Below are 72,089 nucleotides of genomic sequence, written 5' to 3'. Positions count from 1 at the left end.
GTATGCTAACAATTTCTCAGCTGGATATAACGCTAATAAGTGTCTTGATTCTTGTACACGCTTCTGCTGCAATTCTCAGCTCTGCCTATACCATTTGATGATTGATGCTATATATATATATATATATATACTGTACCCAATTTTTTTCTTTTGTGATTCAGATAGAGCATGCTATTTTAACAAACTTTCTAATTTACTCCTATTATTAATTTCTCTTCATTCTCTTGCTATCTATATTTGAAAAAGAAGGCATCTAAGTTTTTTTGTTTTTTTTGGTTCAGTACTCTGGACAACAGTTTTTTATTGGTGAATTTATCCACCAATCAGCAAGGACAACCCAGGTTGATCACCAAAAATGGGCCGGCGTCTAAACTTACATTCTTGCTTTTCAATTAAAGATACCAAGAGAATGAAGAAAATTTGATAATAGGAGTTAATTACAAAGTTGCTTAAAATTGCATGCTCTACCTGAATCATGAAAGAAAAAAATTTGGTTTCAGTGTACCTTTAAGTGGGTATATAGGGTCTTTCAAATATTAACATATTGGTAAATGTATTTTAAAACTTGCTACAATTAAATATTGTAACATAGAAAATTGTATATAATTAAGCAACTGTTTCCTGTGTACTTTGTATATTAATTATATAAATATGTCACTTGAATTTGATATTCTTCAGAAATATTATTGTGCTGCTTTTTCTTGTTTTTTTGGCTCATAAGATATATTTAAGTTGGTAATTTTATTTGCATGCATTGCAACACATTAAATAAATCAGCAAAATATCCCTGGAAAAAAATTAATTTTTAAATTAATTAGAAAATATGGATAAAGAAACATTTTTATGTATCAACTTATTTTCTAAAAATGCTTTTTGAAGTTGAGACTGTACTGTAATTACAACATTATTAATCTGTTCCCACTCTACTTGAACACATGACTCAGACATTTTTTCATCTTTCTTTGTGAACAACTTTCAGAAAGAAATAAAGCAGAACATTATGCTATCCCTAACGTAAAATAACGTTCATTTGATAATGATTACTGCAGTTTCACTAATTGAAGGCATATTTTCTCTAATTAAAGATCCATTTATATACTTAATTTAGTGCTTTGAGGGTATTTACATTCATTATTTATAAATGTGATCAGACTGCTTGACATTTTTTGTACTTGATTAAGCTTTGAGTGACTTTATGTATCTTTCAGTTCATTTTTCTAAATACATTTTCCTTTGAGATAAATATTTTCTAATGTCACTGTAACAAGAAGAAACACTAAAGTCCAAATTAAACTTTCATGATTGAGATAGAACATACAATTATAAAAAAATATTATCCAATTTACTTTTGTTATCAACATTTGCACAATCTTTTTTTATGCACACTTTGGAATCGATTACAAGTCATGTGTTAATGTGTTCACCTGACCGCTATTGAATTTAACGTAACTTCAGAGCTCTGGTTAACTGAATAAAAGTGTCAATAAAAACACATAAAAATACATTTAAACGTACTGTTTATAATAACACTATTAAAAATTCTTAAAAAAAATTACATAAAAAGTTATAAGGGCTCATAGATATGAGGGGCACGATTTTTAAAAGTGTGAGCGGCGGACATTACATGTCGGCCGCACATCGAAAAATGCCTACAGTGTGCACAAGCAGTTCTTGTGAGCAGCTTGTGTAATGTCGCCCCCTGCAGGTCGTATAGGATCGAGTGGATTGATGTCCGCAGTCTCACAGCATGGGGAACAGTTATGGAGCAGTGCTGAAAGAGGGGCATCAAGCTCCATTCTCCAATTGAATGTAAAGGGCTTTAACATAGATATACATACATATACATGTCTAAAGATGTATATGTATATAATATTTATGTAAACATATGTATTTATGTGTTTTTCTATATATTTACTGTACATATTTCCCATTCCAATGTTCTTCTGTTACAGGTTAATGTACTTTTTATTCATAAATAAATCTGTCTATATATATATGTGTATATAATTATACCTGCATATTTGTTCATATAGATATATAAGTACATCTATGTAGTTTACATGAACAGTATCATATATATATATAAAGACTGCAGCTCCATTACTTGTCCGTCTGCTCTGAGGCCGCGGACATCAATTTGCCCGATCCTATACGTACAGACTGATTGACACCCCCTGCAAGCGTCCGATTGGCCGTGAATCTGCAGGGGGCGACATTGCACAAGGATTTCACAAGAACTGCTTGTGCAATGATAAATGCCGACAACGTATGCTGTATATGCAGTGGACATAATACGCTACATTGTATGATGTCCGCTCGCACTTTGGTAACTTATTCCTTGGTTTACAATATATTTTACTGCCTTAAAGTGCCTGAGAGTGTTTTTAACTTAAACATCCTTTTTTATGTGACTTAATAAAAGTTGTTTTATTTATTTTTTGATCCCACATTCATTATAATTGATGTAAAAGATGTTTACTTTTATCAGTTTTCAAAGCTGTTAGATTAACCATAAACCCTTGAGTGCTATTAGTGTATTCTTTACAAGAGTCAGTCTCTCTACCTCTCTTGTTACCTGTTTGACATGAAAGAGATAGTCTGGCTTCTGCCACTTCCTCTTGTGTAGCCGATTGTCTTTTTTTTTTTATAATAAATGTTTTTATTGAGTTTTCCATTTTCTTGTGTACAAAACAAATTATCTGAATACACATATACAAGCATCTTACATAAAACATAACACATATATATTTGTGGAGCAACCAATTCGCCCTAGAATGATAAAAAATTTAAATTATTTAATGACCTCATATAAATGAAATATCTGCAAGTTCTATTATCCTACAGAAAGAGCACGACCTTCTTTATTTTCGTATTAATGACCTTAGTACAAGATTAAGTAACATTAGTAGGATCTAGCTCCCACAGGAATATGACCTCTAGTATGAAATCTTTTTTCCCAATATAACTGTAATGCATTTTTTCTAACTTTAGGACCATGGTAACCTCGTTGATCCATTGTGTTAAGGTTGGGGTTTCTTGTTTCTTCCATAACCTAGGGATTAGCCTTTTCGCACAGCTCAACATACAAGACAATAGTTTTCTTCTATAAGCACAGCCAAGGTTGGGTAATTGATTCAGTAGAACTATAGTGGAGTTTAGCGTGAGGTTGAGTTGTATTTTATTTTTTATATATGCAGTGATCTGGTCCCAGAATGGTTTCAGTTTGGGGCATGACCACCAAATATGGGTCATGTTCCCTATTTCTCCGCATTGCCTCCAGCATAGAGGGGACGATGATGGAAAAATCTTGTTTAATCTATGTGGAGTGAGATACCACCTGGATAGTATCTTATAATTAAGTTCTACTAAAGTGGTTGAAATGGAGGATTTCCTAGTAGAGGAAAATGTGTAAGGCCATTGTGTTTCAGTAAATTCTAATTGCATCTCCCGTTCCCATTGTTTTATGTAGGACGGTGTTGTTTTGGGAATCTTTTTACACAATATGGCATAGATCAAAGAGACATGTGATCTTGCTATACTCGTAGTTGTGCACAGTTTCTCAAATGGCGTAAAGGGTCTTAAGAGTTCGTGTTTTTGTGTATCTGTCATGACTGCATGTCGAGCTTGCAGATATATATACCATTTGTCAAAAGGAGTCCCTATTTCCTCTTTTAATTCCTGTTGATTCCTGAATAAGCCCTCCCGTGTTAGTGTATGTATTGGGACGCTTGTGTGAGTAGGGGTAGAGTACGCCAGGCCCTCTAACTTATCTGGGAAGAAGTAAGGATTTTGAAATAGGGGGGATAAGGGAGAGACCGTAGTTGAAAGGTTATTCTGTTCTTTAAGTGTTTTGTCCCAGACATCTAATGTGGCTTTTATTGAGATATTAGTCCCTACCTGATTTGGTCTGTGTTTTTTCAATAGTCAGGGTAAATTGGATAAATTTAGTATACCTACTAATTGAGATTCCATCTGAACCCATGGTTTTGATGGGCTGTTGTGGCACCAAGCTACGATTCGTGCTAGTAGGGATGCTGTATAATAGTTTCTAAGGATTGGGACACTCAGTCCCCCATCCTCTTTAGCCAGGTACAAGTTTTTTCTCGCCACTCTTGGCCTACTATATGACCATATAAACGACTCTAGTAACTTTTGATGAGAATTAAAGAAGTGTTGGGGTAGGCTAATGGGCAGCGTTTGGAACAAATAGAGGTATTTCGGTATGATAGACATTTTAATCGCATTTATGCGACCTATCCATGACAGGTGTCCCTGTTTGTGCCATGTGTTTAACAGTTGACTTATTTCTGAGTATATAGGTGCAAAATTCTTTTCATATATCTCTGATGGCTTGTTTGGGATTATTGTCCCAAGATATTTAACTGAGTGGACTACATCAAATTGTGTATGTGCAGTCAGATACTGGATAGATGGCTGGTTTAGATTAATGGGCATCAACATAGACTTATCCAGGTTAATTGAGAAATTTGAGACCTGCTTATATTCCTGGAAAGTTTGTAGTAGTTGAGGTATTGAGGATTTAGGCTCAGTGTGAATATAATGTCGTCTGTGAAGAGTAAGCATTTCTGGGTGTGTGGGCCATATGTGAAGCCTTTGATTTCAGGATGTGTCCTGACCATAGTCGCGAGAATTTCTACTGTTAAAATGAATAGTAGGGGCGAGAGGGGGCATCCCTGCCTTGTACCATTCCTAATTGGAAAGGTGTGTGATTGGGTGCTATTGACTATTACTTTAGCAGAGGGGGTTGAGTAGAGGGCTTTGATCCTATTTATGTATCTACAGGGAAAGTTAAATTTCGTCAATGTCGCCCACATGAAGTCCCAGTCGACCCTGTCAAATGCCTTTTCGGCGTCCGTGGAAAGGAAAGTCATTGGGGTGTTGTTGTCCGTCGCGTATTGTAGTGTATGTAGTATTCTAGTGGTGTTGTCTTTTGCTTCTCGTCCTTGCACAAATCCTACTTGGTCGGTGTGGACAATTTGGGATAATATATTATTTAGTCTGGTGGCTAGTAGTTTTGCATATATTTTCATGTCTATATTGATTAGGGAGATTGGGCGATAATTTTGGACTTTGTCGTCTGCTTTTCCTGGTTTTGGGATTACTGTAATGGATGCTTCTAATAGTGGTTGAGAGAATTTTGAGCCCTTATCTATATCTTGGTATAGTGTTAAGAGATGTTTACCTAATTGGAAATTGTATAGTTGATAAAACTTAGATGTAAGACCGTCTGGGCCCGGTGCTTTACCTATTGGCAATTGTTTAATTGTATCCAGAACCTCTTGTAGAGTAATAGGGGAGGCTATCTTTTCCCTATCTGTCTCGGTCATCGTTGGAACCTGGACTCTGGAGAGATATTGTTGTATTAGTTCTAGTTTATTAGAAGTGTTGTGTGTATTTAGGTTATATAAAGATCGATAATAGTCTGCAAAGCTGTCAGCTATACTTTCATTTTGATTTTGAGGAGTACCATCTTGACCTCTGATCATACGAATATGGGTCCGTAATGTTTTCTTTTTTAACGATCTGGCTAACATTTTCCCTGCTTTATTATTCTCTATAAAGAATTTAGCTTTAGTGGTCAATGCTCTCATGTGTGCATTGTGAATTAAGTGCTCGTTTAGTGCTTTCCTGGCTGCGTTTAAAACCTTCAAGTACTGAGGTGATTTTGGGTCTGATTTATGGGATGTTTCTGCTTTCTTTAAGTCAACTATAAAAGAGAGATATGCTGTGGACCTCTGTTTACGTAGTCTGTGTGTATGTTGGATTATTTCTCCTCTAATGGTGCATTTAAATGCCTCCCAATTGTTAGTTGTCGATGTAATCAGTGGGTCATTATGTAGGAAAAATTCCTCTGTGCGTTTGCCAATTGTCTCTACTACCATAGGGTCAGTGAATATATTGTCGTTAAGTCTCCAGTTATTTTGAGGTTTGGGTTTAGAGGCCCATGTAAATGACGTGATAACCATACTGTGGTCGTACCATGTGGTATGTGATATCTTTGAATATTTAAGATTTGTCAGCATATTTTGAGAACATAGAATATAGTCTATTCTAGAGTAACTACGCTGAGGGCTGGAGAAGAATGTGAAATCTTTGGTCTCTGGGTGAACCAGTCTCCAGGTATCGAATAATGTGGGGATTTGGAGTGTCTTATAGTTAGTTTTAATGTGTCTAATGGAGATGTAGGATTTCCCTGAAGATGTATCAAGGGGGGGACAGATTGGGAAGTTCAAATCCCCACCCAGCAGAATTGGTCCCTTTGCAATGTCTAGGAGAGATCTCGTGACTAATCTAAAAAATGGGGGTGTGGGCTTGTTGGGTGCATAAATATTCGCAATGGTGATAGGCCTATTGTACAATAATCCTACCAGAATTAGGATCCTACCTTCTTTGTCTCGGAAGTTGTCTAATAATTCAAAGGGAATTCCTTGTCTAATGGATATGCATACACCATTTTTCCCATCTAGGCCTGAGCTAAAATAATGTTTGGCGTAGTACCTGTTTGTGATAGTGGGTTCTTTGCTTCGTCTGAAATGTGTTTCTTGGGACATTATAATATCTATCTTTTTCTTGAAAAAATCATGAAATGCTATAGATCGTTTTTCTGTGGACAGAAAACCCTTAACATTTTGTGTTGCGATCTTAAACTCTCCTGAGGTGGTCGTAGTGGTCATTTTTATCTGCGCCATGTGTATAAATATTTATGCTTAAGTTGATGGCGTATAGCTTATCCTGTCTGGTGGTTGCGTCAGTACAAGATGCTGTTTATCAAATGGAAATCAAACTATGAACGTGTAAGTGTGGGTGTTTATGAGATGAATGTGGTGGTATTCGTGTTGGGGTCTGAACGTTACTACTTGTAACTGTGTGTTAGTATAATAACTAAACAAACTAAAGTGAATAGAACAATAAAAAAAAATGAGGAACAAATCATAGAATTAAGGCTGATATCCGTAATCAATACTAGTTAGGTTTAAAGGCATCTCTAACTTATAGGTGAGATGATAAAACATATAAAGTCTATCAAGAAGTGATTACCTGTATAATTTAGGTATATCTATGTCCACAAGTTATCATTCGTTTAACCCCCCCAATTAGTCATTTTACCTGGTGGCTTTCTACATGAAAGTTTCTGGGAGGTTAAGACTTAAAGTTTTATATCTGGGGTCTACGGCTTTAATGCCGTTCATCAGTTGTTGGTGGAGAACTTCTATGTTCGTAGCTGTCACGCTGTGGTACAGGAGCAGCAAGTCATTAATCAACTCTTCAATGTTTTCAGCGGATTACATGATTGTCAGACGGGTCAGGTATCTGACGTTTTCGTGGGAGTCTTTTTGTTGAAGCTTGCCAATTTTTTCGTTGCCCTTTGGGAAGCTGCACATCTTCCTGATGGAGTTGTGGGGTCTCCGAACCACCCAATGGTGGAGCGGTTATCCCCAGTTGTTTGCAGAATTGAGATGCGTTGAGTGGATCTTTGCATTCGTACCGATGTCCTTCTTTCTGAACTATTAAGGACACTGGGAAACCCCACCTGTAGGGGATCTTTAAGCTGCGGAGGTGTGAAGCCAGCTCATTATATGTTTTCCTCTGTTGAAGTGTGCGAAAGGAAAGATCTTGGAATATTTGGATCTTTGAGCCTTGATGTATTAGGTGAGCTTGCTTTCTAGCGAGAGATAGAATCGTCTCCTTGTCCTGGTAACTTAGGAAACACACTATAATGTCCCTGGGTGGTTGGTCGCCTTGCGGCTTTGGTCTCAGAGAGCGGTGTGCCCTTTCTAGAGGGATGTGTCGGTCTTCTTCATGGTCTGATGAGAGTAGCATACCTTGAAACAAACCCTGTAGGAAATCTTTTATCTCTGTACCTTGAACCTCTTCTGGGATGCCTCTGAATCTTAAATTACAACGTCTCGTTCTATTTTCGAGGTCATCCAGTTTATTTTCAAGATCCTTTATGAGGGTGTCGTGCTGGGTCACCGTGTGGTTCATTTCTGCCATGTTGTTGCAGATGTCTTCGTGATCTCCCTCTAGTGTTTCTACTCTGGCCCCCAAATCTGTGATGTCCTTTTTGAGGTCAGCACATTCTTGTTTGATACAGCATTTGACTTGATCTATCAGTGTGACTATCTCTTTAAGGGTAGCTGGTTGATCTGCTTATCTATCTTTGCCATATTGTGGTGAGTTTGGGGGACTGGACTGTGAATTGAAATGCTGCTCTGTGTCTTCTTCCTCCCCTAGAGAATGTTGTGGGGACTTTTTCTTTTCTGGGTTTTTAAAGAAGTTTGAAACTGTATTCTGAGTGGATCTGTGCCCTTTTAGTTGTTTGTCTGGTTTTGGCGGTTTGCGCAGAGCCATCTTGGATTCTGGCTTGAGGTATCTCTCTCTTTGTATAAATAGAAGAGGCCTGTATTACGTTAATTAGGCTTAAGTGAGGCCTTTCCACGTAGTCCTGTGACACCGTTGATATTCTCATATAATGAGGCTAGGAGACAGGTCTTCTGTGTTTATATTGGGTGTAGGGCTGAGATCAGTGTTTATATATACACTATTTGCCCCTCATGTGTGTGGGTATTGATATTGTTTAGTCGCCTCTCTGAATATGGGATACGCTCAGCGTGGAGCTTAATTAGTGTCCTGTGCTGTAACTTGTGGATCGCTATATAGTCAGCGCATCGCGCTGTGACAGTCTGACATCTAATGTTCCGTACTCACGGTTTACTGATGGAGTTGTGCAGCGTCGACATCTGGGGTCTCTTAGTTGCACCTTGCAGGGGATAGGAACCCGATCGCCACACTGCGGATTCTGCGTGCTGTTAACGGTATGCTCGGCTTTTCTGCTTGTTAACTTTTGTCCGCTGTTTTTTGGCTGTAGTTTGGCGCCTCTATTTAGGCCTTACAATTTGCAGTATCAGGATTTGTATAGTCTGTTTCCCCATTTGCCAGGTCAAACTAGCACCATTAGTTCCTGGGGTCTTTAGGTATTCGATGCACTGTCGGATGAAAAACTTGCACAAATATGACCTTTGTTTCTAAAGAAAGCCCTTTCTCTGTGTAAGGAGCTCTAGCAACTCGCAGCCATCATGGATGCCTGCAGGCTCCGCCCTCTGGTAGCCGATTGTCTTTTATGTCACTCTCTCTCCCCCCTCTCTTTTGCTCTCTCTCCCCCTCTATTTTCCTCCCTCTCTTTTGCGCTCTCCCTCCTCTCTTTTGCGCTCTCCCCCTCTCTTTTGCTCTCTCTCTCTCTCCCCCTCTCTTTTGCTCTCTCTTCCCCTCTCTTTTGCTGTCTCTCTCCCTCTCTTTTCCTCTCTCTATCCCTTCTCTTTTTCTCTCTCTATCCCTCCTCTTGTGCTCTCTCCCCCCTCTTGTGCTCTCTCTCCCCCATCTCTTTTGCTCTTTCTCTCCCCCCCCTCTTTTGCTCTCTCTCCCCCTCTCTGATGCTCTCTCTCCTCCTCTCTTTTGCTCTCTCTCTCTCCTCTATTTTGTTCTCTCTCTTTCCCCCTCTCTATTGCTCTCTCTCTCCCCCTCTCTTTTGCTCTCTCTCTCCCCCTCTCTTTTGCTCTCTCTCTGTTTCTCTCTCCCCTCTTTTGAACTACCCCCCCTTTCTTTTGCTCTCTCTCCCCTCTCTTTCGCTCTCTCTCTCCCCTTCCCCCCCTCTTTTGCTCTCTCTCTCCCCTTTCTTTTGCTCTCCCTCCCCCCTCTCTTTTGCTGTCTCTCTCCCTGTCTTTTGCTCTCTCTACCCCCCTCTTTTGCTCTCTCTCTCCCCCTCTCTTTTGCTCTCTCTCTCCCCCTCTATTTTGCTCTCTCTCTCTCCCCCTCTATTTTGCTCTCTCTCTCTCCCCCTCTATTTTGCTCACTCTCTCCCCCCTCTCTTTTGCTCTCTCTGCCCTTCTCTTTTGCTCTCTCTACCCCTCTCTTTTGCTCTCTCTCTCCTCTCTCTTTTACTCTCTCTCTCTCCCCCTTTTCTTCCCCCCTCTCTTTTACGCTCTCTCTCTCTCTGTTTCTCTCTCCCCTCTTTTGCGCTCTCCCCCCTCTCTTTTGCTCTCTCTCCCCTCTCTTTTGCTCTCTCTCTTCCCTTTCTCCCCCTCTCTTTTGCGTTCTCTCTCCCCTCTTTTGCTCTCTTTCCTTCTTTTTTCTCTCCCTCCCCCCTCTTTTGCAGTCTCTCTCCCTCTCTTTTGCTCTCTCTATCCCCCCTCTTTTTGCTCTCTCTATCCCCCCTCTTTGTCTTTTGCTCTCCTTCTATCCCCCCTCTTTTGAGCTCTCTCATGCCCCCCTCTCTTTTGCTCTCTCTCTCCCTCTCTCTTTTGCTCTCTCTCCCCTCTCTTTTGCGCTCTCTCCCCCCTCTTTTCCCTCCTCTCTTTTGCTCTTTCTCTCTCTGTTTCTCTCTCCCCTCTTTTGTGCTGCCCCCTCTCTTTTGCTCTCCCCTCTCTTTTGCTCTCCCCTCTCTTTTGCTCTCTCTCTCCCCTTTCCCCCCTCTCTTTTGCTCTCTCTATCTCCCCTCTTTTGCTCTCTCTCTCTCCTTTCTTTTGCTCTCCCTCTCTCCCTCTCTTTTTCTCTCTCTATCCCCCCTCTTTTGATCTCTCTCTACCCCTCTCTTTTGCTCTCTCTCTCACCCTCTCCTTTGCTCTCTCTCTCTCCCCCCCTCTCTTTTGCTCTCTCTCTCCCCCTCTCCTTTGCTCTCTCTCTCTCCCCCTCTCTTTTGCTCTCTCTCCCCATCTCTTTTGTTCTCTCCCTCTCCCCCTTCTCTTTTGCTCTCTCTCTCCCCCTCTCTTTTGATCTCTCTCTCCCCCCTCTCTTTTGCTCTCTCTCTCCCCCTCTCTTTTGCTCTCTCTCTCTCCCCTCTCTTTTTCTATCTCTCCCCTCTATTTTGCTCTCTCTCTCCCCCATCTCTTCCCCCTCTTTTTTACGCTCTCTCTCTCTGTTTCTCTCTCCCCTCTTTTGTACTCTCCCCCCTCTCTTTTGCTGTCTCTCTCCCTCTCTTTTGCTCTCTCTATCCCCCCTCTTTTTCTATCTCTATCCCGCCTCTTTGTCTTTTGCTCTCCTTCTATCCCCCCTCTTTTGAGCTCTCTCACGCCCGCCCAGCCCCGCCTACATCACACCTGGCCCTGCCCACGACATACCAGCCCTGCACAGCCCTGCCAACATCACGCCTGGCCCTGCCAGCCCCGCCCATGTTATTCCCGCTCACACCCCCAGATTAGTTTGTGTAAGGCCAGGTGTTCGTACTTGCGCAGTCTCTACTTTGCATGACAGCTTCGGACAAACACACTTGACCTTTTATATTATAGGATATGTGTACATTATTATTATTATTATCGGTTATTTGTAGAGTGCCAACAGATTCTGCAGCGCTAACATATGTATTTATGTGTTTATATGTGTATATGTCTGTAAATACACATACAGTATCTCACAAAAGTGAGTTCACCCTCACATTTTTGTAAATATTTTATTATATCTTTTCATGTGGCAACTCTGAAGAAATGACCCTTTGCTAAAATGTAAAGTAGTGAGTGTACAGCCTGTATAACAATGTAAATTTGCTGTCCCCTCAAAATAACTCAACACTGTATGTTCTTGCCCACCGTACTGCAGCTCAGTTTCAGAATCTTGGGAATCTTCTTATAGCCTAGGCCATCTTTATGTAGAACAACAATTCTTTTTTTTAGATCCTCAGAGCGTTCTTTGCCATGAGGTGCCATGTTGAACTTCCAGTGACCAGTATGAGAGAGAGTGAAAGTGATAACACCAAATTTTACACACCTGCTCCCCATTCACACCTGAGACCTTGTAACATTAATGAGTCACAAGACACCGGGGAGGGAAAATGGCTAATTGGGCCCAATTTGGACATTTCCACTTAGGAGTGTACTCACTTTTGTTGCCAACGGTTTAGACATTATTGGCTGTGTGTTGAGTTATTTTGAGGGGACAGCAAATTTACACTGTTATACAGGCTGTACACTCATTACTTTACATTGTAGTAGGGCTGCAACTAACGATTATTTTCATAATCAATTAATCCGCCAATTATTTTTTCGATTAATCGACTAATCGGATAAAAAGAGAATCAATAATAGTTTTCTATGTTTTAAATAACAATGTTTACAAATATAAACTTCAGACTAAAACTTTACATTAACACAATCTTCAATTTTTAAGCAGCAGAGCACAGTTTTATAATTAATCAAAACAAAACCCACAAACTGTTTGAAAAGTGGTAGAACTAGAAAGAGTTAGACTATCACTGTTAATAACATTCTGTTATTCACTCTTTCAGAAACTTTGCATTGAAATGCAAAAATCTCAACATGTCCACATGCTTCTGGCTAAGGCTGTTTCTCTGTTTGCAGCTATATTTCCTGCAGCAGAGAAAAGGCTGTTGAGGTGTATAAGTAGGGTTTTGCCAATTTCACCAAAGTGGGATATTTATCTTTGTTAGCTCTTCACCAATACTAAGTGTATTCTACCTTGGCAAGGGGCCTCTCAATAAAATAACCCTTGACTTCATTCTAACATAAAAATATCTTGAATATCTATATGCAATGGTAAATAACCAGCTATAAGGTTAAGGGAAATATCTAGTCATCTCTAAAAATAACAAATATACTTATAAAGGTTGAATCTGGTACATATCAAAATTTATTAAAAATATAAAAAAAACAATAAAAAACAAAATCCAAAGCGCTAAGGACTGTATATCAATAACAGGGCAAAGCCTTACACATTTATTTATACAATACATATAATTAGCAATAGCAAGCAATACGCTAATAATTGTGCAAACAGATAATAGTGCACATCAATTTAAATAACTCCCATCAATCTAGGGGCAAGGTGTAAACAACAAGCTTGACACTATATCTTGAAAAACATAGTTCCAAATCACCAGATTTAATATAAACAATCGAAATGATGACTATTATATCTGGGTTGCACATAAGCCAGGGGTAGTTGTAAACGTATACTGTCCTGAAAAAGTGAAAAGTAGACGTCTGTAGACGTCCTTTAGGCTAAGGACATAACCATAAAACACAATACCATATGCAGGAGTTCATTGGAGTGAAGCAGCTGGTATTGTGCACAGAGATTGGTTGACAAATATTTTCATAATCGATTATTATCGATTATGACGATTAGTTGTTGCAGCTCTACATTGTAGCAAAGTGTAATTTCTTCAGTGTTGTCACATGAAAAGATATAATAAAATATTTACAAAAATGTGAGGGGTGTACTCACTTTTGTGAGATACAGTAAATACATACGTATACATATATAGACAAATATATATACATACATATTCATCTTTAGGCAAGTATATGTATGAATCTCAATATTAAAGACCTGAGACCTATTATCTTTGAGCCCTTGTAACTTTTTTGTGCAATACTTTTTTTAAATAATGTTTATTAGATTGTGTTATTATGAGCGAAACTGTACTTTGTAATGTAATGTATTTTTGATGTGTTTTGTGACACTTCTTTGTTTAGCGAAACAGATAACAAGAGCTCTGAAGTAACGGTAATCATTCTAGCATAAATTGTGATTGCGCTGACACAAGCGATCGTATTTACTTTCAACACATAATAATAGCAGTAAGAACGACGAGCGCAAACATTAGAACAACAATAGAGGATAAATTATTTCTAACAAACGATTTGGGGCCATGAAAAGCAGTAGAAGTGATTGAATGCTATTCTTGGGGTCAAAAATGATTCCTTTTACAAAAATCTTATGCTGAAATGTATTCAACTCTATGCCTTCAGCAATTTTTATTCCTTGTGTAGTTGTTATGGATTTATTAGCAGATGTTTGCCAAATACATTATTAAAAAAAATGTTTGCCAACATTTATGGGAAACTTGTATATATTTGAAGCTTTTTAGCTGAAAATAACATGGCAGTATACATGTTCCTTTTTAAAGTTCATAAAAAAATAAAATCTCTGACATGTAAATTGCTGTGTAACTCTCTTTTAAATCTTATTGAACATACAGAAGCTTGCTGTGAGATTTCCATAAGGTCCAAAGAACCCCGTTATATCAAATTAATTGCACAGTAATAGCATGGTAAAATCACTTTCAATTGTGCAATCCTTTAGAAAAGCAAAGACTTCATAAATTCTTAGAATGTCATAATTTGCTTCACATAATTTTATGGATTTACTAAGCATTTAGTGGAGTCTCCAGTAAGGTTAATTAGACTTTAGTAAATAAAAATCCATCAACATTGATAGAAACTGAAGACATTTAAATTACTAGAGTGCTCTGCAAAATGTGGCTGGCACTAAAATTGTTGGTGCTATGGTTAAAAGCCTAAAAACTCTTTGCATAAAACGGAGCCCTGGAGGAACGCACTGGAACGGAGAGGCGGGTGACCCCTAGCCTGGGACCTATGAGAGGAGAGAAGAGGTGGGTTATGGGGGGAGCCTATATAAGGGGAGTAGCCCAGAAAAAAGAGCGCCAAATCCCTTTGCAAGATACGTGTGGGAAGAAGCTGTGTGTCTTGCACGTACCTTGCAAAGAGATGTCAGCGCTCCAGGACCTGTTGGCCTCTGTAACGGCCTTGGCTAACGCCAGAGGCTCCTGATGGGTGCAGCAACAGCTTGGTGCGATGGGTTCCATGCCCAGGGGGAATCAAGAGGCGGCGTCAAGAGGGAGAGCAGCACGGCCCTCTGGGGGGAGGCCTGCCAGGAGGGCCCGCCCGCCGGAGCATCTTAGCCTGGAGATCAACAGCAGGCCCAGGATGCAGGGGCCGTGCCAGAAGAGGAAGAGCAGCGCGAGAGTGGCGGCGGCAGCGGCCGCAATGGAGGAGGAAGTGCAGCAAGTCGGAGGCAGAAGAGAAGTAGTGACGGTGGCGGAGGTGCACCAGACGGGCGGTGAGGCCGGAGCAGCGGAAGGGGCCCAGCGGACAGGAAGACGGAGCGGGAGGAGCCAGAGGACAGAGGAGTCGCGGAGGCCAGGGACAGTGGTAGTGGGTAAAGTATCAGGTGCTGGAGTGTGGCAATATGAAGTGAGGGGTGTGGCGGTAGCGGAGGCTGGGACCAAGGAGGCAAGTGCGATGGTGATCGGGGGGCCAAGGAATGCCCATGAAAGGGGATATGGGGTAAGGAAGTGGAGTTGGGAGGGGAGGGTCCTGCTGCTGCACATAAGGGAATAGGGTATCTGGGATGGTGGGGCCCATGCGGGGATAATCACGGGCGGGACAAAGGAGGCAAAAGTGGGGAAAAAGGGGGTTACATGGCCTGGGGATGAAGGCCTTTAGTGATGGGGGAAGGTAAAAGTTAATAGGTCCAAAAGGGGGGCAATTTAATTAGTGGTTTTGGGGTAGCTGGCCTGCTTAACAGGTGTATAGGTTTGGTAGTTGATAGATAGTTGTGGGGTCCAGGTAGGGGCATACCTTGTTATAGTAGATAAGGAAGGGGTAATTGGTAGGGGGGGTGTTGTTCCCATGGGAGTGGTTAATAGTGTGTGAATCTCCCCTACCTCCCTCTTCTCTTTCCCCCCCCCCCCCCCCCCCCCCCCTCTGTTGGTTTGTGGTGTGAGTGGTAATAAATCTGGGTTTGCTGCCCTTTGCCTTGTGTCTCAGTAGGAGCAGCGGAGAGGAGCGGGAGCAGAGACAGGGGACGCCCCAGAGGGAACCTGATTTCAACTACATGGACATGGATACAATCTTTCTGGACTCATTTAATGAATTTGATAAGGAGCAGCAGGAGAGTTCAAGTGTGGCCGGACCAGTAGCAACGGACCAGGTAGGAGACACGAGAGTATTAGCTCAGCTGCTACAGTTGATATCGCCTGGGTCCGCTGGGATAGAAAGTGGAGTGTGTGTAGGACGTAGTGGGACCAGGGGCCCGAGGGCGGCAGCTAGTGGGAGCAGGACTAGTACGGGGTGGTCTGGGAGGACTGACCTTGTTGGTGCATTATCTTTAAAGGCGGGAGCGGAGCACGGCTGTAGAACGGACAGTCAAAGAGGTGGCACAGCAGGAGCGGATAGACGGCGGGGGAGGTCCCGCTCCCCGGTGAATGAGGACAGACGGAGAGATTCACGTTCATCCCCGATGTGGGGTAGGCTGGAGAGGTCCCCCAGGCGGAGGGGTGCTGGAGAGAGGGAGAGATCGCGAGGCACCACCAGTTCCACAGGGAGGCGAAGGGTTGAAGTGGAGCGTGGGGATAGGAGGTCAGTGAGCAGAAGGGGAGAGAGAATCGAAGATGGCAGACAAGGCGGCGGCATCTCGGGACAGGCCACGGCCGCTACCAGCACAGGTGAGGTGCCACAACCAGCACTAGGGAACACAATTACATCCAATGACAATGTGGGGACTGTGAATGAAGGGGTGGCAGGTTTACTGAAGGGTTTGAAGGATTTGGTGGCTCAGTTGGAGAGGCAGTGCAGTATGGGCGTGGCGGGGGTGTGGGGCCAGCAGGTGGGGCAGGGGGCAACAGGGGGGTCGGCGGCGGGTGGATCCATTAAGGTGGCAGAGGTGGCCTTGTCCAAGCCAGGCCTATGTACAATTGGCCCTCTGGGCCTACACCTGACCAGGACATAAAAGAGAAGATTTGGAAGCGGGAATTTCTAGAGATATTTTTGTTGCTTCCGTTGGAACAGTTTGTCGAGATAAAAGAAGATACTAAGGGGGAGCAAGGAAAAAAAGAGGAGGAGGAACGCAAGAAGAGATATAGAAAGTTGCCAAAGACATTCGGGAATTGGTCCAGGGCGTTTTGCATATTGGCGAGTGTGATGGCAGAGAAGTTCCCAGACCAAGGTTTGGCTCTGTTATGTTACTATGATGAAATATCGGCAGCCTATCGGACGTATGGGGGTATGGCATGGTGGCGCTACGATGAGCAGTTCCGACAGAGGATTGCAGTGAGGCCGGACATGCAGTGGGACGAGCGAGACATGGGGATATGGCTGGAGATGATGACTCCACTTCGGGGGCAGTCCTTTTGGGGGCTTGGAGGAACAGGGACGGGAGCAGGTGGGTCCGGGGCAGCAGCGGCCATGCGAAAAGGCCTCTGCTTCCAGTTCAACGATGGACAATGCAGATTCGGGAATACATGTAAGTTTAAGCACGAGTGCTCGGGGTGTGGTCACTCTCACGCCTACGCAAAATGCTTCAAGAAAGGGAAATTCCCTGTTAGATCAGGGGAGGTGGGTACACAGGGCCAGGACACCGGTGAGGGTCAGAAGGATGGTACCATGGTTAAGACGGTACACTAGAGGTCAGAGAAGGAGGGAAGACGCGGAGTTATTGCTGACGGGGTTTAGCTCAGGATTTTGGATACCTTTTGTCGAAGGTGAAGGGTTTAGGGCTCGAGGGAATTTGAAGTCAGCCAGGGAATTTCTGGAGGTGGTCAGGGGTAAGTTGGGGAAGGAAGTGGCATTGGGAAGGATGGCTGGCCCATTCAAGGATATTCCGTTGGTCAATTTGAGGGTTTCTCCATTGGGTGTGGTCCCCAAGAAGGTCGCGGGTCAGTTTAGGATGATTCACTACCTATCCTACCCGAAAGGGGCGTTGGTAAATGACGGGATTGACCCAGAGGTGGCGGCGGTTAAGTATGCTTCTTTTGATAAGGCGGTGGAGTTGGTTCAAGCGGCAGGGGGAGGGGCGAGAATGGCAAAGGTGGATGTGGAGGCTGCTTTTCGGCTGTTGCCAGTTCACCCTAGGTGTCATCAGGTGGGGTGTTGCATTGAGGGATCTAACTTTGTGGATCTATGTTTGCCAATGGGCTGTTCCATTTCATGCTCTTACTTTGAAAAGTTTAGTTGTTTTGTGGAATGGGTGGTCAGGCAAATGGCGGGGGTGAACTCGATGGTCCACTATTTAGACGATTTTCTGTTCGTCGGCCCGGAGGGGTCAAAGGACTGTGAGATCCTGATGGAGGCTTTCATGCAGGTAGCAGACCAATTTGTGATCCCGGTGGCAGCTGACAAGACGGAGGGCCCTACCCACTGTCTGAGTTTTCTGGGTATACAGATTGATACTGTTCGAATGGAGTGCCGACTGCCAGAGGATAAGGTGACGGATTTGGTGGGAACGATTGAAAGGGCCTTGGGGAAGCCAAAAATAAAATTGAGGGAGTTGCAATCGCTAATCGGAAAATTTAACTTTGCCAGCAGGATCATCCCGGTGGGGAGGATTTTCTCCAGAAAATTATCATTGGCAACGGCAGGGGTGAGGGAGCCATAGCACAGGATAGGTTTGAATAAGGAGCTCCGGGATGACTTGGAAGTGTGGAGGAGGTTTTTGACGGAATTCAATGGGAGAGCCTTGATGCAGGAGGTGGTGGGTCTGGGGTTACACTTGTATACGGATGCGGCAGGGGCGGTTGGGTTTGGAGCATTTTTGAATGGTAAGTGGTGTGTGGGGCAGTGGCCTGTGGCATGGCATGAGAGGGGGTTAACAAAAAATCTGGTATTTTTGGAGTTGTTTCCATTGGTGGTGGCATTGGAAGTTTGGCCTCATATCCTGGCAGATAAAAAGGTCATCTTTCATACTGATAACATGGGTGTTGTGTCAGCAATTAACCGACTGACAGCCTCATCGAAGCCGGTGATTCACTTGTTAAGACTATTTGTGTTACAATGTTTACGATGCAATGTATCATTCAGGGCAATGCATGTGCCGGGTAAAGAGAACAGTATTGCTGATGCTCTTTCCCATTTACAGTGGGATCGGTTTCGGGAGCTGGTGCCGGGAGCCGAGGAAGAAGGGGATCGGTGTCCGGAGTCTTTGTGGAAGAGAGCACTCGTGGCAGACTGAATTTGGTGAGGGGGCGGTAGCGCCCGGGACATGGAGGTCATACACGCAGGTATGGGCTTTGTGGTTACAATTCCTGCAAGGGCGGGCTGAGGTGACGAAGTCCGAGGGGAGGGCCAAGGTGCTGATAGACTGGATGATGGATTGGCAGAGGGCGAAGGTCTCTCGCTCTATGGTTAAGAGGAGATTAGTGGCAATGGCCTTTTTGTTCCAGCTAATGGGGTGGGAAGATGTCTCAAAGAAGTTCATGGTCAGGCTGGCCGCGAGGAGTTTGTGTAAGGGAAAAAGGGTGCCGGACGGCAGGAGGCCAGTAGTGTTCGCAGTTTTATTGAGTATAGTTGAGAAGTTGAGTGGTGTTTGTGTGGCGGATTACGAATATAAGATGTTCAGATTATCTTTTGTATTGGCCTTTTTCGGGGCATTTCGGGTTTCTGAGTTGGTGGGTTTTAATAGACAAGATAAAGGGGGGTTACAAATGGCGGATGTCAGGGGGGAAGGGGATGTGTTGACAATTTGGTTAAGGAAGTCCAAGACAGATCAGGTGGGGAAGGGTTGCCAGATATCTCTGAGAGCAAAAGGGGGTGAATGCTGCCCGTTGCACAGTTTTAAGGAATATATGGGGGTAAGGCCAAAGTTGGGGGGGCCGCTGTTTTTACACAAGGATGGGACCTCATTGTCCCATTTCCAGTTTCAGGCGGTATTCAAAAAATGTGTGGGTTTAGTGGGTTTACAGCCGGCTGAATTTGGGACACACTCATTCAGGATAGGGGCGGCTACAGAGGCACAGGCATTGGGGTTGGGGGCTGCAGGAATTAAGAGGATAGGGAGATGGGTTTCGAACAGTTATTTGTCTTACGTGAGGACAGCTTTATTATAATAGTGGTTATGTTGTTATTTTGTTTACACAGGTACGGTTAATTGTTGGCTGTTGGGACACTCTTACATTTACTGGGCTCGAAAAGCAGCAGCAGTTAAGGAGCAAGGGTTTCAGTCGGGGTGGTCACCAGAAGAGGTCCGCATCCGGTGGCTTGGTTTCAGAGGCATGAGGTGGGGCCAGTTGCTTGTTAAGGTCATAGAATATGCCAGGCTGTACTGTCCGCCTGATATACTGTTTATTCATGTTGGGGGGAATGATCTGGGCCTTATGCCCCAAAAGGATTTAGTGGAAATGATGAAAAGGGATATTGTGAGGCTGGGGGAGTTGTTTCCAGGAATGACCATTTTATGGTCTGAAATGGAGCCACGATTGGCGTGGAGGGCAGCATGGGATATAAAAAGGCTGGAGACGTCTCGAAGGAAGGTTAACAGGATGATGAGTGGGTTTGTAAAGAAGAGAGGTGGGTTGTCCTTACGACATGTAGAATTTGAAGGGGAGTCGGGTAGATGCTTTTTCCTTCGAGACGGGGTACACTTAAACGAAATAGGATTGCATTTGTTTAATTTTAATATAAAAGAAGGGGTTGCAAAGGCCTTGGAGTTGGTGAGCGGGGCACGGCGGTGATGCCTTTGCCTATGGTGGAGAGCTTGCCCGGGGGGATAGCAGTTATGGTACCTCCTGAAGGCAGGAGTGAATGGAATGGGATTTGGTAGTAAGGGATTTATGTTTCTGCTATGGGCAAGCTGGGATTGTGAGGATTTAAATGTGTAAGTTATAAGTTATATGTTGTAAAATAAAAGCTGCGGCCTTTGTACCCCATACTTGTGTTGTGTATTTTATTTTAGATAAGTTCCTAGTGGAGGGGTCAACGGAGCCCTGGAGGAACGCACTGGAATGGAGGGGCGGGTGACCCCTAGCCTGGGACCTATGAGAGGAGAGAAGAGGTGGGTTATGGGGGGAGCCTATATAAGGGGGGTAGCCCAGAAAAAAGAGCGCCAAATCCCTTTGCAAGATATGTGTGGGAAGAAGCTCCCTCCCTCCCTCCCTGTAGAAGTGATTACATGTCGCAGCTTGATGGCGGAGAGCTTGCCCGGGGGGATAGCAGTTGTGGTACCTCCTGAAGGCAGGAGTGAATGGAATGGGATTTGGTAGTAAGGGAGTTATGTTTCTGCTATGGGCAAGCTGGGATTGTGAGGATTTAAATGTGTAAGTTATAAGTTATATGTTGTAAAATAAAAGCTGCGGCCTTTGTACCCCATACTTGTGTTGTGTATTTTATTTTAGATAAGTTCCTAGTGGAGGGGTCACCAAATATTGTAAATAGTCATGTTGTAATGCAAACATTGAAATTAATTTAGAGGAGAATAAAATTTGTACTCATATTTATATGCTAAAATGACCATAAATACAGTAAAATTATATCTTCAATAGATAAATAATAAAAAGACAACTCAGTATTACTTACTCTTAATTTTATATGAGCAGTAGATGTTTTTGTTTTTTTTATTGACAGATTTCAAAGTTTCCTTTGTTGTCTCTGGCCCTGTATCATGCGACAGCTATTACCCAATTACTGACAGATTAATGTATATACTGCGAACCCTTGAACATGCTCAGTAGGAGCTGGTGCCTCAGAAAGTGTGTATTTACAAGGTTGTGCACAATTTGATAATGGAAATTGGATTCATTTTTTGTGTGCTTTTTCTGTATTATAAAAGTTTATTTTTACATTAATATCCTTTTAATATAAAAAATTTAAAATGTTTGCCTCTGTCAAAATATTGTAAGCTCATTTATACACTACCAAATGTTTTCAGGATAGAATTTATGATTCTAATTTTTATCACAAGTTAATATTCAATGTCACCACAACGTAACACTTTATAGTGTGCTGTTATTTACCATTAAAACAGCAGTTCCACAAAATACCCTTGTATGAGATAAAGGAGATGTAGGAAGGTAAAGTGTTAATGAGGGTTTTGTATTGGATACTCTTTATTTAAGGCAAACATGTATGGCACAGATGTAGAGGGCTGTGCAAGGAAGGGCTGCTGTGACCAGACCAGGGGAAGGAGTTGCATTAGTGAAGGCTATGGTGAGATAATGGATTCGAAATATAATTTTGTCATGTTTGTGATATCAAGGTGGAAGAGGTAGGACATTATGATCCACTAAGTGATTAAAATGAGCAAATTGGATTAATTTGTGAGAGCTAAGTGCATCTAATGTTCTACATAACTCAGAATCTTTCAATTTCTAATCAAAACGCTAGAGGAGGTTGAGCTATGTTCATGTATAGGTGTCTATGAAAGTAGTTTCTCCTGACCAGTTAAAGAGTAGAAAGGTCAAAAATCAAATGTGTATGGATGCATTTCAATTTGAATTATTAGCATTTTTGCAATATACCGGCATACCTTGTTTTATTGCACTTCACTTTATTGCGCTTCAAAGATATTGCTCTTTTTACAAATTGAAGGTTTGTGGCAACCCTATATCAAGAAAGTCATCACTTTTCCAACATATGTACATCTATATATATATATATATATATATATATATATATACATATAAACACATGAATACACATATGTACAAACCTATATATAAACACCATCAGCAAAAAGATTATGACTCACGGAAGGCTCAGATGATGGTTAGAGTGTTTTAGCAATAAATATTTTTTAGTTAAGGAACGCACATTCGGCCAGATTACGAGTTTTGCGTTATGAGTGGCTCACTAATAACTAACTGTACTTTCCTAGGACTGTCAACTGCTAACCTAAATGTAATACAATTAATAATAAAAAAAACTAACTATTATTCCCAATACAATCCAAACAAATTTATACAAGTCAGAAAAACAAATTATCAGAAAATAGAGAGAAATGTGGGTGCATGACGGTGGGTTTGGCAAAGCATACTTACCTGATGAGGGATGTGTATGTGATTGTAAGTGTGAATTTATGGATAAACTTTATTCGAAGAGTATGCAGCCATGCCTGAACAACAAGAATAACACTTAAATAAAGTAATTTTGGTTCCTTGCTTTCAACTTCCTCTTCATCTTCTTTAATGTCACACAAAAATACAGTATAGTATCCTTCAGATCAGATAATAGTTTATTCCCGGTCATGGAGCAAAAGATGGCAGCTCCTATTTCTTCATTTTTAATGCTGTTTGTGATGTTGGCAATGTTCTCCTCCACTAGTTGTAAATTGTGGGCAATGGTGTGTATGTCATCTACATTGTCTCCCAACTTCTCTACAATAAGTGAGTCAGCTACTCCATCTGTTTTCATGGCAAGGCCAAAACCATCTGTCAGAGAGTTAATTCTGCTATTAAGTCCTATGATATCAGCTGAGTTCCACACACCTAATCCGGTTCCGCCTCCTCCCAAAATTGTTGCTATGGTATCTCGCTTGTCCCTTCTCTTCTTTTCTGTTCACTCATCAATAATCTCCTGTGTCCTTCCTTTGAACCATTTGCGCTGCTGTCTGGAGCACCTTAAAGGAATCATGAAATAATTAAAATATGTCCATCCCACACCTTGTACCACAGTTTCATGTGTAGGAACTACAATGATTCCCCTTTTTGGCCATGGAATTCTTATCTGATCTTTATAATGTTCCCTTTTCTGTACTGAAAGTGTTACCTCATCTACTGTTAATACACACCCCTCTCCAGTGTTAAGATTGCATTTCAATTCTTTATTGGGATGTGCAGCTATAGTGGCAACCTCCCATTCACCACCCTCATTTAAAGATATGTTGCTTACTATGATATTAATATGTTTATAGTATCCTTGGGAGGTTGAAGTCAATTTCACACGATCTATAAACATTCCATTAGCTGTTACCTGCCCATTTCTAACCACCCAGTTCCATTCTTGTTCCTTGGTCACATTTATTGGTGCCCTAAGAGCTAACCCCATACTATCATTTAGCAACATAATATTCAAAAGTAAGTCACCCATTTTTTTTTTACTTTTAACTCCCTCAGCTAAATAAATCTATCTGCCTGTATATATCTATCCTCTATTCCTTTTAAAATAAGTCCCTTATATACTGTATCCTCTGGTCTAATTGGTGGTCTCCCTCTTCCCATTCCGATACAGTTTATACTCATCAGTTGTGCCAGGAAAAGACACCATTCTCCTTGGCTAGGTTTCATTTCTTCTGAACTCAATCTTCTGATGAGCCTGTGAATAAACTAATAATTTGTAATTAGTGAATGGGGAAATATATTTTTCTCATTCTCTTCTTATTTCTTCTGTATTTCCCTGGGTGAAAGAGAGAGAAGATAAAAAAACAAAACACAAAACAGGACCAAAATATAGTTAGCATATAAACATAAGGAATAGAAAACATGAAATGTACAGATCCTTATAGGAACTTCATAGTATGACTATTAAAATCATTTTCATCACTCTTCATTTTTATTTATTTTTTGCTACCCACATACTCAATTTCCCAAAATTAATTATCATTTGCTGCCTTTAACTTACACCTGTTTTATTTTCCTGACCTAACTATTATGATTTCCTAGGTCTTAGGGTGTATGTATACTTACTAAGGCATGTTGTTTGCTGGGTCCCTAACCTTGTCTTTTTTAAATCTTTTTAATTGACTTGCATGCAGACTTCTCCTTTTTCTGCATGGTCAATCAGGTAGACTGCAGCCCCTAATCTATCTATTACCATATATGGACCCTTCCATCTTGCTCTACCCCATGGTAGAAATTCATCATGGTTTTATACCATAATCCTGTCACCAGCCTGGTATGTAGTAATATCTCCTGAGGCATCATGCCATCTCTTCCGTTGCTGGTACTGATTATCATCTTCTACTGCTGCTGCTTTGTGCACAATTTCTAGATGTGTGGCAAGCTCTTTTACCCATTCATCTGTGATGGCTGCAGTTTGTAATGCCACTGGTGCTGGAATGGTCATCCAGTTGGTCCAGGATGTCATTGGCCTCCCCATAAAGATTTCATAGGGTGAAAATCCTGTAGATCTAGAGGGTCTGGCCTTAAGCCTTGCACATACCAAAGGTACATAGGTGTCCCAGTCTGACCTATATTCTGCAACCAATTTCATAAGTTCTCTTTTTACAGTCCCATTCATAAGTTCAACTTGACCTGCTGCCTGTGGATGGTAAGGTATGTGATATTTCAGATCTATTCCAACCATTTTGCACATTTCCTTCATTACATTTCCAATAAATGCAGCTCCATTATCACAATTAATTACTTTTGGGACCCCAAAAAACTATCCACTACCATCAAAATGTATTTATTCCCTTGTGTGGTTGTTGGCAGTGGTCCAGTATAATCAATTTGAATTCTTTCCCATGGTCCTACAGGTGGCTGTCTCATTAGTTCTCCCCTTTTCTTTCTGTTAGATTGATCAAATCTAGCACAGGTGAGGCAGCCGTCCAAAAAATCTTCAAGGTCCTTATTCTGTCCATGCCACCATCCCACCATATGTATTTTTTCCTTTGCTTCCTTTATCTTTTGGTGTCCTCCTGCTTGTGACCCATGTATCCATCTAAGGATGTCTTTCCTAATATGGAATGATACAACCCAGACAGGAAGGCCATCTTCTAGTACACAAACCAGACCATTTTCTTCCACTACCATTTTCCCTTTATGATGTACTTCCTCTCCTCTTCTTATCCTCATTCTGAGTTCTTTAATTTCAGCATCTTCATCTTGAAGTTCTTGCAATTCCTGCATTCTCTTTTGTATCACTTTAGATTCTCCCCTTGTTGTTGCAGCTACAGTTAGCTCTCTTTCTTCATAGTCTGGTTTCCATTCCTCAGCCCACTGCTGCTTGTTTTGCTCGATGATCTGCAAGGTTATTTCCTATTCTATGAGGCACTGTTCTTTTGTGGGCACGTACTTCAATCATATTGATTCTTTGAAAGTTATGGGATAGAGTCTCCACAATTTTCCAAAGACTGTGAAAATTCACTATTGATCCATCTGTAGCCAAGAATTTATTGATAGCCCACCATTTCAGCAACAGACATGTTCCTCTGAATCCAAATTCTTCTCAAATCTTATCACTCTGAATCTTTACTCCAGCAATCCTTGAAACTCTTTTTCCTTGTACATGATGACAACTACCATCTGTGTACCAGATAGGTTCTTTAGTCATCATTAAGTTAGTGGTATCTTTGAATACTGGGTGACACGTTGGTCCTGGGTTGACCTGACATTCATGTGCATTTCCTTTAATACAAACTCCAGCTACCCATTGCTTTGGCTCTTTTAATTCATGTGTTGAAATGTTATCTGCAAGCAATGCCACTGTCCATTTTTGTATATGAGCATTATTAATATGACTGATTGTCAGACTTCCTTGCCTGAGTGCTTTTAAAGGTGTATGGTGGGTACAGATAATTACATTTTGTGTTCCAAATAGGTATTTAAATCGCTTCGCTGCCCAGTATGCGGCTAATATGATTCTCTCACACCATCCAAATTTCAGTTCCACAGCTGACAGTGTCTGGGATCTGAATGCCACCGGTCACTCTGTGTTACCCCAGGTCTGAGTAATGACTACTACATGTGCATCTGGCATTGTGATGGGATACAACCACAACTCTTTTTCATGGTCAGGACTTGCAAGAGTTGGTGCACTACCTAGTTCGGTCTTCAACTGGTTAACAGCCTTAATATGTTCATCAGACCAATCCCAATTTTCTGCTCTAAGAATTTCATACAAGGGTTGAGCCAGCTGTGCATATCTTGGTGTGAACTCTCTACAGAAGCCCATCATTCCTAAAAAAAGATTGTAGTGATGTACGATCAGTTGGGATTGGTAGTTGAGCAATCACTTTTGCTCTATCCTGATCAATTGCTCTACCCTCTCCAGTTATGGTTACTCCCAAGAAATTAACCTCCTTGCGGCCAACTGAACTTTTGCACCATTTAACTTTAGTCTTGCATTATTAATACACTCTAGCAAAAGTGTCAGATCTTGTTGATGTTGTTCCATATTTGGATACTGAAAAAGCACATAGTCCACATATTGGATGATACGTTCAGGTCGTGGGAATTGTGATAATGTTTCTTTCATGTGTGTATGGAAAATAGCTGGGGCATCACAGTACCCTTGTGGCAAAACTTTGAAGGCATACTGCCGTCATTCCCAGGTAAATGCAGTCCGGTATTGACATTTTTTTTTCCAGGGGTATTGACCAGAATCCAATTGCTACATCTATTACTGTAAATATTCTCATTTCTGGTTATATCTTTGACATAATTTCACAATTGACTGATACGACTGGTGCCATCCTCTTTGATAGTTTGTTGACAGCTCTGTAATCAATGGTAAGTCTCCAGGATGGAGCTGTTTTCCCTTCTGCTTCACTGGTTTTCAATACTGCCTTCTTGACAGGCCAACAAGGAGAATTACATCCATATCCATTTCCAGATTTTATGATTCCACATTCCTCCAGTGTCTCTATCATTTCTGTAATAGAAACCACAGATTCCCTAAGAACTGGGTATTGCTTCTGCCATGGTGGATCTTTTCCTTCAAGTAGCACTGTTGTATTCATTTTCCCACAACCAAGCTTATCTCTTTCCCATACTGGAATTGCTTGCACAAGTTGCTTCAGCCATTCTGGTCGTCCCTCCAACTGTAGCCTGTTTTCTCCTAGGCTTTTTACTGGTGCCACTATGTATGCCATGGGACACACTGTACCATTTGTCTGTGTTGTCTCTCCATGTTTCTCACTACTTGGTTCTTTTTTCCACAAGCATTGGTTGGCAAAGTGTACAATAAATTTACCTTTTTTTAGTGCTTCTACCCCTAATATTTCCTCAGGCCATCCAACTATAGCTTCAACTTTAACTGTTTCTCCACCAACCTTAATATCTATTATCCCTGCACTGACTTGCTGTGGGTTCCCTGTAACTCCTACTATTTTAACTAAGCTGTTACCATTTGTGACCCTGTTTGTCATATTAACCACCGCACCACTGTCTAACAACATGTGTTTTCCCACCCCTGCAATGTAAGTAAATATGGTGGGCCAACCCGTCTCATCCATGCCAAGGTCCGCTGCATGTATGAGGTGGTCTTGAGCAGGGGTTGGGCCTCTTCACTCTGATTTGTGTTTCTCTTCCTCCTTTATTACAGTATATTGTGCCCTATTTTCCTCATGTTGTGACTTCCTATCTGCCTCTATTTGCCTCTTTAATGCTTCTATTTCTTCTCCCATCCTGTAATTCTGCTTTCTTAGGTCCCCGTATCCCATATTGCCTTTATTATCTTCTATATCATCCTTCTCCAGTCACCATTGTGCCTTTCCTTGTTGTTATTTTCTGCCACTTCATTCCTTCTCCAGTCACCACTGTATCTTTCCTGCAGTAAATCACCACACCTATTTATTCTCCAATTTCTATTGATTCTATTACGATTGTTCCACTGTGGCTCTTTATGTTTTTTTCTCCAATTACCTTGCATTGTCTTACCTGCTTCTACTTTAAATGGTTTACTGCTGAGACTGCACATGCTTGATCGTTGTGTGAGTAATCCATCCACCACTTATCTGCCCTGGTTAATACCATTTCCAAATCTTTAGGCGTTTGATCAAACAGATGCACAAATTCCTGGTATTCACGGGGAAGGGCTTCAAGCACATGAGCTATATGTGCTGCTGATCCCTGTACCATTGGTGTCTGTGGCTGCCTTAGGGTGCAGCACAAGAGTTTTCTCTGAGCTACCTCCCGGGGGCCATCTGTAGGCCTCATTGTAATGTGACTAATTTCCTTTTCTACATTAGTTAAGTAGAAGTAGGTTGTAGCTATTCTTCCAGCTTGATCTGAAACACTTGTATTAAATCCCAATAGTCTGCTTGCAAATGGACCCAGAGCAAATTCTAGTAATTCAGTCCATTCATCATAACACAGACCTCCATTTTGTGCCTTCTCGGCTCGCCTCTGAAACCAATGTGTGAACTTGTTGAAATCATTCTGAGGCATGGCAGCCCACCATTTCCGAAAACTGTCTTTATCCATCATAGACATGGGGCGAGTCCGCATTGAAAAACCTGTAGGTGTTTTATGTGCATTAAAAGTCTCAGATACTATAACTGGTGCTAAAGGCACAGGCAGCAATAATTGCCCTTGTTCCGCCTCTCTTTTACTAGGCCATAGTGACTCCAAATTTGGGTATAATCTTGGAATGACCTTTCCTTCCTTGTCTTTCTGTATATAAGTTTTGGTTTTTTGTTCCATTATAATATTTTGAAGCTCTGTGATTTTACACTCATATGAATATCTCTGGTCTTCAATTATTCTCAGTTTATCCTCTAGTTTTTCCACCATATTGGTTGTTCTAAGTGATGCTATTTTTAGTCTCTATTGTTTAGTGCCTCTTCCATCTTTCCTGTGAGATCTTTATTTTCCTTCTTTAATGTTTCTATTATGTCTGCAAGTCCTCCAATTGCAGCAATTACTGCTTGAACTACTAATGCTTTATGTTTCTTATTAGAGTACTTTTTATTTAACACTGTGTTAACACATCCATAAACCTTCATATGTGTTATTTTTTGATTCACAGGGTTCTGGAAGATTATATGGCCCATCATGTTTGTTAATATCATCTTTAAAATATTCCCTTACTGCATCAGAAAAATATTTTGCCCCAGGAAAAGACATTATTACCTAGAATTACAATTAAAAATAGGAATGAAATGCTATTATTTGTAATAACAATAAAATAAATAGTAATCCACTGATAATTCAGTATGTAACAGCTGTTATACTAATTTGTTATATGTAAAAGAAAAAATATATAATTAAAACACTGTTAGCTAATGTTTGATTTAAAAAAAAATAATAAAAAAAAATGCAATTTGAAATGACCTTGCCAACTTATAAAATTAGTGTAATTAAAATGAATTCATATAATTTAAAAATACATGTGACTGAAATATGGTTAGACACTGAATAGAATAGCCTAAGCAAGAGAAACAAAATTAACCAAAATGTGATAGCAAAAAATTAGCAGCAGAAGGAAAAAAAAATAATTATAAGAAATCAAAACAAACTGAGTAGTAATGCAGAAACAGTTCAATATGTACCAGTTGCTATGATTTGTATGCAGAGGCAACTGTATCTTAAACAAACCCATATTAAACAATATTAACTAAACATAGTGAACAAGAGAATGTATCCCAAAGTAAATGCATAAGAATGCTAATATACTCAGCCAGTTCAGTCCTCCAATGCTCTCTCTCTCTCTCATCAGTTGCTTCCAGGAGGTGAGGAAAATAAAAAAAAAACTGTGCATAGTAACTGTTGGCTCCCATTGTATACTTAATTCACTTAAGGTGTGTCCTAACATACACCAATCAAAGGCTACATGGGAGTGTCCTTCTTAGACAAAGAGAAGGCCAAAGGCCTAGTCTATATTTTAAAATATGTTTGTAAATTTAAAAATTAACTACTTGAACACTCTAGGGATAAATTCTCTGGTTTTATGACACCACCGCTTGTATGACACAAATTACATTTTCAGAAACAATACACATCAATTTGACTATTGTTACAGAGTGTAATTTTAGTAATCCTAAATCCACAGTGGTTGGTAGGTCTTGCAGATTATGTTTGGTTAATCTTGTTATAAACAACCTAGAAATATGATAGAATTTACTTAGCTTGTAGTGAATACTATTTAAAGTACACTTCAGAAATGTTGTTAATTCTTCAATTTTGCCTAGAAAACCTCCAATTTCTTTTTAAAAAAATGTTTGAATGTACATTTTTAACAAGTACTATTGTTCACTTCATTCTCCAACATGATTCTATGATTCTTGTCATAAAAAGTAAAACTTACATCTTTACATTCTAGACTTGCTTAATGTGTGATAAAATAGACTCATAAGGCCATTTAAACCTTTTTCATATTGTAAACAGAGAGCATCAATCCTCGTGAAAGGTGACACTTAAAAAGTCTTTCTTCAATTATGCTGTCATTCCTAGATTGCTTAAGATTTTTACATGACAATAAAGCTCTTATACAAGTAGCAAAGTCTAGTTTAAAATGATCTAAAGTTTTGGAAAAACATTATTGCTGAAAAACACAATCCGTCAGCAGTGCCATTTCAGCTCATCAGAATGCACAGTTATTGTGTAGATTTTACTAGCTTTGCAATTCTTTAGGTCCACTAATAGCTTACACTGAGAGTATCAACAATATTTACATATAAAACATGCTAAGTTCACATATTAACCCCAAGTTCTGAACGTAAACAAAACCTAGAATATGAGCTATATGCTTGTTCAACCATAATTTACCTCTTTCACATTAAGTGCACCCACATATATAGAGGACAACAAGGTCTTATTTTTTACATCAACTATTTATATATGAACTATAATTTTATTTGAATAAAATCTAAGATAATGTGAGAAAGTAAGAAATTGTATGTTTTCCAAACACGCACAAACATTTTTTATTGTGACTATCTTAATTCTGATGAGTACGACAATACCCCCGTGTACAGTTTTTTGGGGATTTTGGGTTGTTACAGGCCCAAACATGGGGTCTCCCCATTTACTTGGAAAATTGACACATTGATTTTCTAGCCCTATGTCTCCTTTGAGACTTGGAGGCCAATATTTAACAAAGGTCTTGTGGACCTGAACCGACAGTGTGGATCAGGTCCGCAAGACCTCGCTGAATGCAGAGAGCAATATGCTTTCTGTATTCAGCATTGCACCAGCAGCTCATGGCCGCCAGCAGGGAGGTGTCAATCAACCCGATCGTACTCGATCGGGTTTAATTGCGGCGATTCCTGTCCGGCTCATCAGAGCAGGCAGACAGGGTTATGGAGCAGCAGTCTTTAGACTGCTGCTCCATAACTTGTGTTTCTGGCGAGTCTGAAGACTCGCCAGAAACACAGCCCTTCAAGCTCCATTCAGAGCTTGATAGATAGGCCTCAGCATGGCAACCCAGAAATAAAAATGACCCCATCATGGTATACCATTTACAAAAGTAGACAACCCAGGGTATTCCAAAATGGGTATATCCAGTCTTTTTTTGTATCCATTTAGTCATAAAATCTAGCAAAATTTAGTGGCCATATTTTTTGCTTTCTTCAAACAAACACTGCACTTTTACTGATTATATCATCATTCTTATGTTTTACTGCTATAAAACACACAGCGATGTCCCAAAGTACAAAAATACCCACAATGTAAAGGTTTTATGGGGTTTCAGGAAGTTGTAAGAGTAGTCAGTATAACAAGCCAATAAGTTGGGACCTAGAGTATTCAGGAAAAGCTGAAGTCAGGAATATTAAAATAAAATAACTCAAGAAGACATACAGGCCTCATTATTCGAAACAGACAGGAAAATGCATTTTTGGCCTTTCCAGGCTCACAACCAATCAGTCTAGTGATATATTCGAAAAAAAGGGTGCTGAAACGTGATGTGCATATGAGTGGCAATGGGTCTCCCATATGAAATAATAGGGATGGTGGATTCAGCAAAAGTCTGCCAACAACGTCACTCATTGGAAATATCAGCGTGGGGGGCTGTATTTGAAGTGTTCCTACACAGCACAACCAGTACGCTTGATGAAAGAAAAAGAGGTTTCTGTGTAGGAACATTTCAAATAATGCATACCTTACCTTTTATTAAACCTACACCACCTGCCTCACACTGGCAAATATTGCCACAGAAAAGATGGCGAGAAAAATATGGCTGAAAACCTATACCTAACCTGCAGGGCAGTGTTTGGAAAATATTGCACTACTGGCAATCTTTCCCCATTAAAATGTAGGTTACTCCCCTGGAACAGTCAGCAAGCTATCACTGAACACCTATCTCTACCTTACTAATAAAGAAAAAAAATCCATTTAAAACTATAGGAGCTATGTTGATAAATATATATATATATATATATATATATATATATATATATATATATATATATACAATGTTTCAACTTTCCAAAGTTTAACAAAAGCAGTTATGCAAACATTTAAAGTTGCAGCTACTGACTTTTGTACCATGATTACATAATGAAAAATAAATATTATTGTTTTAAAAAAGCACGCAAAAAAAGCTGTTTAAATTCAATACAATAAGTAAATAATGTGCATTATACAAGAAAATACATATAATTAAAATGTATATATAATTATCCTCTAAACCAGTGTTTTTCAACCAGTGTGCCGTGGCACACTAGTGTGCCATGAGAGATCCTCAGGTGTGCCACGGCAGACTGACAACAGTGTGACATATTTTTTAAACTTTGCTTGTTTTTTACTCCCAGTGCAGGGGTAGTTTGTAGGAGGCATGGCATAACAGCACAATACATACAGTATGTGTGTGTTTGTGTGTATGTGTATATATATATGATGTGTTAGGCTACAATTTGTGATTTTTTTAAAATTTTGGGATGGTAGTGTGCCACAGGATTTTTTTATGTAAAAAAGTGTGCCACGGCAAAAAAAAGGTTAAAAATCACTGCTCTAAACTATTAACGCCTTATACGCCTTTAACCCCAGTGCAATCTAACTTCGCTACACTATTAACCCTAAACCTCTACAACCCCCACCACAATAAACTCCCTACTTAACCTGTAAATCACCAATACCACACTGCAATAAGCCCTATACTTCTTAACCCCTAAACCACCACATCCACCAACGCAAACTATCCCATAACCTATTAAACCCCTAACTGACATTACCCCCTGGCAAACTGCCCCTACACTACTTAAGCCCTGAACAGCTAACTCCCCAAGACCCCTACACAATGACCGCCTATGGTACACAAAATAAAACACAATACCATTACCAAAAATAAAAATACCCAACCAGTAAGCCTATCCTAAAAGGAAATTTCCCTTTAAAAAAGACCCACCCCTAAAAAAAACATATACTAACCCTAAAACCTACCCTAAAAATTGTTTAAAAAAAATACTATAACAATTGCACTGAGAATTACATTTGTAGGGCAATGCCCTGAAGTAATCTCAGCTCTTTTGCAATTAAAATTTAAAATCCTATTATTAAAAATTCCTCATGTTAAAAATCCTAATCTGAAATCCCTTATCTAAAAACACTAAATTAAAAAATGCCCTGAAAAGAGCAACAGTGATTTAGCTCTTTTTCCATGAAAAAATAAAAAACACTTTATTAAAAAAATCCTAAATTAAACAAAAACTATCCAAACAAATTGCCCTAAGAAAGGCATTTGTTGGGCATTGACCTAATGTAATTTTAGCTCTTTTGCACCAGGAAAAAAAAACCTTCTTAAAAAAATCCTAATCTAAAATCTTTATTCTAAAAAAAATCCTAAACTAAAGGGTTTAGATTTTAGGGGATTAAGTAATGTAGGGGTTGTTTGCGGTGGGTATTGGTCATTAGGGGTCTAAGTAGTGTAGGGGTAATTTGCTGAACTTTCGATCATCAGGGCTACAGAGTCATTTGAATCAATAGTTTAACACTATGGAAGATTCTGAAACAGTCTGTAATATATAGGCCAGGTAGATTTGGGAAGGAAGGGCAATACTAGCTAAAGTCCCTGCTAACTCTTTTTGTAACAGACTCTGCCCTTTTTGGGGGGGTGACTTTGTGCAGGCTGTGGGGGATCATAGAAGAAAGTGCTTGCCACAAAATCTCTGGACATTCTCTTAATCAAATGTAGGAGGATCAGGGGTCTGGTTAAACAAAATATCTGATAAAATTTTTAGTGCAAATGCCAGGAAAGTGTATGGCTCCCCTGAGCCTGATTTTTTTTGTACAGCACAATTGAATTGTAGACTGCTATCTGCGTTACGTATATGGCTAATTTTTTGTACCAGGCTTTGGTCTTGTGCTTACCTATTTATGGTTGTGTGCACTGACCAGCTAAATCTATTCCCCCTATATATTTGCTGCACTGAACAATGCACTGGTTTTTGAATTTGTACTTCTTTCCCTGACACTGCCACTGTAGTTTCATCACGTATTGTAGACAGCATATACATATCTTTTTTTGTCAGTGTACCGAAGGGCCAGAACTTCATCATGGCGTAAAGCTGATGTTGTATGGTTTTTGCTTTATGTCAGCTTTTGGGGGAAACCTGTACCTTTTTTGTACACTGTGTCACAGGCTACAGTTTCAAGATAAAATACATTTTTAGACAAATCTATGCTGGTATAATAGTTGTCCAGGTATATATGGTAGCCTTTGTTCAGCAAGGGTAGGAGGAGATCCCACACATGAAACATGTACATTACTGAAGTATGATCATTAGAATATCTGATTGCAATTTAAGTGTTTTTTAAGTTTAAAATAATGTTTAATATAAAATGATGCAAAATGAGATAAGTTAATAGTTGTGCATCGTGATTGTTTTTGTTGGTTAAGTGAAAATATATATTCAGGAAGCCATAATTAATATTGAATTAAAGGGACACTGAACCAAAAAAAATTATTTCATGATTCAGATAGAGCATGCGATTTTAAGTAACTTTCTAATTTACTCCTATTATCATTTTTTCTTTCTTCTCTTGCTATGTTTATTTGAAAAATAAGGCATCTAAGCTATTTGTGTGGTTCAGAACCATGGAAAGCACTTGTTCATTGGTGGATGAATTTATCCACCAATCAGCAAGAACAACCCAGGTTGTTCACAAAAAATGGGCCGGCATCTAAACTTACATTCTTGCATTTCAAATAAAGATACCAAGAGAATGAAGAAAATTTGATAATAGGAGTAAATTAGAAAGTTGCTTAAAATGTCATGCTCTATCTGAATCCCGAAAGAAAAAATTTGGGTTCAGTGTCCCTTTAACTAGCCACCATATTTTATTTAGCATCAAAATAGGAATTTGCCTTTAGTGTTGGTGTTTGGAAATGCAGACAAAAATCCATTGAAAAGAAAAGCCTATATTTTAATAATATTACCAGAAGTGATATGTCCATTAGAGCAGCAGGGGCACTGCCATCCCAATCTATCTATCTATCTATCTATCTATCTATCTATCTATCTATCTATCTTATGGGAGACACATCGCCATTCGTCAGCACAACAAGGTTAAGTCCACTTTTTTAGAATATATCACCAGACCAACGGACTGCAAACCTCGCAAACAGAAACAGACAATTTCTCATTGGTCTGACAATCTTTTTAATATCTGCACCACAGAGTTGTAGAGATTATCAAATATGCCACAGAAATAGAGTGACAAAGTTGTACAGTAAGGAGTATTCAGTAGTCCGTCTTTGATTTAGCATTAAGTTGATCTTTACAAACTGTGCAAGTGTAGATTTTGTGTTCCATCTAGAATGAGAGTGTGAATGGACAAGGTCAGTTAAAGTGATGGATTAGAAAAAAGTATGTTGAGTTACTACGGATCAATTAGTTTAGTCAAGTGGGTGTTTATTTTTTTAAACACATGCTTCAAAGACATAGAAAATATAGTACACTAGATAGAGTGAAAGGATGAGCTAGTACCATAATGCAAATAAAATAAATAGGACTAAGGAGTAGTAAAGGAATGAGTAAGGGTCAAAAGTGTGCAATATAATTTGTGAGGAAGATATTGGTGTGAAGTAAACATCAACCTTTTTTTTTTTAAAAAAAAAAAGATGTATTTGAGTGCTATGCTGACTTTTGGATCAGGCAGAGGTTTAGGAATTAAAATGTGAAATGGAAAATGTATTGTTTCTAACAAAGTTTATTTTGTTAATTAAGTTGTTTGCACATTTTTGGCTATGTGGCTGGTGATGAATGGGGATGTAGATGATCAGAAAATAGAGTTAAACGTTGATAACGGGCATCCCAGGACTTGCAAAGGAGCGTGCATCTGGCATGTGCAGGCACAGTCATGTTTAAAAAAGTTTACTATGAAATCTTGTGAGATTTCAGTGAAATCTCATAAGATCACAGTAAAGCAAAGCATGACCTCCGCACTGCTGGTGCTGATTGGCAATTTGTTTTGTGACCTGCAGCTGGACAGTAGCTGAAGTATAACTGTTTACTTAACACTTACAATTGTGAAATTTTGAGCTAAAATATCTTCCTTTTTTACATAGAAATATGTATGTGATATTTTCTGGTCATCTTTTTACAGCTATGGTGCATCACTTTCAAGTGATTTAGCATATAAGTATTATGTCCTTTTAAATGTTAATCTGAGTATTATATTGTAATGCAAAGTGTAAGACTAGAATAAAATAAGGGTTTTAGTTTGTGGAAATATGTTGTAGATCTAACATTTTTATGCTCATGTGTCTTATTGATAACTTATTATTGCTCACAATTTTCTTTTCACATCAATCTTGTGTAATGCTCAAATGTACATACAAGCTAGGCTTGAATTGCATAGTTTCTTATTTCACAATTAATCAGAATATTATTATTATTATTACAAAATGAAAGTGTTTGTAAAAATGTTTATGGCAAATGTTATCTCTATTTGCGTGCACAACACCTGCGCATACAGTGGTAGACTGTGTGCATGAGCATACAGTTCTTGTGCTGTTTCTGAGTGCTAACAATGACATGTTCCATGACAGTCACTAACACCAATTGGAGTATATTTAAGACAGGGATGCGCATTGTAGTTGTTCACACCTAATTCACCCATAAGGTCTTAAAGCACAGTTACATTGAAATATGATTTTCAAGCACTGACCCTTAATATTATACCAATGAAATAGGTCTCATTTCTTTTAAAGAAAGTTTCTTAGCACAATAATATGAAATAGAATTGATAGAGAAATATTGTTTTAAAATAAATGTTTATTATGCAGACAAATTAGCTTACAGAAGTAATTAAAAAAAAAAACAATTAAATCCAAAATTACACACAGAGTTAATTGACTATCAGTTAAGTTTGCTTTCAATAACAATTATTTACATACCACTTGAAATGACTTCTTTGCAACCAGACACCTTATCTCTTAGATGCTCTAGAGCGACCTGAACCTTGTTTACAATGAGGCGTTTTTATAGTGTTTCATATTAGATAGAGACATCTTATCACGTTTTCTAGCATAAACATTTTGTTCATAGTCTTGAAAATTTGTTATACAAGTTTTAAGATATGCACTTAAAGGGACACTGTACCCAAAAATGTTCTTTCGTGATTCAGATAGAGCATGAAATTTTAAGCAACTTTCTAATTTACTCTTATTATTAAATTTTCTTCATTCTATTGGTATCTTTATTTGAAATGCAAGAATGTAAGTTTAGATGCCGGCCCATTTTTGGTGAACAACCTGGGTTGTCCTTGCTGATTGGTGGATAAATTCATCCACCAATAAAAAAGTGCTGTCCAGAGTACTGAAACCAAAAAAAAGCTTAGATGCCTTCTTTTTCAAATAATGATAACAAGAGAACGAAGAAAAAATGATAATAGGAGTAAATTAGAAAGTGGCTTAAAATTGCATGCTCTTTCTGAATTACAAAAGAAAAAATTTGGGTACAGAGTCCTTTTAAATTATTGCAATGAGCATCCATTTTAGAATCTACTAATTCAAGGTTGAATAAATCTCTATTTTAGTTTTAGTATAGAAAATCATATAACATCTTTTGTTAGTTTGTTAGTATTTTAATTCCGCTGAACAGTTATAAATCTTATATATTGCAGAAGAACTTTATTTAACCCCTTAACGACCAAGGACGTATGCCACACGTCCTCAAAAAAAATACAGTTAATGACCGAGGACGTGTGGCGTACGTCCTTGGTCTGGAAAGCAGCTGGAAGTGATCCTGCTCGCTTCCAGCTGCTTTCCGGTTATTGCAGTGATGCCTCGATATGGAGGCATCCTGCAATAACCCCCCTTGGCCATCCGATGCAGAGAGAGCCACTCTGTGGCCCTCTCTGCACCGGACATCGATGGCCGGTATCGTTGGTGGGTGGGAGCTTACGTGGGAGGCGGGTGGGTGGCCATCGATGCTGTGTGTGGAGTGGAGGGGGGCGGGATCGGGGGCGGGACCTACGGGGGCGCGCACAGGAGCGCGCACGTGCACGGGGGGTGGGCTAGGCGCGTGCACGGGGCGGGAGCGGGTGGGAACCGCTACACTACAGAAAAAAAAAGTTAAAAGTTACAAAAAACTAATAAAATTCAAATATTAAAAATGTAATCTAAGCGACCTGGAAGGAGTTGGGGGTTGGTCTTGGTGGGGGGGGGGAAAGCTACACTACAGAAAAGGGCATTTTTTTAAATAAAAGGCACATTTTTTTACAAAACTGGGTACTGGCAGACAGCTGCCAGTACCCAAGATGGCGCCCATTAAGGCAGAGGGGAAGGGTTAGAGAGCTGTTTGGTGGGGGATCAGTGAGGTTGGGGTCTAAGGGGGGATCCTACACCTCAGCATATGTAAATATGCTTTTTTTAAAAAAAATAAAAAAAAAAGGGCCAAATACCTTTTATTTTAGAACTGGCAGAGTTTCTGCCAGTACTTAAGATGGCGGGGACAATTGTGGGGTAGGGGAGGGAAGAGAGCTGTTTGGGAGGTATCAGGGGGTCTGATGTTTCAGGTTGGAGGCTGAGCTCTACACTAAAGATAAAATTAACCCTGCAAGCTCCCTACAAGCTACATACTTAACCCCTTCACTGCTAGCCATAATACATGTGTGATGCGCAGCAGCATTTAGAGGCCTTCTAATTACCAAAAAGCAATGCCAAAGCAATATATGTCTGCTATTTCTGAACAAAGGGGATCCCAGAGAAGCATTTACAACCATTTGTGCCATAATTGCACAAGCTGTTTGTAAATAATTTCAGTGAGAAACCTAAAATTGAGAAAAAATTAAAGTTTTTTTTAATTTGATCGCATTTGGCGGTGAAATGGTGGCATGAAATATACCAAAATTGGCCTAGATCAATACTTGGGGTTGTCTACTACACTACACTAAAGCTAAAACTACCCCAAAAAGCTCCCTACATGCTCCCTAATTAACCCCTTCACTACTGGGCATAATACACGTGTGGTGAACAGTGGAATTTAGCGGCCTTCTAATTACCAAAAAGCAACGCCAAAGTCATATATGTCTGCTATTTCTGAACAAAGGTGATCCCAGAGAAGAATTTACAACCATTTATGCCATAATTGCACAAGCTGTTTGTGAATAATTTAAGTTAGAAACCAAAAGTTTGTGAAAAAATTTGTGAAAAGTGAACGATTTTTTGTATTTGATTGCATTTGGCGGTGAAATGGTGGCATGAAATATACCAAAATGGGCCTAGATCAATACTTTGGGTTGTCTACTAAAAAAAAATATATACATGTCAATGGATATTCAGGTATTCCTGACAGATATCAGTGTTCCAATGTAACTAGCGCTAATTTTGAAAAGAAATGGTTTGGAAATAGCAAAGTGCTACTTGTATTTATGGCCCTATAGTTTACAAAAAAAGCAAAGAACATGTAAACATTGGGTATTTCTAAAATCAGGACAAAATTTAGAAACTATTTAGCATGGGTGTTTTTTAGTGGTTGTAGATGTGTAACAGATTTTGGGGGTCAAAGTTAGAAAAAGTGTGTTTTTTTCCATTTTTTCCTCATTTTTTATAAAAATTTTTATAGTAAATTATAAGATATGATGAAAATAATGGTATCTTTAGAAAGTCCATTTAATGGCGAGAAAAACGGTATATAATATGTGTGGGTACAGTAAATGAGTAAGAGGAAAATTACAGCTAAACACAAACACCTCAAAAATGTAAAAATAGCCTTGGTCCCAAATGGACAGAAAATGGAAAAGTGCTGTGGTCATTAAGGGGTTAAACATATATTTGAATATTGCAGGGTAAGCATATGAAAGATTTAAAGTTGCAGGATATAGGAAATGTATATGAAAGATTTAAAAGACATCCTTTATGAATAGGATAGGTTGCTTTTATTCATTTATAGTAAGTTATAAGTGTCTTTCTGAAAGAATGTATTTCTAACTGTTGATATAGTTTCTTAATTAAACATTTTATAGCAATTTGAATATGCAAAGTAGCACAGTGTTAGCTAAAACATTTAAAATACCAGTTTTATTCAGACAAGCATACTATGAACAAACTTTATTGCAAAGTTATGCAATGTTTAGATAATGCAGTAGATAATGCAAGTCTAGCATGGTGTTAGTCAAATCCGGCCACAGCATTTATGGGTCTATTGGCAGGTCATCTGCACAGAAAGGACTATTACAAAACTTGCAACAACTGATATTAGAAGCATGTTTGCAGATGCATGCTTGTCACATTCATGTTTCTTGTCAACTTTAAAATGCTCTGCTGTGCATTTCAAATCTGACATTTATGTCACTTTAATTCATCCTTAAGACTACCTCAGCAAAATCCTTTCACACACTTGTCAGACATTACACTTTCATTTATTTTCACTTGTTCATTGGTGGATGAATTTATCCACCAATCAGCAAGAGCAACCCAGGTTGTTCACCAAAAATGGGCCGGCATCTAAACTTACATTCTTGCATTTAAAATAAAGATACCAAGAGAATTAATAATTTTTGACAATAGGAGGAAATTAGAAAGTTGCTTAAAATTGCATGCTCTATGTGAATCACGAAAGAAAAAAAATTTGGGTTCAGTGTCCCTTAAAGTTAGAGAATACAGTAAAAAATTGTTTCCTATTTTTATTCTATTATCAAATTTGTTGTTCTCATGTTATTCTTTGTTGAAGCGATATCTAGATAGGTAGCGTGCTGCCATCTAGTGCTCTTGCTAATGTGTACCATGATTGCAAAACTGCTTTAATATAGTGCTGCAGACATGTGTACGCTCATGAACTTACTTTCAGCTTTTCAACAAAGGATAAAAATAAAAACAAAGAAAATGTGATAATAGAAGTAAATAAGAGAGTTATTTAAAATTGTGTGCTCTATCTGAACAATGAAAGAACAATTTGGGATTTTATGTCCCTTTAAGTTGCTTTGTTTGATGCTTCTATTTGTGACTCTCATGCAATCTTGTAGAGACACCAGCACTTCCTTAACTAGCCTGCAGATTATTTATTTATTATTTATTTATTTATTATTTATTTATTATTTATTTATTTATTTATTTATTTATTTATTTATTTATTTATTATTTATTTATTTATTTATTTATTTATTTATTTTTATTTATTTATTATTTATTTATTATTTATTTATTTATTTATTAATTATTTATTTATTATTTATTTATTTATTATTTATTTATTATTTATTTATTTATTTATTTATTTATTATTTATTTATTTATTTATTTATTTATTTATTATTTATTTATTTATTATTTATTTATTATTTATTTATTTATTTATTTATTAATTATTTATTTATTATTTATTTATTATTTATTTATTTATTTATTTATTTATTATTTATTTATTATTTATTTATTTATTTATTATTTATTTATGTATTTATTTATTATTTATTTATTATTTATTTATTTATTAATTAATTTATTATTTATTTATTTATTTATTTATTATTTATAAAATATTTTACCAGGAGGGATACATTGAAATTTCTCTCATTTTCAAGTATGTCCTGGGTCCACTAAACATTGCATTGTTACAATAGGGTACAATAAAATACAGAAACAATATTAATACATAATGTATGCAAAATGTAACATAGAACAGGGAGGAAATATATAATCAACCATGACAGTATTCAACATAGTTTTGACATATAAGATTAAGAGACCTTTATAAAAGCAATATAATTGAATACATTGAAAGTTACATAAATTCAATGGGATAAAAATAGTGGAGTGGTCATGAAATTATAAATATTTGTTTCAGTTTAAAAATACTGAAAAATTAAGAAATTCATATTTTTTGGTCCAATATAGTGGCAAGTTTTTGATTGTTTAATTAAAACTTTATCCATATGGTTTAAAGAGAGAATATTAAATTTGTCAGAAGGATTCTGTTATTTTTTTTTTGCATATTATGATGATATGAATGCAGAATATCAGCAAATGTAACAACACATTCCAAGGAATTTATATAGGGCCAGATTACGAATAGATTACTATCTAACAGTTACGCACAAGCGAAAAGGGGCATATTGTGGGTGTTTACGCGCATTGGGTTTTCCACTCATATTGCAAGTTGAAAGTAAACGTGATCGCTTGAGCGCAATGAAAGTTAACGCGTCGTATTAGAGTGTCCTCAGAGCTCTGGTTAACTGTTTTGCCAAACAAAAAAGTGTCACAAAAACATAAAAAAAAACAGGACAAAGTACAGTTATACTCATAATAACACTAATAAATATTATTCAAAAAATATTGCAAAAAAAAAGTTATAAGGGCTCAAAAATTATGAGGTCTCAGGTGTTAGGAAAAAAAAAGGCTGCAAAGGTTTTTAACATTGAGTTACATACATATACATGTCTTAGGGCTCTTCTACTAGATAGGGGGCGCCCTTATATTGATATATAATACAAGTGGACAACTAATTAGAACAATCACTAAGATTAATGAGAATTGATACTTATATAATAACAGGCATATATGAAAACCAAATCTACAATGAAATGGTGTATATGAGAAACAATTATGTTAACAATAATCTAGTACAAGTATGTTATAATAAGATACAATATTGATCCAATAAACAATTGATTTCACACTATTAGAAAGATGGATGAAAGTCTCTTATTGTGAGGTAGATAAAAGATGTAGGCAGCACTCTGTGGAGGACCCGGCCTGGATCCCAGGATGGCAATCTAAAGACAAGAAAAAAGACAGATGCGCCACATGGCCCAATATTGTTTGTTCCAAAAGGTGTATATAGTAAAGATGTGCAAAATTACATTCACATGTATTAAATCACTCCAATTAGTGCAGTGGGAGCAATCTGGGATCTATAACAGTCACCCAGCAGACCAACCACTTGGGAGAGAAGGATAATCTGTAGTGTGGAAATACAAGAAGACACAAAGGTGCCTATATGGCCTAGTACAGTTTTGATCCAGGAGTATATGGTATGAGTGGTATGATACATACTAACATTTGGTGTAGCATCTCCAATGATGCTAGTCAGACAAGAAGGAATCAATACAGTCACCCAACAGACTTTAACAAGGCAATCAGCATTTGTCAGAGTTCCAAGATGTCCAATGGGTCAAATGAATATAGATCCAAAGAATACAGTGCAGCAAGTGTTTTTATATAAAAAGTAACAAACTTTACTTAAAATAATTACAAACAAGCAACGCGTTTCTCAGCAACAAGCTGTTTAATCAGGCCTGATGAAACAGCTTGTTGCTGAGAAACGCGTTGCTTTCATTTCACATGAAAATGCAGTATACGCCCCTTAGCGAGACACCATGTTTTCAGAGTAAAAAAGTGACTTTAGATCATTCCACTAGGGAAATAGAAGGACTGGTGAGCATTCTTTAGTAATCTCGCCAGCCCAAAGAGCTTTCAATCATCGAGCCCTTAATATGGATATGTATGTGTGCCTATATATGTTTATATGTGTGTACATATGTATTGAGGTATTTATATGTGTATATATGTATTTACAGTTACATATATAGACATATATATATATATATATATATATATATATATATATAAGTGCATTTGAGCCCTTTGCGTTAAATAGATGAACACAGCCACTGTTCTAACACTACTCCATGTCATCTATCTACAGCTATTTATCTTTTTTCAAAACTATCCAGGTTGCATCACCATGTCTTTATAAACTGAATTATTACTTTTATATGTTTGATTCCATGACTATTTTGCTATCCTTTATCTCCTTTACTGCGTAATTTTAGCTTAACCGTACTCACGATTTGTTCTCCCACATTCAATTTAATTTGCAAGTGTGTAACTCCTGTGTAGCTAGTCTGCAAGTAACCAGGTGTCTGAAATTAAATCAATTGTAGTTACATCTCACTGCTAAAAGCAGAAGAACACGGGGGCGGAGCTTGGCCGCGCTGGAAGATTGCCACTGTAGCTTAGAGCTCCTGCTAACTGTCTAGGCCCATAACTTTAAATCAGCCATTTAAGGATCAACTGAGCTGCTGAAGATAAAGAGGACACAGTGGGGAATCATTCCCTGACAATCTGGAAGAGGTTAGGGGGTGAGACCTGGCTTTTTCAAATACAATAGCCTAAGTGCGCAACACAGACCGCAACTGGAACATAACAGGGAGCACCATCCGCTACTCTAAATTCAACAGCTTACTCCCCGGTCACAGAAACCATGGTCTGCAAGGAACGACTTGCTCATACGCAGCTAAGAAATCTGGCTTCAGCTAACACATGACTAGAAGCACCGGGTGCCGATAGGAAGCCACAGCCCGATATCACTGACAAAAGACCAGGTGGTAACCGGACATTGCGTTCATTACTAGAATGGCTTAAAGGGGCTGCATCAGGGTAAGAAACTTCTCGCACACCTTACACTTCACGTGCTGTGCACTGCACATTATACAACCTAACATGCACATCACTGTTCCTCTGGCATTGTTATTATACCCCAGCACGTCTGTGACCAGCAAAACATATCAGTATGAATTTATAAGAGTGAACTGCAGACATATTCTCCCTTTATTTGGTCATTCAACAAACCAGTAAATAAGGCAGCACAAAGTATAACAAAGGGGGATAACTATATTTGATTGCTGAATCAGCCAAGACTGCCTAGTATATTCTGTAGATGGTTCTTGCCATCCCAGAGGGGCCTATCATCCCCAGAATAAACCTTCTTGTGGGAATCATAGGCAAACTCACTAGTTCCAAGTGTGGGTTATTGTCTACCAGCTGGCATAATATCCTAGAATGCCCCAAAAAAAGAACACAGCAGGGGAAAAAGCCGCCAAATCTCGAAATATGAGCCACTATCTTAAACCTACTGACTCTCCTATTTCAGACACAATAATGCCACACTCTGAAACAAAACAAGGAGCATCCACACAGACACACAAATTGGCCAAAATCCCTTCATCTTATGTCACCAAGGTTGACCTGAAGACATTATCCTCAAAAGAAGACATTAAAGGGGTCATGGAGGAAGTTAAGAGCCTTTTCAGTGAGCTCCGGAAAGACATCACTGAGTTATCACACAGGGTCACCAGTGTAGATCAAAACCACAAAACCATTATAGAAGAGGTGAAGGATACATCGTCCAGGGCGCAGTACAATACTGACATGATACACAGCCTAATGGACAAAGTAGAAGACCTTGATAACCGCGTCAGGCGGAATAACCTGCGGGTCAGGGGAATCCCGGAGTCCATACAACCGACATCCCTTCAAGGTTATTTGCAGGATCTATTTCGGACACTCAAAGGCACACAAATGTCTCCTGCTATTTAAATTCAAAGAGCACACAGAGCCCTCCGCCTCAAACCATCGGCAAAGGCACCCACACGAGATGTTATCCTTCGGGTCCTAAATTTCAAAGATTAGGAGGAAATCTTGAAGCATGGTAGAAACAAACACCCGATCACCCATAACGGAGTGACTTTACAGATTTTTTTCTGACCTAAGTCCAACCACTTTACAAAAGAGGAGAGATTTGAAGTTTATTACATGCATCCTGCAGGATCACAAGATTGTCTACCGCTGGGGCTTCCCCACAAGTATCATAGCCACCAAGGGGGATCGCACAGCCATCTACAGAACTATAGAAGATATTGATCCCTTTTTTCATTCAATGGGACTTAAACCTCCCCCATCCCTAGACCCCTTCAAGAAGAGAGAGCCGCAAATATGCGTAATAACTCTGATAGTCAGGGCACCGAAAAGGAACAGCAATGAGGACTTCCCCACTAAACCGAGTGAAAGCTACCGGTCAGGTTTGCATTGGTTCTCAATTGAACTGACTTTTTGAAAATTACATGACACATAAGACGCACCCAATCAAACTATTAACAGTGAATGTTAAAGGTCTCAACAATCCGGGTAAACGTTCCATAGTGACAAGGGATCTACAAAGGTTAGGGGGGGATATTGTGTTTCTTAAAGAGACCCATTTCATCAGAACTAAAGAACCCAAATGGCACAATCATGTATACCCCAATGCTTATCTATCCTCAGGTACACACAAACAGAATGGAGTAGGGATTCTCATTCACCGCAATCTACCATTCAATTTACTACAGCAAGAAAAAGATAGAGATGGCAGATTTATAATTCTCAAGGAGAGGAGACAATGGCACTACTCACTTAATGATGTGTTATAACGTTCCCCTACTGGTATTGATATACTGTAATGTGAATTATCTAATAGGGGTAGGTGCTTGTACCTGGGAACAAACTATACAAAAAATCAGTGAGGGACTGAAAAAAGGGTACAAATATAGCACTCTATGAACGTTATTATTGGTACAAAAATTAGGAAATTAAAATATAACTTTTACTAGATCAAGTTAAAAACAGGGGATTAACAAACATAATTAAAAGTATAAATTTGGATCCACCACTTTTTAACCAGATACTGTCACTGCTGGTTAATAGAGACAAACACCTTTGTTAGGCATATGTGAGTCTCTTGTAAATCAAATGACAAGATTATCTCTTGGCATATTACTCATATAAGGTAACAATACTCCTAATTCAAGGTAGGTTTGGAGGCCACTGATAAATTACAGTGAATTAAACTATCACAAGTAAAAGGTCAGATAGACTGTTGGTGGTTATCCATGAATATCTTGGTAGTTTGCACTGAAATATCTTTACCTATGGTTGTAAGGAGTTGTGAACTCAGATATTAAATTACCTGTTAATACCGTTTAATGAAATATTGCTCCTAAGTATCTATGTTCATAAGGATAAGTATTGTGCTGCCCACACTAATATAGAGAGTGGGATATCTCACACATTACTGATTTTTACCTGTTAATACCGTTAATATCTGACACACTCCTAATTTTTACCTGTTAATACCGTAAAGATGGGTACTAGATTTATCTAAAGTATTTGGTAGAAAGTCCGTTACCTCATAGGTGTCACTAAAATATTGTGAATTAAGGTGAATCTGACTCTATTACCAACTATATTTTGTGAATAACTTGGATACTGTATATACTAGGCCTGGCCTAGATCAACACCTATATTACCTTTGAGTAAGCAGGGTTTGTGGTATACCTAGTGTAGCTCGATCAGCTTACAGCTTGCCTATGGTTGTAAGGAGTTGTGAACTCAGATATTAAATTACCTGTTAATACCGTTAGTGAAATATTGCTACCTGAGTATCAATGTTCTTGAGGATAAGTATTGTGCTACCCACGCTAATATAGAGAGTGGGATATCTCACATATTACTGATTTTTACCTGTTAATACCGTTAATATCTGACACACTCCTAATTTTTACCTGTTAATACCGTAAAGATAAGTACTGATTTTTCTAAAGTATTTGGTAGAAAGTCCGTTACCTAATAGATATCACTAGAATATTGTGAATTAAGGTAAATCTGACTCTGTTACCAACTATATTTTGTGAATAACTTGAATACTATATATACTAGGCCTGGCCTAGATCAATACCTATATTACCTATGAGTAAGCAAGGTTTGTGGTATACCTAGTGTAGCTCGATCAGCTTAGACTAGACACCGCTATTGCGGCAGAAACTATTTTAATACCATTTTATATTGTCATTTGAAAAAGAATGGTGGATCAACAAATTGATTTAAAAACAACAATTAGGGAAGAACAGGAGTGGCGTCCCCCTGTTCTTCCCTAATTGTTGTTTTTAAATCAATTTGTTGATCCACCATTCTTTTTCAAATGACAATATAAAATGGTATTAAAATAGTTTCTGCCGCAATAGCGGTGTCTAGTCTAAGCTGATCGAGCTACACTAGGTATACCACAAACCTTGCTTACTCATAGGTAATATAGGTATTGATCTAGGCCAGGCCTAGTATATATAGTATTCAAGTTATTCACAAAATATAGTTGGTAACAGAGTCAGATTTACCTTAATTCACAATATTCTAGTGATATCTATTAGGTAACGGACTTTCTACCAAATACTTTAGAAAAATCAGTACTTATCTTTACGGTATTAACAGGTAAAAATTAGGAGTGTGTCAGATATTAACGGTATTAACAGGTAAAAATCAGTAATATGTGAGATATCCCACTCTCTATATTAGCGTGGGTAGCACAATACTTATCCTCAAGAACATTGATACTCAGATAGCAATATTTCACTAACGGTATTAACAGGTAATTTAATATCTGAGTTCACAACTCCTTACAACCATAGGCAAGCTGTAAGCTGATCGAGCTACACTAGGTATACCACAAACCCTGCTTACTCAAAGGTAATATAGGTGTTGATCTAGGCCAGGCCTAGTATATACAGTATCCAAGTTATTCACAAAATATAGTTGGTAATAGAGTCAGATTTACCTTAATTCACAATATTTTAGTGACACCTATGAGGTAACGGACTTTCTACCAAATACTTTAGATAAATCTAGTACCCATCTTTACGGTATTAACAGGTAAAAATTAGGAGTGTGTCAGATATTAACGGTATTAACAGGTAAAAATCAGTAATGTGTGAGATATCCCACTCTCTATATTAGTGTGGGCAGCACAATACTTATCCTTATGAACATAGATACTTAGGAGCAATATTTCATTAAACGGTATTAACAGGTAATTTAATATCTGAGTTCACAACTCCTTACAACCATAGGTAAAGATATTTCAGTGCAAACTACCAAGATATTCATGCATAACCACCAACAGTCTATCTGACCTTTTACTTGTGATAGTTTAATTCACTGTAATTTATCAGTGGCCTCCAAACCTACCTTGAATTAGGAGTGTTGTTACCTTATATGAGTAATATGCCAAGAGATAATCTTGTCATTTGATTTACAAGAGACTCACATATACCTAACAAAGGTGTTTGTCTCTATTAACCAGCAGTGACAGTATCTGGTTAAAAAGTGGTGGATCCAAATTTATATTTTTAATTATGTTTGTTAATCCCCTGTTTTTAACTTGATCTAGTAAAAGTTATATTTTAATTTCCTAATTTTTGTACCAATAATAACGTTCATAGAGTGCTATATTGGTACCCTTTTGTCAGTCCCTCACTGATTTTTTGTATAGATTTATAATTCTCGTAGGACAACTCCATGGTAATTTGATTACACTAGCTAACATCTATTCCCCTAACACAAAGCAGGATAACTTTTTAAAAAGGGTCATTCAAGAAGTGTCGAGGGGTATTCTTTTTCTGGGAGGGGATCTAAATGCTCCTTTAATCCCACTGTCGGACACTTCTAATGGAGTGTCCAGTGTGTTTCCCACCACACATTGAAACAAATCAACTCATCACTCATACATCTCCTTGTACATGACATATGGAGAACTCTACACCCAATCCCCACAAGAAGTACTCTCGGATAGACTACCTTTTCTCTGATTCAATGGGCATATCATATGTCACACAAAGTGATATTCTATCTATAACCTGGTCAGATCATGCGCCTGTCTCATGTGACATAGCTTGGCCAAATTCTCCCAATACACCCTTCTTATGGAGGCTAGAGGACCCGCTTTTAGATAACCCGGTAATAAGAGATGATTTAAAGAAGTCCATGTCTGAATATTTCACTATTAACACACAAAACAACCTCCCTCTTACCTCAGTTTGGGAAGCACATAAATGTGTTCTCCGAGGCATACTAATTAAACATAAATCTAACCTGAATAAACAAAGCAGAGAAAAATATAACTCCATGCTTCGCACCATCCATACATTAGAGGAAAAACATAAAAAGGACACTACAAATACCACATTAGAAAATGAACTTTCCCAGGCCAGACTAGACTTTAGGGCCCTTTTACAAGCAGAAAACCAGCGTTCTGCACTAAAACTCAAACAAAAATACTATGAAGGAGGAGACAAAGCAGGCAGACTATTGGCAAGAGCCCTCACATGCCAGAGACTAAAAACATACATATACTTGATTGACAGATGAAAAGGGACGGACAAGACAGGACAGTCACAATATCGCACAAATCTTCCATAATTACTATGATAAGCTATATAACCTTAAAGGGGGAGGAGCAGTAACTTATACCCGGGAAATACAAGATTATTTGAGCCATACGACACTGCCGACACTGACTGAGGAAGAATCTGACTATCTAGAAGCCCCATTGACTCAAAAAGAAATAGCAGAGACAATAACAGACCTCCCGAATGGGAAAAGCCCAGGCCCTGATGGACTGAGTAATAAATATTATAAGACCTTCCTTCCATTGCTTCTACCTTATCTGCAGAAATTGTTTAATGACTTAACTGACACTGGCCTTTTGCCTGGATCTATGTTGTCAGCATATATCACAGTTCTACCAAAACCCGGGAAGGCCCCAGATAAACCGGAAAGCTATAGACCTATCTCCCTCCTTAACAGCGACATTAAAATCTTGGCAAAGGTTCTAGCAACACGCATTAATAAATATCTTCCAAAATTGATCTCCACTGACCAGGTGGGATTTATCCCTGGCAGAGAAGCCAGGGATAATACCTTAAAAATCTTTCACCTTATAGCTTACTCCAAAAAACAATCGATCCTACTTGCTCTGTTGTCTACAGATGCAGAGAAAGCTTTCGATAGGGTAGACTGGGCCTTCCTGCGGGGTACTATGTCGGCAATGGGGTTTATGGACAAGTTTCTGAGAACTATCTTCACCCTATACTCACAACCTAATGCACAAATAAAGGTCAATGGTATCCTTTCTGACCCCTTTCATATTACGAACAGAACTAGACAGGGTTGTCCACTATCGCCTGCACTATTTGCTATCAGCATAGAAGCACTAGCTAGCAACATCAGACACAACCCCAACATAAAAGGCATAAAGACGGGACCCATTGAAAACAAATTAGCCATGTACACTGACAACTTAATGTTAACCATAACTAACATAGAGACATCCATACCAGCTGTCCTGATAGAATTTACAAAATATGGTATTGTATCCAACTTCCTACTCAACCTAACAAAATCAGAACTTTTGGGCATCTCTTTAACACCAGAAACGTTGACCTGGCTTAAAAGTCATTCTCCCTTTCTGCAAAAAAGCAGTTCATTGAAATACCTGGGAATTCACATATCGGGTTCTAACACAGAGGTCTATGAAACTAATTATGTGCAACTGAAAAAGGACATAGCTAGAGACTTTTCCGAATGGAAAAATAAATCCATCTCCTGGCTCGGCAGGGTCGTAAAGATGAACGTCCTGCCGAGAGTATTATATCTACTTCAAACTGCACCCATAGCCCTCCCACATTCCTTCATTCCTTCATTGCAAGCTCTAATTTAGGAATATATCCCAAGGGAACAGGGGGGACTGGGAATACCTCACATTCAATCTTACAGAAGGGCGGTCCTACTTCACAGAATAGTAGAGTGGTGCTGGGCTACAGAAGACAAAGCCTGGAAGCAGGTGAGCGCACACTCCATCCATAAGACTAATCTAGCCACCTTGTTCTGGACCGACAAAAAACACAGACCGACGAACACCTCCACATTACCACTATTAGAGGAACTACTTAACGAATGGGATAAAATAATCTCCACAGACTCACACATTTCCACCAGATATGCACCCCTTACGCCTATTTATGATAATCACAAATTACCTTTACATCTGACGGTGACAACTGACCCTCCAACACTTCCTTTGAACTGTATAGGCAATCTACTAACGCAAGGGAGACTTAAGACCCCCCAGGAACTACTTGAAGATCACCCTGCTCTGGCAAATTCCTGGTTTACGTACTCTCAAATACAACACTATATCAACTCTCATAAATCTAAGCACCTTTTCGGTAGGAATCTGACAAAATTTGAGCAGTTATGTATGTCGCCTCTGGCGCTTAAACACGTGATCTCGATTATATAAAAATTAATTCTGACACCGACTGACAATGTCCTCCCACCCTACACCTCACAATGGCATAAGGAGTTGGGATATACATTTACAACTGAAGAATAGTACCGAATGTTCCTTCTTAGGAAGAAGGTGTCCATATCGGCACGCACACAAGAATCCCACTACAAATTGTTGAGCAGGTGGTATCTCACACCAAATCGACTAAAAAAGATCTACCCAAACACCACAGGAAAATGTTGGAGGGGATGTGGGATAGAAGGTAACATGGTACATGTATGGTGGGATTGTCCACTACTAAATCATTTTTGGGAGGAGGTTTGGGTAGAAGTAAGTTTAATCACTGACCTGACGATTCCCAAAATCCCAGACACATTATTATTCCATTTCCCATTCAAATTTCAGACACAGGCCCAGAAATCGCTACTCATACTACTCCTTTCTTGTGCCAAAACCCCCTCTTAATTGGAAGTCTACCCATATACCTAATCTGTCAGAGTGGAAAGCAAAAGTAAACACGACTCTGCAGCTAGAAAGATATCATTGCTTATTATTAACAAGTCAGTTGAATATACATGAGACAATGCTGGCAATGTGGTCAGGAAAATGACATATCAACAACACAGGTTGAGAGACACTCAAAGACCGAGATTCAGTGGTGGGGAGGAGAGAGGATTTGGCTGGGGCCCGTTCTGGAGTTCTGGACTCCTGGGCTCTTGGACGTCAGATTTTTAAATCATTGTTACATGTTATATTTTAGTTTGTGTAATGAATTTTTAATTGGAATGCAAGGTAGATAGTCTTGCACATGTCTTTTTGTATAGTGAGGATAAGACACTATAGTTGTTTTTGCAACATGTTTATGAAAGCAAAGTATTTTCGTTGATAATTGCAACCTATGCGTTATGTATGGGCTTCGATGCTACCTTTTCAAAGGGAAACAAAGAGACATAGAGCAGTAATCAATAACCATGGGACTATGGTAGGGACTTCCCTGTGACTTGCTCAGAGACTTAAAGTTTTCCATATCTTGACATACAAGAATTAATCCGTGTTAAAATTGCTCGCTTACAACTTTGCATTTATTCATACCTTTTTGTAACCTAATGGAAAATACTGTATCGTGTTTCTATATGATGCTTAATAAACATTATTTAAAAAAAAAAAAAAAAAAACAGAAGAACACAGGCACTCCTGAGCCTCAGCTCTTCTGGGCTCTGTGTTACAAGTGGCATTATTGAGTTTGAAACTGGATTTAGAAACTTGAGGGAGAAACTGCAATGTTCATCTCTAACAACCCACTAACTTACTTATTATATCTGCCCTTCTCCTAAAACTCACTGAATGTATCTATAACATTAATAATAACTCCCACACCATCCTATCTCACCCTTCCTTATCTCTTCCCCTATGATGTTCTCTCATGAACCTCTATGTCTCTTTAAAAACACTTCCCCACCTAACTCTTCTGTCTCCAATCATACAAGTCTCGCTTTTCTCACCTTCTCTCACTCACACTCCTACTTCTGCTCGCTGCTGGTGACATCTACTCAAACACTGGCCCAGTAGCAATCTCCCCACTTCCACACTATCGCTCAAACTCCCACAGTAAATACCCTAGGTCACGCAATCCTAACAATCTCATCTCCATTAACCCACATCGCTTTTCCACTTATTTGTGCTCTCTGGAATGCTTGTTCTGTCTGCAACAAGCTTACAACTGCTCATAACCTGTTTGTTTCTAATGCTTTCAACCTTTTAGCAATTACCGAAACCTGGCTATCTCCTTCTGACACTGTTTCCATTGCTACTCCCACACATGTCAGTCTCCACTTTAGCCATACCCCTAGACCAGTTGAGAGGCATGGTGGCAGTGTTGGGATACTGCTCCCCCCCTCCTGCACCTATTGGTACCTGCCCCAACTCCTATCTCTTTCCTTCTCCTCCATTGATGTCCACTGCATTTGCCTGTTCTCCCCCTCTCTCTCATATTGGCAGTCATCTATCACCTGGACCAACCTCCCAATTCCTTGACAGCTTCTCCACCTGGCTTCCTCGCTTTCTCTCTACAAATATGCCCACTTTAATACTCAGGCACGTAAACACCCCCTTTGATAACCCATCTGCCCCTGCTGCCCCTACCCACTGTCATGAACACTCAATTGACATGGTATTTTCCTATCCCTCTTCTATATATGACTTCAACTGTCACCCCTTTCCCATTTCAGACCACCACCTGCTCACCTATAATCTTAATATATTGGCTAAACTCGCCTCTCCTTCTCGCCCACACACCTGTAGAAATCTGACCGCTGTTGATCCTCTTCAATTTTCCAAACTTATTAAACATCTCCTCCCTCACACTTCCACTACACCTTGTCCTGACCTTGCTACAGCCCACTATACCAAAAATCTCTTTTTTGCACTAGACACTCTAGCTTTTAAACTCAAAATTTAAATCCCACACCGTCAGTTACAGCCCTGACACGCTCTGAACCTGATTTCAAACACTATAATATATAAGTTAATTCTTCGTTCATACACATCCACCCTTCACTTAGCCAAGCAAACTTACTTCTCTTATGTCTACTATTTCCTCATACCCTAAATGACTATCCTCTACTTTCAACTTTCTTCTCCCCCCCACTTGCATCACCCCCTTTGTCTGTCTTTAGTGTTTAAGACCTGGCAGACTACTTTTTAAAACATAACACATACTATCTGAAGCAAACTTGCAACTCCGCCCTCAGTCACCCCCTCTGTCACTCTTTTAACCTTCTCTCCAGCCACTGAAAATAAAATTTGCTCTACACTATTTTCCTCACGCCTCACTACCTGCACTTTTGATACTATCCCTTCCCAGCTAATATATTCTATATCTTCTTACTGCTGCTGTTACTCACATTTTCAACCTATCTCTTTCTAACGGTTCATTCCCATCTTCTTTCAAACATTCAAAGGTCATTCCCATATTTAAAAAACCCTCCCTTGTCCCTTATTGTCCTGCAAACTACAGCCCCATATCTTTGCTTCCACTAACATCAAAACTCCTGTAAAACTAGCTTATGACTGCCTAATCCTCTTCCTCTCCTCCAAATCCTTCATTGACCCATTGCAATCTAGCTTCCGCCTCAAAACCTAACTGAAACTGCTCTGACTAAGGTTACTAAATATCTTCTTTCTGCTAAAAGCAAGAGCCACTGCACTGTAACTATCTTTCTTGACCTCTCAGCTGCCATTCACACAGTCAATCACCCCCTCCTCCTACAGACCCTAAGCTCTCTTGGTTTCTTTGACACAGCACTCTCTTGAATTCACCTATATCTGCTGGCACTCTACAAATTACCGATGATAATAATAATAATAATGATAAATTGTATTTAAAATAGACATTCCTAAATATATATATATATATATATATATATATATATATATATATATATATATATATATATATATATATATATAAAAGCAAAAAGAAGCACTCACTGGATTTTCATCAAAAAGTGACCAGAACTTTAATATAGTTTGACAAACTATATTAAAGTTCTGGTCACTTTTTGATGAAAATCCAGTGAGTGCTTCTTTTTGCTTTTTTATCATTTACCGTACAGCACCCTGGTAGTTGTTGAACGTTGGTGAGAGTGCACATACACCAATTTTTTGCCTATATATATATATATATATATATATATATATATATACAGGTGGCCCTCATTTTACAACGGTTCAATTTACACCGTTTCAGAATAACAACCTTTTTTTTCCAGTCATGTGACTGCTTTTGAAAAGCATTGAGAAGCAGTGCATTTATTAAAATATCTATAAGAATAGGGGGCGCCCTAGAGATAATATAATATGTTAAATAAAGATATAATGATAAATTTATTACTCAATATAGTGTGTAATGATAATATGTATAATGTATATCTAAAGTAGATCATCCAATAAGGAACAGTGTGATAAATACAATTTGTTATTGCAATTGATACACTATTATTCAAATATTACAAACATTAAAAACTGTGAGAATGATTAAAGTCTTTAATCTTTGGATAGTAGACAGAGGAGATGCAAGGCAGCAATCTGTGGAGAACCCGGCCAGGATCCTAATAGGGTTATCTATAAACAAGAAGAGAGACAGATGTGCCACATGGCCCAATATTGTTTGATCCACACAAATATACATTCAGGTAGTACTATATTAGACTCACAATCTTGAGAGCACTCCAATTAGTGCATTGGGAGCAGTCTGGGATCTATGACAGTCACCCAGCAGACCGTCCTCTTAGGGTTGATATGGAATTTCTGTGATAAAGATACAAAAAGACACAGAGGTGCCTATATGGCCTAGTACAGTCTTGCACCCAGGAGTAGTGATGTATGTAATAAGAAATACATACATTTGGTAGTGCATCCCTATTGATGCTATTCAAACAAGAAGGGATCAATACAGTCACCCAACAGACTATGACAAGGCTTCCACAGGAGGCAATCAGCAATTCCAATGGACCAGAGATAGAACCAAATAATCCACAATAGCAAGTGTTTTGGTAAAAAAAGTTATAAACTTTACTAACAAGAATTAAAAATTTATTAAAATAGCCAGTAGGTGGAGCTGTTCGCTTGTGTTGCAGCAAAGCGAAGCAAGCTGAAACTAATCAGTTTAACCAGGCCTGAGCTATCGAGCAGATTTCAAAGGAACAAGATCTTCCTGTCTATAAATCAGTCCAGATTGGAATGTATAGAAAGAACCGTTTGCAGAAAAATGCAAGTGAAGTCTGTGTTGTGTGATTGTTTTATTAGGTTTATAATGCTGTTTAGCAAATGTTTTGTTCATTTAACTTAGTTTAATTATATATTCTGTGTTGTGTGCTTATTTTATTAGGTTTATAATGCTGTTTAGCATTTAAAGTCTTTATTTCAAAGCTTTAAAAATAATGTTTTAGGTGTTACTTATGACAATTTTGAGAGGGGCCTGGAACCTATCTCCCTCACTTCCCATTGACTTACATTATAAACTGGGTTTCAATCTACAACGGTTTCGATTTACAACCATTCCTTCTGGAACCTAATCCCGGTGTAATCTGAGGACTACCTGTATATTTATATATATATATATATATATATATAATATATATATATATATATATATATATATATATATATATGTGTATATAAAAATCATTTATATATGTAGGTATCGATATATTTTGTACCAAAAAAAATCATATATCTATATAGAAATATGTATTTATGAATAAATAGAACATATCCTATGTTAAGATAATTTGAAATTTGAAATATTTATATTACTTGAGAATATGCGATGGGATTTGCGCAATTTGGGTGTTAGTTTTTTGCTCACTTTTTTGCTCCATTTACTTATATAGGAGAATAGGTTATCTTGCGCACAATATTGTAAGCTTTTTATGCACGTCAGGTTAGCGTAAGAGGGAAAACAGTTTATTTAACCAGGACCGGATTGGGAACAAAAATAGGCCCGGTCATTTAAAAGGCGGAGAAGACCACATCAAATATACTTTCTGCTTTACAAAATAGGCATAGTGTAACAGCTTTCCTATTGTTACCCATATTAAGAGAGGGCAGAGCCTCAGTATAGCAGCAAGGCCCACATAAAAGCCCGGCCCACCGGGCATTTGCCCTGTATGCCCTATGGCCAGTCTGGGCCTGCTTTCAACTCATAATACAGGCCCGACATGAGCAAAAAGCTTATTTCTAATGCAGTTAATGCTCATGCGCTAGTGTTAAATAATGCTACCCTTACAGAGACTTCCTTCTATATGGTGTTACAATTCATTAGATGTGTCATAGTTGGAATAAAAAAGAAGTAAACTAAACTACAAATTTCGTAAACTTTTATTGGCTAAGCACCCAAAACAACTATAAGAATTACGTTTTTCTTAGTTTACTTTTTTTTTTCATGCAGGTTTCTGTACACCTGCAAGGAAGCAAAATATACATTGTCAATGAGAAAGATATTGATTCAATATTGATGAATGTCTAATGCAGGGTTTTTCAACTCCAATCATCAGGCCTCCCTAACAGGCCAGTTTTTCAGGATATCTGAACTAAAACACAGGTGAAATATTCAGCTGATTAGTAAACATGATTATAAACTGGCTCTCACCCAAGGAAATCCTGAAAATCTGACCTGTTAGGGAGGCCCAAGGATTGCTTTGAAACCCCTTTTCTAATATTAACCCAGCTTATGGTTGGGTGCATGCAGTTTACATAACATTTCTACGTGCTGATTTTCAAGTTTCTCATATATTTCAGTTTTTAGATTATTAGATAATATTAACATTTTAGAATTCCTTGCTTTTTTTAAATGCAAAGCACAATTCATAGAGGTAAAAAAATATCGGCCAGATTACAAGTTTTTAGTTTTGAGCTGTGTGGTGCTAACGAGTAATTTTGTCTCACCGCTCACTTACCTGCAGCATTGGTATTACGGGATTTTACAAACCCGGCATTAAAAGGCTAGAAGTAAGCGTTGAGCAAAATTGTGCTAAATACCGCACTCCAATACTAGCGCTGCTTAAGTCAGCGGTGAGCTGATCGTACATGCTTGTGCACGATTTTCCCATAGGAATCAACGGGGAGAGCCGGCTGAGAAAAAGTCTATCACCTGCAAAAAAGCAGTGTAAATCTCAGTAACGCAGTCCCATTGATTCCTATGGGGAAAGAACATTTATGTCTACACCTAACACCCTAACATGAACCCCTAGTCTAAACACCCCCTAACCTTACACTTATTAACCCCTAATCTTCGCCCCGACATTGCCGACACCTGCATTATATTTTTTAATTCCTAATCTGCCGCTCCGGACACTGCCACCACCTACATTATAGTTATGAACCCCTAATCTGCTGCCCCAACAATGCCGCCACCTACATTATATTTATTAACCCCTAATCTGCCGCCCCAATATCGCCGCAACCTACCTACACTTATTAAACCCTAATCTGCTACACCCAACGTCGCCGCCACTATATTAAATGTATTAACCCCTAAACCTAAGTCTAACCCTAACACCCCCTAACTTAAATATAATTTAAATACATCTAAATAAAATTACTATAATTAACTAAATTATTCCTATTTAAAACTAAATTCTTACTTATAAAATAAACCCTGAGCTAGCTACAATATAACATATAGTTACATTGTAGCTATCTTAGGACTTATTTTTATTTTACAGGCAAGTTTGTATTTATTTTAACTAGGTAGAATAGTTATTAAATAGTTATTAACTATTTAATAACTACCTAGCAAAAATAAATACAAAAGTACCTGTAAAATTAAACCTAACCTGAGTTACAATAACACCTAACACTACACTATAATTAAATAAATTAACTAAATTAAATACAATTACCTAATTTAAATTAAATTAAATTAAATTAGCTAAAGTACAAAAAAACAAACACTAAATTACAGAAAATAATAAACAAATTACAGATATTTAAACTAATTACACCTAATCTAATAGCCCTATCAAAATAAAAAAGCCCCCCCAAAATAAAAAAATCCCTAGCCTAAACTACCAATAGCCCTTAAAAGGGTCTTTTGTGGGGCATTGCCCCAAAGTAATCAGCTCTTTTACCTGTAAAAAAAAATACATACAACCCCCCCAACAGTAAAACCAACCACCCACATAACCAACCCCCCAAATAAAATACTATCTACAAAAACCTAAGCTCCCCATTGCCCTGAAAATGGCATTTGGATGGGCATTGCCCTTAAAAGGGCAGTTAGCTCTTTTGCGGCCCAAACCCTAATCTAAAAAATAAAACCCACCCAATACACCCTTAAAAAAACCTAACGCTAACCCCCTGAAGACCGACTTACAGTTCTGAAGAACTGACATCCATACTCAAGGAAGCGGCAGAAGTCTTCATCCAACAGCCAATAGGATTGAGCTCGCATTCTATTGGCTGTTCCGATCAGCCAATAGAATGCAAGCTCAATCCTATTGGCTGATTGCATCAGGCAATATGATTTTTTCTACCTTAATTCTGATTGGTTGATAGAATTCTATCAGCCAATCGAAATCTAAGGGACGTCATCTTGGATGATGTCACTTAAAGGAACCGTTCAGTAAGAAGCCGCCGTTTGAAGAGGATGCTCCATGCCGGATGTCTTGAAGATGGAGAGCCTTTTAAGGGCAATTCCCATCCAAATGCTCTATTCAGGGCAATGGGGAGCTTAGGTGTTTTTAGATAGTATTTTATTTGGGGGGTTGGTTGTGTGGGTTGTGGGTTTTACTGTTGGGGGGGTTGTTTGTAATTTTTTTTACAGGTAAAACAGCTGATTTCTTTGAGGCAATGCCCCGCAAAAGGCCCTTTTAAGGGCTATTGATAGTTTAGTTTAGGCTATGTTTTTTTTTGAGGGGGGAGGGGCTTTTTTATTTTGATAGGGCTATTAGATTAGGTGTAATTAGTTTAAATATCTGTAATTTGTTTATTATTTTCTGTAATTTAGTGTTTGTTTGTTTTTTGTACTTTAGCTAATTTAATTTAACCCCTTAATGACCGGACCATTTTTCAATTTTCTTACCCTTAATGACAATGGCTATTTTTACATTTCTGCAGTGTTTGTGTTTAGCTGTAATTTTCCTCTTACTCGTTTACTGTACCCACACATATTATATACCGTTTTTCTCGCCATTAAATGGACTTTCTAAAGATACCATTATTTTAATCATATCTTATAATTTACTATAAAAAAATATAAAATATGAGGAAAAAATTGAAAAAAAAAACAAACTTTTTCTAACTTTTACCCCCAAAATCTGTTACACATCTACAACCACCAAAATACGCCCATTCTAAATAGTTTCTAAATTTTGTCCCAAATTTAGAAATACCCAGGCCTAGATTTAGAGTTCGGCGGTAGCCGTCAAAACCAGCGTTAGAGGCTCCTAACGCTGGTTTTGGCCGCCCGCTGGTATTTGGAGTCAGTGATTAAAGGGTCTAACGCTCACTTTTCAGCCGCGACTTTTCCATACCGCAGATCCCCCTACGCCATTTGCGTATCCTATCTTTTCAATGGGATCTTTCTAACGCCGGTATTTAGAGTCGTTTCTGCAGTGAGCGTTAGAGCTCTAACGACAAGATTCCAGCCGCCTGAAAATAGCAGGAGTTAAGAGCTTTCTGGCTAACGCCGGTTTATAAAGCTCTTAACTACTGTACCCTAAAGTACACTAACACCCATAAACTACCTATGTACCCCTAAACCGAGCTCCCCCCACATCGCCGCCACTCGATTAAAAATTTTAACCCCTAATCTTCCGACCGCCACCTACGTTATACTTATGTACCCCTAATCTGCTGCCCCTAACCCCGCCGACCCCTATATTACATTTATTAACCCCTAATCTGCCCCCCACAACATCGCCGCCAGCTACTTAAAATAATTAACCCCTAATCTTCCGACCGCAAAGCGCCGCCACCTACGTTATCCTTATGTACCCCTAATCTGCTGCCCCTAACACCGCCGACCCCTATATTATATTTATTAACCCCTAATCTGCCCCCCACAACGTCGCCGACACCTGCCTACACTTATTAACCCCTAATCTGCCGAGCGGACCGCACCGCTACTATAATAAAGTTATTAACCCCTAACCCGCCTCACTAACCCTATCATAAATAGTATTAACCCCTAATCTGCCCTCCCTAACATCGCCGACACCTACCTTCAATTATTAACCCCTAATCTTCCGATCGGAGCTCACCGCTATTCTAATAAATGTATTAACCCCTAAAGCTAAGTCTAACCCTAACACTAACACCCCCCTAACTTAAATATAATTTACATATAACGAAATAAATTAACTCTTATTAAATAAATGATTCCTATTTAAAGCTAAATACTTACCTGTAAAATAAACCCTAATATAGCTACAATATAAATTATAATTATATTTTAGCTATTTTAGGATTAATATTTATTTTACAGGCAACTTGGTATTTATTTTAACTAGGTACAATAGCTATTAAATAGTTAAGAACTATTTAATAGTTACCTAGTTAAAATAATTACAAAATTACCTGTAAAATAAATCCTAACCTAAGATATAATTAAACCTAACACTACCCTATCAATAAAATAATTAAATAAACTACCTACAATTACCTACAATTAACCTAACACTACACTATCAATAAATTAAATAAACACAATTGCTACAAATAAATACAATTAAATAAACTAGCTAAAGTACAAAAAATAAAAAAGAACTAAGTTACAGAAAATAAAAAAATATTTACAAACATAAGAAAAATATTACAACAATTTTAAACTAATTACACCTACTCTAAGCCCCCTAATAAAATAACAAAGCCCCCCAAAATAAAAAATTCCCTACCCTATTCTAAATTAAATAAGTTACAAGCTCTTTTACCTTACCAGCCCTGAACAGGGCCCTTTGCGGGGCATGCCCCAAGAAGTTCAGCTCTTTTGCCTGTAAAAGAAAACATACAATACCCCCCCCCCCAACATTACAACCCACCACCCACATACCCCTAATCTAACCCAAACCCCCCTTAAATAAACCTAACACTAATCCCCTGAAGATCTTCCTACCTTGTCTTCACCATACCAGGTTCACCGATCCGTCCTGGCTCCAAGATCTTCATCCAACCCAAGCGGGGGTTGGCGATCCATAATCCGGTGCTGAAGAGGTCCAGAAGAGGCTCCAAAGTCTTCATCCTATCCGGCAAGAAGAGGACATCCGGACCGGCAAACATCTTCTCCAAGCCGCATCTTCTATCTTCTTCCATCCGGTGCGGAGCGGGTCCATCTTGAAGCAGGCGACGCGGATCCATCCTCTTCTTCCGATGTCTCCCGACGAATGACGGTTCCTTTAAGGGACGTCATCCAAGATGGCATCCCTCGAATTCCGATTGGCTGATAGGATTCTATCAGCCAATCGGAATTAAGGTAGGAATTTTCTGATTGGCTGATGGAATCAGCCAATCAGAATCTAGTTCAATCCGATTGGCCGATCCAATCAGCCAATCAGATTGAGCTCGCATTCTATTGGCTGATCGGAACAGCCAATAGAATGCGAGCTCAATCTGATTAAAAGGCTAGAAGTAAGCGTTGAGCAAAATTGTGCTAAATACCGCACTCCAATACTAGCGCTGCTTAAGTCAGCGGTGAGCTGATCGTACATGCTTGTGCACGATTTTCCCATAGGAATCAACGGGGAGAGCCGGCTGAGAAAAAGTCTATCACCTGCAAAAAAGCAGTGTAAATCTCAGTAACGCAGTCCCATTGATTCCTATGGGGAAAGAACATTTATGTCTACACCTAACACCCTAACATGAACCCCTAGTCTAAACACCCCCTAACCTTACACTTATTAACCCCTAATCTTCGCCCCGACATTGCCGACACCTGCATTATATTTTTTAATTCCTAATCTGCCGCTCCGGACACTGCCACCACCTACATTATAGTTATGAACCCCTAATCTGCTGCCCCAACAATGCCGCCACCTACATTATATTTATTAACCCCTAATCTGCCGCCCCAATATCGCCGCAACCTACCTACACTTATTAAACCCTAATCTGCTACACCCAACGTCGCCGCCACTATATTAAATGTATTAACCCCTAAACCTAAGTCTAACCCTAACACCCCCTAACTTAAATATAATTTAAATACATCTAAATAAAATTACTATAATTAACTAAATTATTCCTATTTAAAACTAAATTCTTACTTATAAAATAAACCCTGAGCTAGCTACAATATAACATATAGTTACATTGTAGCTATCTTAGGACTTATTTTTATTTTACAGGCAAGTTTGTATTTATTTTAACTAGGTAGAATAGTTATTAAATAGTTATTAACTATTTAATAACTACCTAGCAAAAATAAATACAAAAGTACCTGTAAAATTAAACCTAACCTGAGTTACAATAACACCTAACACTACACTATAATTAAATAAATTAACTAAATTAAATACAATTAACTAAATTAAATACAATTACCTAATTTAAATTAAATTAAATTAAATTAGCTAAAGTACAAAAAAACAAACACTAAATTACAGAAAATAATAAACAAATTACAGATATTTAAACTAATTACACCTAATCTAATAGCCCTATCAAAATAAAAAAGCCCCCCCAAAATAAAAAAATCCCTAGCCTAAACTACCAATAGCCCTTAAAAGGGTCTTTTGTGGGGCATTGCCCCAAAGTAATCAGCTCTTTTACCTGTAAAAAAAAATACATACAACCCCCCCAACAGTAAAACCAACCACCCACATAACCAACCCCCCAAATAAAATACTATCTACAAAAACCTAAGCTCCCCATTGCCCTGAAAATGGCATTTGGATGGGCATTGCCCTTAAAAGGGCAGTTAGCTCTTTTGCGGCCCAAACCCTAATCTAAAAAATAAAACCCACCCAATACACCCTTAAAAAAACCTAACACTAACCCCCTGAAGACCGACTTACAGTTCTGAAGAACTGACATCCATACTCAAGGAAGCGGCAGAAGTCTTCATCCAACAGCCAATAGGATTGAGCTCGCATTCTATTGGCTGTTCCGATCAGCCAATAGAATGCAAGCTCAATCCTATTGGCTGATTGCATCAGGCAATATGATTTTTTCTACCTTAATTCTGATTGGTTGATAGAATTCTATCAGCCAATCGAAATCTAAGGGACGTCATCTTGGATGATGTCACTTAAAGGAACCGTTCAGTAAGAAGCCGCCGTTTGAAGAGGATGCTCCATGCCGGATGTCTTGAAGATGGAGAGCCTTTTAAGGGCAATTCCCATCCAAATGCTCTATTCAGGGCAATGGGGAGCTTAGGTGTTTTTAGATAGTATTTTATTTGGGGGGTTGGTTGTGTGGGTTGTGGGTTTTACTGTTGGGGGGGTTGTTTGTAATTTTTTTTACAGGTAAAACAGCTGATTTCTTTGAGGCAATGCCCCGCAAAAGGCCCTTTTAAGGGCTATTGATAGTTTAGTTTAGGCTATGTTTTTTTTTGAGGGGGGGGGGGGCTTTTTTATTTTGATAGGGCTATTAGATTAGGTGTAATTAGTTTAAATATCTGTAATTTGTTTATTATTTTCTGTAATTTAGTGTTTGTTTGTTTTTTGTACTTTAGCTAATTTAATTTAACCCCTTAATGACCGGACCATTTTTCAATTTTCTTACCCTTAATGACAATGGCTATTTTTACATTTCTGCAGTGTTTGTGTTTAGCTGTAATTTTCCTCTTACTCGTTTACTGTACCCACACATATTATATACCGTTTTTCTCGCCATTAAATGGACTTTCTAAAGATACCATTATTTTAATCATATCTTATAATTTACTATAAAAAAATATAAAATATGAGGAAAAAATTGAAAAAAAAACAAACTTTTTCTAACTTTTACCCCCAAAATCTGTTACACATCTACAACCACCAAAATACGCCCATTCTAAATAGTTTCTAAATTTTGTCCCAAATTTAGAAATACCCAGGCCTAGATTTAGAGTTCGGCGGTAGCCGTCAAAACCAGCGTTAGAGGCTCCTAACGCTGGTTTTGGCCGCCCGCTGGTATTTGGAGTCAGTAATTAAAGGGTCTAACGCTCACTTTTCAGCCGCGACTTTTCCATACCGCAGATCCCCCTACGCCATTTGCGTATCCTATTTTTTCAATGGGATCTTTCTAACGCCGGTATTTAGAGTCGTTTCTGCAGTGAGCGTTAGAGCTCTAACGACAAGATTCCAGCCGCCTGAAAATAGCAGGAGTTAAGAGCTTTCTGGCTAACGCCGGTTTATAAAGCTCTTAACTACTGTACCCTAAAGTACACTAACACCCATAAACTACCTATGTACCCCTAAACCGAGCTCCCCCCACATCGCCGCCACTCGATTAAAAATTTTAACCCCTAATCTTCCGACCGCCACCTACGTTATACTTATGTACCCCTAATCTGCTGCCCCTAACCCCGCCGACCCCTATATTACATTTATTAACCCCTAATCTGCCCCCCACAACATCGCCGCCAGCTACTTAAAATAATTAACCCCTAATCTTCCGACCGCAAAGCGCCGCCACCTACGTTATCCTTATGTACCCCTAATCTGCTGCCCCTAACACCGCCGACCCCTATATTATATTTATTAACCCCTAATCTGCCCCCCACAACGTCGCCGACACCTGCCTACACTTATTAACCCCTAATCTGCCGAGCGGACCGCACCGCTACTATAATAAAGTTATTAACCCCTAACCCGCCTCACTAACCCTATCATAAATAGTATTAACCCCTAATCTGCCCTCCCTAACATCGCCGACACCTACCTTCAATTATTAACCCCTAATCTTCCGATCGGAGCTCACCGCTATTCTAATAAATGTATTAACCCCTAAAGCTAAGTCTAACCCTAACACTAACACCCCCCTAACTTAAATATAATTTACATATAACGAAATAAATTAACTCTTATTAAATAAATGATTCCTATTTAAAGCTAAATACTTACCTGTAAAATAAACCCTAATATAGCTACAATATAAATTATAATTATATTTTAGCTATTTTAGGATTAATATTTATTTTACAGGCAACTTGGTATTTATTTTAACTAGGTACAATAGCTATTAAATAGTTAAGAACTATTTAATAGTTACCTAGTTAAAATAATTACAAAATTACCTGTAAAATAAATCCTAACCTAAGATATAATTAAACCTAACACTACCCTATCAATAAAATAATTAAATAAACTACCTACAATTACCTACAATTAACCTAACACTACACTATCAATAAATTAAATAAACACAATTGCTACAAATAAATACAATTAAATAAACTAGCTAAAGTACAAAAAATAAAAAAGAACTAAGTTACAGAAAATAAAAAAATATTTACAAACATAAGAAAAATATTACAACAATTTTAAACTAATTACACCTACTCTAAGCCCCCTAATAAAATAACAAAGCCCCCCAAAATAAAAAATTCCCTACCCTATTCTAAATTAAATAAGTTACAAGCTCTTTTACCTTACCAGCCCTGAACAGGGCCCTTTGCGGGGCATGCCCCAAGAAGTTCAGCTCTTTTGCCTGTAAAAGAAAACATACAATACCCCCCCCCCCAACATTACAACCCACCACCCACATACCCCTAATCTAACCCAAACCCCCCTTAAATAAACCTAACACTAATCCCCTGAAGATCTTCCTACCTTGTCTTCACCATACCAGGTTCACCGATCCGTCCTGGCTCCAAGATCTTCATCCAACCCAAGCGGGGGTTGGCGATCCATAATCCGGTGCTGAAGAGGTCCAGAAGAGGCTCCAAAGTCTTCATCCTATCCGGCAAGAAGAGGACATCCGGACCGGCAAACATCTTCTCCAAGCCGCATCTTCTATCTTCTTCCATCCGGTGCGGAGCGGGTCCATCTTGAAGCAGGCGACGCGGATCCATCCTCTTCTTCCGATGTCTCCCGACGAATGACGGTTCCTTTAAGGGACGTCATCCAAGATGGCGTCCCTCGAATTCCGATTGGCTGATAGGATTCTATCAGCCAATCGGAATTAAGGTAGGAATTTTCTGATTGGCTGATGGAATCAGCCAATCAGAATCTAGTTCAATCCGATTGGCCGATCCAATCAGCCAATCAGATTGAGCTCGCATTCTATTGGCTGATCGGAACAGCCAATAGAATGCGAGCTCAATCTGATTGGCTGATTGGATCAGCCAATCGGATTGAACTTGATTCTGATTGGCTGATTCCATCAGCCAATCAGAAAATTCCTACCTTAATTCCGATTGGCTGATAGAATCCTATCAGCCAATCGGAATTCGAGGGACGCCATCTTGGATGACGTCCCTTAAAGGAACCGTCATTCGTCGGGAGACATCGGAAGAAGAGGATGGATCCGCGTCGCCTGCTTCAAGATGGACCCGCTCCGCACCGGATGGAAGAAGATAGAAGATGCGGCTTGGAGAAGATGTTTGCCGGTCCGGATGTCCTCTTCTTGCCGGATAGGATGAAGACTTTGGAGCCTCTTCTGGACCTCTTCAGCACCGGATTATGGATCGCCAACCCCCGCTTGGGTTGGATGAAGATCTTGGAGCCAGGACGGATCGGTGAACCTGGTATGGTGAAGACAAGGTAGGAAGATCTTCAGGGGATTAGTGTTAGGTTTATTTAAGGGGGGTTTGGGTTAGATTAGGGGTATGTGGGTGGTGGGTTGTAATGTTGGGGGGGGGGTATTGTATGTTTTCTTTTACAGGCAAAAGAGCTGAACTTCTTGGGGCATGCCCCGCAAAGGGCCCTGTTCAGGGCTGGTAAGGTAAAAGAGCTTGTAACTTATTTAATTTAGAATAGGGTAGGGAATTTTTTATTTTGGGGGGCTTTGTTATTTTATTAGGGGGCTTAGAGTAGGTGTAATTAGTTTAAAATTGTTGTAATATTTTTCTTATGTTTGTAAATATTTTTTTATTTTCTGTAACTTAGTTCTTTTTTATTTTTTGTACTTTAGCTAGTTTATTTAATTGTATTTATTTGTAGCAATTGTGTTTATTTAATTTATTGATAGTGTAGTGTTAGGTTAATTGTAGGTAATTGTAGGTAGTTTATTTAATTATTTTATTGATAGGGTAGTGTTAGGTTTAATTATATCTTAGGTTAGGATTTATTTTACAGGTAATTTTGTAATTATTTTAACTAGGTAACTATTAAATAGTTCTTAACTATTTAATAGCTATTGTACCTAGTTAAAATAAATACCAAGTTGCCTGTAAAATAAATATTAATCCTAAAATAGCTATAATATAAATATAATTTATATTGTAGCTATATTAGGATTTATTTTACAGGTAAGTATTTAGCTTTAAATAGGAATCATTTATTTAATAAGAGTTAATTTATTTCGTTATATGTAAATTATATTTAAGTTAGGGGGGTGTTAGTGTTAGGGTTAGACTTAGCTTTAGGGGTTAATACATTTATTAGAATAGCGGTGAGCTCCGATCGGAAGATTAGGGGTTAATAATTGAAGGTAGGTGTCGGCGATGTTAGGGAGGGCAGATTAGGGGTTAATACTATTTATGATAGGGTTAGTGAGGCGGGTTAGGGGTTAATAACTTTATTATAGTAGCGGTGCGGTCCGCTCGGCAGATTAGGGGTTAATAAGTGTAGGCAGGTGTCGGCGACGTTGTGGGGGGCAGATTAGGGGTTAATAAATATAACATAGGGGTCGGCGATGTTAGGGCAGCAGATTAGGGGTACATAGGGATAACGTAGGTTGCGGCGGTTTACGGAGCGGAAGATTAGGGGTTAAAACTGTAATGCAGGGGTCAGCGATAGCGGGGGCGGCAGATTAGGGGTTAATAAGTGTAAGGTTAGGGGTGTTTAGACTCGGGGTACATGTTAGGGTGTTAGGTGCAGACGTAGGAAGTGTTTCCCCATAGGAAACAATGGGGCTGCGTTAGGAGCTGAACGCTGCTTTTTTGCAGGTGTTAGGTTTTTTTTCAGCTCAAACAGTCCCATTGTTTCCTATGGGAGAATCGTGCACGAGCACGTTTTTGATGCCGGCCGCGTCCGTAAGCAACTCTGGTATCGAGAGTTGCATTTGCGGTAAAAATGCCCTACGCTCCTTTTTTGGAGCCTAACGCAGCATTTGTTTTAACTCTCGATACCAGAGTTAAATTTATGGTGCGGCCAGAAAAAAGCCCGCGGAGCGTTAACAGCCCTTTTACCGCCGAACTCTAAATCTAGGCCCCAATGTTTACATGTTCTTTGCTTTTTTTTGCAAGTTATAGGGCCATAAATACAAGTAGCACTTTGCTATTTCCAAACCACTTTTTTTCAAAATTAGCGCTAGTTACATTGGAACACTAATATCTTTCAGGAATCCCTGAATATCCCTTGACATGTATATATTTATATTTAGAAGACATCCCAAAGCATTGATCTAGACCCATTTTGGTATATTTCATGCCACCATTTCACCGCCAAATGCGATCAAATAAAAAAAATTGTTCACTTTTTCACAATTTTTTTCACTTAGGTTTCTCGCTGAATTTATTTACAAACAATTTGTGCAATTATGGCATAAATGGTTGTAAATACTTCTATGGGATCCCCTTTGTTCAGAAATAGCAGACCTATATGGATTTGGCGTTGCTTTTTGGTAATTAGAAGGCCGCTAAATGCCGCTGCACACCACACGTGTATTATGCCCAACCGTGAAGGGGTTAATTAGGGAACTTGTAGGGAGCTTTTAGGTTTAATTTTAGCTTTAGTGTAGTGTAGTAGACAACCCAAATTATTGATATAGGCCCATTTTGGTATATTTCATGCCACCATTTCACCGCCAAATACGATCAAATAAAAAAAAAACTTAAATTTTTCACAATTTTAGGTTTCTCACTGAAATTATTTACAAACAGCTTGTGCAATTATGGCACAAATGGTTGTAAATGCTTCTCTGGGATCCCCTTTGTTCAGAAATAGCAGACATATATGGCTTTGGTGTTGCTTTTTGGTAATAATAAGGCCGTTAAATACTGCTGCGCACCACACTTGTAATATGCCCAGCAGTTAAGGGTTAATTAGGTAGCTTGTGGGGTTCATTTTTAGCTTTAGTGTAGAGATCAGCCTCCCACCTGACACATCCCACCCCCTGATCCCCCCCTGACCCCCCTCAAACAGCTCTCTTCCCTCCCCACCTCACAATTGTCACCGCCATCTTAAGTACTGGCAGAAAGTCTGCCAGTACTGAAATAAAAATATTTTTTATAATTTTTTTTATTTTTTGGCATAAAGTCTGCAGTGATAGATCCCCCCTTACCCCACAACCTCCCTGATCCCCCCATACATCTTTCTAACCCTCCCCCTCTGTCTATTTGCCGCCATTTTGGGTACTGGCAGCTGTCTGCCAGTACCCAATTTCCCCCCCAAAATAGTTTTTTTTTAACTTTTTAAATATACAATATTTTTCTGTAGTGTAGCTGGCCCCCCTAAATAATCTTCAACCCTCCCCCTCCCAGATCCCTTAATAAACAACCGAGATGCCACTGCATCTAGATCGATCGTTTTTTTTTTCAATTATATTTATGTTAGGGGGTGTTAGACTTAGGGTTAGACTTAGGTTTAGGGGTTAATAAATTTAATATAGTGGCCGCGACATTGGGGGCGGCAGATTAGGGGTTAATAAATGTAGGTAGGTGGCGGCGATGTTAGAGACAGCAGATTAGGGGTTAATAATATCTAACTAATGTTTGCGAGGCTGGAGTGCGGCGGTTTAGGGGTTAATATGTTTATTATAGTTGTGGCGATGTCCGGAGCTGCAGATTAGGGGTTAAAAAATGTATTATAGTGTTTGCGATGCGAGAGGGCCTTGGTTTAGGGGTTAATAGGTAGTTTATGGGTATTAGTGTACTTTTTAGCACTTTAGTTATGAGTTTTATGTTACGGCGTTGTACCATAAAACTCTTAACTACTGACTTTTAAATGCGTTAGGACTCTTGACGGGGTAGGGTGTACCGATCACTT

This window comes from Bombina bombina, chromosome 6 (genome assembly GCF_027579735.1).
Source record: "Bombina bombina isolate aBomBom1 chromosome 6, aBomBom1.pri, whole genome shotgun sequence".
Classification (NCBI taxonomy): domain Eukaryota; kingdom Metazoa; phylum Chordata; class Amphibia; order Anura; family Bombinatoridae; genus Bombina; species Bombina bombina.
This window is presented reverse-complemented; position numbering follows the sequence as displayed.